The sequence below is a fragment of the Coloeus monedula genome (assembly GCF_965178545.1).
Source record: "Coloeus monedula genome assembly, chromosome: 3".
NCBI classification, from domain to species: Eukaryota; Metazoa; Chordata; class Aves; order Passeriformes; family Corvidae; genus Coloeus; species Coloeus monedula.
This window is the reverse complement of record NC_138783.1, coordinates 70392740-70464828: the sequence shown is the minus strand read 5'-3', so window position 1 is coordinate 70464828 and position 72089 is coordinate 70392740. Positions and strand designations below refer to the sequence as shown.

At 39.2% G+C, this 72089-nt stretch overlaps 1 protein-coding gene across 1 annotated transcript; it reads right to left on the bottom strand.

The window, feature by feature from the left end:
- Positions 1–23225: 23225 nt before the first annotated feature.
- On the bottom strand, positions 23226–70355 carry NDFIP2 (Nedd4 family interacting protein 2). The gene is made up of 8 exons (XM_082277427.1): positions 70164–70355; positions 51648–51804; positions 48385–48512; positions 41438–41525; positions 32861–32985; positions 29814–29880; positions 26514–26619; positions 23226–24750 (listed from the first exon to the last, which is right to left on the bottom strand). The coding sequence occupies exons 1-7, from the start codon at positions 70197–70199 to the stop codon at positions 26516–26518; spliced, it is 705 nt and encodes a 234-aa protein (XP_082133553.1). The 5' UTR covers positions 70200–70355; the 3' UTR covers positions 23226–24750; positions 26514–26515.
- Between the last annotated feature and the right edge of the window lie 1734 nt (positions 70356–72089).

Sequence of the window (72089 nt, the reverse complement as noted above, 5' to 3'; positions counted from 1 at the left end):
ATTAAATCCTCTCTTCAACCATTTCAGTTCTACATACCAGTTCAACCTCATGTGTCCATAATGCAACAGTGAGGTACTAATGCAGTTTATTCTTGCAAGACATTGCACAGAATACATCTCTTTATGCAAGTATGACTTTACAGTCATTAGGGCTGAAATTGCCTCACAAATCCCATCCTGAACTGCTCTGCATCGCTACACTTTGCAGCATTTGGCAAGGAAAGCCCAGTGTTTGCAAAAGATACGTAAAAGGAAGATTATTCTTCCTGAGTACCGGCTAAGATAGGAATAAAGATGAAAATGATCATACAAGGAAAGGATTACTTAGTGCAGTGGAGCCAATTTACTCAAGAAAACTGATGGAATTGCAAAGGGAAGGCATAATTTCAAATAGGATTTGGGGGAAAGCTAACAGGTGCTGGGGAGCACTCAGGTCAGATGAAGACATCTGCTAGAGATGTCAAGAGCACAAAGGTAACTCTGTGTCTGGGAGTAGAGGGTAGGATAAAAATGACAACTGAACAGGAAATGTGAAAGACTGAGACTGCAGAGGTACATCCCAGCAAAGAAACAGGGTGTCAGATGGCAGAGTAAAATACAAACAGACACACAAAAACTGAATGCAGACACTTGTGAGGAGCCTGGGGAAAAAAGAAAACAACAACAACAAAAAAAAAGGAAAAAAAAAAAAAAAAAGAAAAAAACCCAACAGGTGCACTAGAAGGCTGGATGGCTGGCACAGAGGGATGATGATAACCTAAAAGCATTTCTGAAACGTGACAGGATGGCAATATTAAGGCAGAATATCCTTCCACCAGTCTTTGTAAGTGAATGAGATGTCTTTTGAGATGCTTTCAAGCTCCTATACACACTATAGACTTGACTCTAAACTGCAAGCTGACCTATTGGCTACATCACATAGGAGATCTGATGGGATGTTTTCAATGACCCTGTGACTGAAATATAGAAATGAAACAGTATAATATAACATATGGGCAGATCAGCTTGCAAGATGAAGCAATTTATATCAGCAGTTCTGTGAGCTTTTAAGTCACTGAAAGCTGATCTTTTTCCTTTAACAACTGTGTGACTATGTTTAGTCAACTTATGGTAGAAGGATACTGAAACATATGTATTCATACATTTAAATGAGTGAAAAAAGACATAAAAAATAAACTGCCAGAGCTTTTATGCAATATACTTTTGTTTTGTACAAAGACACAGAACCCTTTCAGTTAATTGCATGTTTGATCATCAATATCATGTCTTTTGCAAGTAAATACTCCCACGAAAGAAATTCAAATAAGGCACTCCTGAGTATAGAAGCTTTCAACTACTGCTTTCAGTTTTCTTATCTAGGTTATTTCATGTGTTGGAGTTCATCTTTCTCACAACAGGACTTAAAAATAACCTGTGTGATGAACTTTAATAAAATGCAATAAACAGAGCCAACAGTGTAAATTGAAATTAAACACATAGGATCAGTAGTAGTATCATATGATACAACAGGATTTATGAAACAGATCTCATCAAAATACTTGATTAGTTTCAAAAACATCTGTATCTAGGACATGGGCAAATTCACACTGTCAACAAGAGAATTATTTTTATGATAGGTGAGCACAGCTTTGCTCCTGATTTCTGTGCAAATAAAAGTTTTTAAGACAAGGATCGTCCATTTCCACTAATTCTGTGGCAGAAGTCCCATTTTTGGTAGTGGTACAGTACAGGGTGCCCACCCAAACACTCCTGAGGTGTCCCAGACACTCATCTCAACCCAGAAGCAGGGGTACCTCCTTCTGTAGGTGATTCTTGCTCTTTTGTTGTCCGCACAAAGGAAACACTGTTCACAAAGGGCGAACACAAAGGAACAGTGCCTTTAACCTTAGACACCTCTTGTGATTTCTGGTGCACTTGGGCTCCAAGTTTTGAGTCTGAACCACAGTATGCAGTCCTCCACGTGGAACTCATGGCTAAGAACTGTCTCTTTGACAGTTGCTATTAAACCAGCCCTTTCTTGCAAGTGGCAGTCAAAAGAGGAGAGAAAGGCCTCATATTTCTGACATGTCCAGAGAATAATTTAACCCTGGCTAGCTTCTTCTGCTGGCCTTTATGAGAACAAATGCAGTAAGGTTTATCCAGCTCTGGAAGTTGTTTCACAGCTGCAACCCCAATCAGCAGTAGACGTTTCTTTGGAACCTCAAAGTCGGTGTTTCACTTTCCAAAGTAGTGCCTAAACCACACCATCTAACAATTATTTCCTTAAAGCTAGCTAAGCTTTTCCAGTCTATACTGACTTCTGTGGATCTGCTTTCTGGCACTTTCTCTCCTCGTGGCTTGATTTCACTACTGACAGAAACACAGACTCCTCTAATCTAATGTCAGCAGGCAGAAGGATGAATGTGTAATCCAAGCTGGCCCTCTCGGCTCCCCCTATGGTAAGCAGAGAGGAATTGGTGTCTCAAATGCCAGGCTGGATCCACTTTTAAAAGGAACTTATAAAAGAAACAAGGTAAAAGGAAATTGTGAAATGTGGTACCAGTTAGAAATTTTCCCAGTTTCTACACAACAACACGAAGAGGTTTTTGAACATTTTACCTAAATCTTTAACACCAAGTGGACATAAATCAGTTGGTTCCTGTGACAGTAGGATCTGAATACATTATCTTCCAGCTCAAGGCTATATAAGGCTTTCCAGTCCCAAACAATGAATATTAGAAATGGCAAGAGTCTCTGCAACTCAGAGCCAAGCTCTGACAATGTTTGAAGTCAAGCTAAAAATACAGCCCCTGTCCAGATCCCAAACAAGGCAGGCAACAAATGCAGATGATTATAGGGGACAGAGTGGCAGGGATGTACAAACATGCACAGCAAGACACAACATTATACACAACATTGCTTCTTTCTCATGCTGACTGCTACTTCCTTTCCTTGTATTTCCAGGAATTTCTTACCATTTTTTAGCTATTCTACATTCATCCTGAAAGAATTTTTACCAAGTTCACAAATTCACATCAGACTGGGCTTGGCTGCCTTTTTCCAGGTTTGTGTCATGTAACTCCTTAACTCAAATGGCTTTTCATCAGTCCTTGTTGAGAAATGCAGTGCCCATTCAGGTTTCTGTTATTACCCCTTATTCACACTTTCTTAGCACGATGCAAAAATTTCCCCCATGTTCAGAGTCATCAGATCAGTCACTCCCCAGTTCTTTGTGAGACAGACTCCTGCTTTGACTCTCCTTCCTTTGCAGCAGCAGTAGGAAGGATACTTCAGTGCCCAGAGATCAGTGTTGGGAAATTCATTCTGTAACTTTGGAGCAAGTTCATCTTTCTTCAACTGATCTTGTTTCTTTATATAAACTATACCAAAGTTTGTTTAACCTCTTATTCACAAACCTCTAGTGGTAGGTTTCCATAGCCTCTAGTCTAGTTTAGCATTTAGTCACCCCTTATGTCAGAAAGGCTTTTGGCCAAAATCATTTCCACTCTAGTTTAATAAAATTGTTGAAATTATTTATTTTCCCAATGGACCTGAAAAGAAGATGAATTTCCTCCTTTTGGAGTTAAATTTAAATGCTATAATTACTCTCCCTTCTTCCATTGCATCTTATGTAATGCGAGGAATCAGCAAATAGTTCTAGCAAGTAAAAACTGTCACATGCATTAAAGGCAGAAACACCATTCAATTTAAAGAAGTCCCACATGTGGTTTTGTGCTGTGGAATGTTTTGAGGAACTGTTGCAAGTGTCTGTATTAACCTGGTCATTGTCTGGCTACCTTGACTTTCAGCTGAGAACTGCTTTTGTTCGCTCATGGTAGGATATAACTTGTCTAAATATTAAGCATCTAACATATAGTCAGCTAACCTAAGCATACTGCTTGGGCTACCCCTAAATGAAGGAGGGAAGAATCCCTGGAGAGAGAGAACCATCCTTATTTCAGACCATTCCTCTTGAATGGGGATGAATCCATTACCCCTGACCACAGAGGATCCCTAAAGGATGAGTTTAATTTGGAGTGAGAGAGACTTTAAGCCTAGCAATCAACTCTGGGATCACAAATTGTGCCTTTACATGTCTATTTCAGAAAAAAAGTGTGGTTTTCAAGTGCAGATTTTTCAGGAGACACAATAAGAAAGTTTTTACCACTTTTCAATCCATGTCCTGTGTGGTGCTGTAGGACATCAGCAATACAGCCTGATCCTACCCAAAGTATGTTGGGGGCCCATCCTGTTTAAGGACTGTTTTTGCACAATTTTGCAAGCAGTAAATGAGTCCTGTAGCACTTGTGGGAATTCACATGGCCTGCATGGAAACAAGGAATGTAACACATTAAGTTACAGGAAAAACTTAGACAAAAAGGCTTAAAAAGACAGAAAATAAACCTTTTAATTGGCTCTGGCCTGGTGAAGACCAGAAGGTTAGAAAACGCTTGGCTGTACTGGTGCATGTCTTTCCTCTTATGGTCTACAAAAAAACAAAAAAAAAAGGAAAGCAGCTCAGCTCTTTCCAAGCCCAGGAGGATGGTGGTGGGGAGGATATTTTCCTTGCTGATGTTCAGATACACTTCCTGGCACTGCATCCTGCAATTTAATTTAGTGCGAAACTGTGCCTTAAAGCGTCAGTCTGTCTCTGAATAAAGACTAAGGGATATGGTTTTGTAGCAGTACCGAGAGTTTCTTTCGTTCTTTTTTTTTTTTTCCCCTTTCTTTTTTCTTCTTAGTACTGAATGCAGAGAGGAAAAGGCAGGCAGATGCATGTCATAAATAAACCCAAAGCGAACAAAGAACAGATGTCCCGAGGAACTTGCTGTCTCAGTATTTGGAGCACAAAGAAATGAAGTAAGCACAGCCCTTCATAGAGGAAGTCCTTCACTTCCTCAAGAAGTTCGAACATGCCGAGAAAGCAAAACAATTTCACAAGGCCAGAGTATACGGGCTTCTAATCCCATGAAAGTAGTATATGCTCTGCCACAAATCCAGAGTCAACAGAGCTTTCCTTTAATACTGGTACAGTATAATTAAACCATGGGCCTAATATCAGGAAGGTTGCCACTCATCAATTAGGAATTCTATTAGAAAGTGTCAGGAGCTTTTTTGCAAGATTAAAGCAAAGATTAGAAAAAAAATTATCCTGGTTGCTCCTTTTTTCTCTCTTAGCTAATTCAGTGCATTATAACACAGATGGATCTTAACATTTTTCAGACCTGGGCAGCAACACAAGGAAAACCCACAGGGATTTCAGAGCACTGTCAGCTTCAAAATTCTGATTCATGATTATTCATATACTGTAAAAAACCTATAAAACAGAACGAAAAAATAGGCAGAGCTCACCACACTTCACAAAGAAAGGTTGTAGGATCTGCTCTATTTACTCTGCATTAAATGCAATTGTTTTATTTCCCTTGCAGCAAATCCCCTAAAAGCAGACCTGTGAGTGAATGCAGAATTAGGGATGTGGAGCAGAGCCAGACACCTCTATGCTCCTGGGGCTGCTGCCACCCAGCACAGGGGCTATAGGCCAGCAGCAGCAGGGTCACAGAGAGACAACAGATGGGGAGGGAAGAAGTTGGAGGGAGAAACCACTCCAAGCAGCACAGCTCTGGCCACAAATATTTACTGATAAGTGCTGTTGGAGTGATGATGGTCTAGGAACATAGACAAGGAAGGAGCTGGAAGGAGACGTCATATCTTTTATTAGTCCTAACCACTGGAGAAAAAAATAAAGACAAGATTTCATAACCTAAAGCTGAGCCATTATATCTGGAAGTTGCCTATTTTTTCACTGGTATCAGTGTCTAAATAAAAGACATTGCCTGTCCCTGCAACTCGGGGTTCATAAGTATTTCCAGATCAGTGTTTTTTGTTATTACATTTCTAATCCAGCCTTCCAGAAAGCTGATGGGAAAATAAAAATTAAGAAGCCACCAATCACAAGTTGGAGGGAGATGTAAATAAATAAATAGACTGGAAAGTTGTTATAAGCTGAAGAACCACATGGTCCTTGCCAGTTGCAGTTTTTGGACTCAGGCATACACCTGTTTTGACAGCTCTGTCTTGGCATGTGCTGAGGAAAAGAAAAAGGAGGGAGGTGGTAGCTGGAGTTTCCTGCTTGCCTGTTGTGATGCCACAGCAATTGACAGACTGGAATGCAGACAGAGCTGGATCCCACTTCCAGCTATGGTGGAAGATGGCCAGGAAGGACAGTAAGGATACAGGATGTCCAGTGCACAGCAGAGCCATGACTCCTCGAGGTGTGACTCTGTCCCCAGTGCTACAGGCAGCATCTCTCCTTGCACCATATGTAGGGGCTCTGTTCTTATTCTCGCTAGACTGCTGCTCATGCTTGTCACCACATCCCACTTTTGATCTTTTTTTTATCTTGCCTTCTCTCTGCATCTGCTTGTGTGCTCCTCTGCACCTCCCTGCCCCACTGCACTGCCAGAACCCCTGCCCAGCTCCGCTCTTGTCCCTCTGTCTCTTCCTCGGCACATTCACCCCAGAGCCTTGTTAGCTCTTGCCCCAGCTCTGGACAAGAGCTGTTGGGCCTGTCCACAGCTCCTTCCCCACCAGCATGGCAGCAAACTGTCCCCAGGGCACCTCTGCTGTGCCAGGGGACAGAAGGATGGCTTCTCATCTGCAGGGGACAGGTCCTCCCAGCCCCAGCTCCCTGTGCATCACCAGTGGGGGTGAGAGGCTGCAACCAGCAAAGGAAGACCTGTTGACTGAGACATATTAGACCACAGACACCTACGACACCTACTTCCCACGGGATATCTTTTTTCTGCACAGCCCAGATTTTCTCACAGACAAAGGGTCTCTCACATCACCATGAGCAGGGAGCAGTGGGCTGCAGTGGGAAGCAGAAGTGGGGGATCATGGGAGCCAATTCATCTCTCTGAGTGCAGGAGCAATGCAAGAGGCAGGAACATGCCTTAGTTTTGCAAAGTGCCCAAGGAAAGACTCATAACATTCTGAAAAATCACATCTATAACTATATGACCTCTTCTTTCTCTTATTCAAGCCTCTATATCATCTTTTCCCCATACACACACAACATCTTATGTATTATCACAGCTGAAATGACAGTATTTGCCCTACAAATGCCACAGAGAAAAGCTACAAATACTGTTTATTCTTAGAGCATGTTTTTATTTCTTCTGGTAGAATTTAAATATTTTTCTGCAATTAGATTTCAAAGGGTTAACTTACTATGATATGGAAAAAAAATAAAATAAAAGTTTACAGCTCCTGAGATAGTATCAGCCCTTTAAACATAGGTAAGAATATGAGAGGGAAAGAGAAGAGAACAGATATTATATATGTAAGGAAAATTAAAACTCAGGATGTTGGGCGTGGGGGGAATGTGCTTTGAAGTACAAAAGTTCCATTGTTAATGTGGGACAAAACCTCCCCAGTATGGGACAGAGATAAAAAGGAGGGAGTTTCTAACAGATCAAGGTCAACCAAGATAGATGAATAACATAAATGCTATTAATCTCGTACAGCATGAATCAGAGAATTGCAGCGGGGTATAGCTGTGTGGCGGAGTTCATGGCATGAGTGTTTTATGCCACTTTGTATTAGATAATGAGCGTATTCATTACAGACTCCTACACATCATCCAAACTGGCAGAGAAGGAGCTTTAAGGAGCTTGAGAGAACAAATCAAAGAGCTGGATCTAAAGCTCGGAAAGGTAATAGGGATGTTCAAATACTGCCCCAAGTTTAGATATTTGCAGGCATTCATACAACCTGACTCTGCAGGAAATAGCGTGAGAAAGAAGCTTGGACAGCTTGCTGCTTATTATTTATCATGCTGCCTCTGTCATAACAGCTGATTTTATCAATTAAAAAAAAATACATAGAGCAATACAGGAAAACACTACACCAGAAAAAGTCTTCCTTGCTTTTTTTTTTTTTTTTTTTTTTAATTTCTCATGTCTGCAAATTCAGAGACACAAAGAAAATCAATTTTCATCTTGGAGGGCTTAATCTAAACATCACTGGGAAGCAAGGGACGGAGCCATACTGGAGTTAAAAAGTACATAACCAGATGTAATTTGACTTCACATGTTGCATTTCCACATATTATAGTCCCCTGGAATTCCAGAGACACGTGTTCCACAGGAGAAGCTTAAAGAATAATTTATCTTGGGAAGGAAGGAAATGAAAACATATATATGTGTATATAATTTTGACAACAATCTGCAACCAGTTTGTTTGCAGTGGTTTGCACTTCCATTTATTTATTCCAAACAAACATTTTAACTCAATGGCATGGATCAATGTAGCATGTTTTTCCTGATTGTTATGCTTTCAGATTTTTGAAATAAAGCTGAAATACAGTTGGGACCAAATTAAAATTCCAAAACTGACTAATTCTTTCTCCCTGAGGTTAGCAGGGTTTTCTCAGCATGAACCTAGACTTGCATTCAATTCTACATTTTGGTGCCACGTAATCAATGGAAAAGGGCAAGCCCCGTAATGGGGCCAGCGTTCCACAATGAGCACATCCAAACTTAAAAAAGGAGATTTTCAAAGAGGGGCTGGTTGTTTGTATGCAGTAGCATCTAGAGGCTGTGCTGCATTTCGAGCTCTTCTGCAATATTCCATATATGCATATATGTGCATACATATATAAATACATGCTTTGTGTGTGTACATTTGCACTACCCATGCATATACATGTGCATTTTACATACATATTCATACAACACAAACTGCTTCTCTACCTGATCTCTAGGAGATACATTGTTTGAGCTTAGCGAAGGGAAGCTGGAGCAGGGGAGGGGAGGAAGAAAAAGAGAAGAAAGGGCTGGAATGGTTCGAGGTAAACCACCCCTCAGCAAACATCTGAAGACTGCTCAAAGGCAATGCCAGTACTATGATCCAGCTAATTTACAAAATGGGCTTAAGCAGGACAAAAAGAATAATGGAAGATCAAAGGATAAGCAGCAGATGGGTTTCAAAACTGTCGGCAGAATTACCATTTTGTGTAGGGAAAATCAGGTGAAGGCAAGATTCAGTCAAGATTCAGACCACCAAGCTCTCCTTGTGGCTACCTATATCCAAGTAGACAAAAGATTCTGAAAACCTGTACTGGACAGCAGCACCAAAGCCTGAGGAACCTACAGTCCCTCTGAGCCTCCCTGGTGAGCCTGGGAGCTTCCAGAATCCCTTGCCTTGAGCACACTCCTCTCTGTCAAGAGGCATGCATCTTCCACACAGGCTCTGCAAGCTGCTGCTCCACATCCTGTAGACCTTACCTCTACTAGTGAACATGACAGACCTGGGATATTAAAACGTTCCGCCTCTTGAAAGAGGTGTTGCTGCATCCAGGGTCCTTTCAGGGCATACCTCTGGTGCCTTTTGTGCACAATTTTAGCTCAGCTGGTCAGAGCACAGCGCCAGTAATGCCAAGGTTGTGGGTTCAATCCCTGTATGGGCCATTCACTGAAGAGCTGCACTTGATGATCCTTGTGGGTCACTTCCAGCTCAGAATATTCTGTTATTCTGTGAATGTCTCTGGAGAATGTGATTCAGGCTTCACCTACAAAGCTTACATAAAGAGACCATGGTGAAAAGAAGTACCTTGCCACTGGAAGTACCTTGCCCTTCTCCCCGGGCACCTTTACCTGGCAGGACAGGCCATCAAAAGTGTGAGCTGGAGGAGGAAGAGGAGTCAGAGGCAGAGAAAACCCTACTCTACAGGCTCACTGTCAGGGCATAAAGCTGAGAAGGGGGAATCAGAAATATCAGACCAGCTTCCAGTTTTCGAGTCAGTGCATGTCTTAGATAAAACCCATCCCCAGTCTCCTTCCATTCCCTAAAAATTCCTAGCTACATTAAACAGGTACCCTCAGGGAGCTGTTGCTCATAGAGAGCTGAGCTGCTCTAGTAAGGGGAAACTAAGGCACCCTCTATTTCTGTAGAGGGAAGAAGCACCATGAGGGGAGGAACAAGAAACGACACATTCCCATGAAAAATTGAAGTGTGTCATAGCATCTTCTTTCCAGATGTGGAGAACAAAAATGTGAATGCTTCATTTCTGACAACAGCCCCAGAAAGCTGGGAAGGCAGCAGGGGACAGTTGAATGTTCGCTCCTACCCCACCATACAGACACTCAGCCAGGGCACAAGAACAAACAAACAAAAAAATTGTAATATTCATAGCTGCAGAGTTACAGAGTTGTGAATACAACATTTGGGGGTTTTCAGTGTAATTACTACATTCCATGTATTTGGATTTGTGAGACCAAAAAACACTTCTCTCAGAGGCTTTTACCTCATAGTTAAATATAGTGGTGAAGCAGTTAACATAGTTTTATGCATCATCGTGTTGGCATGGGGTTTTCATCTTTTATTGGCACCATTTTATCCCTGGAGACAATAGGAGATTGTTCTCACTGTGTGTAAAAAGATCTTGTTCTGGCAAGTAGGGTTTTCCCAGTCAACAAGTTTGGAATCCTTGGTAAGGGAGAAATAGGCCGTGTTGGGACTGGCCTGCTAAGCACCTCCTCACCACAGCAATCACTGTGCCATTCACTGCTCACAGGGTGCTGCAGCTCAGAGCCCCTGCCTGCAGCCCAGTGAGGTGAAGGATGAAGCACCAAACCCACAACCTTCTGCTGAACTGCTATTACAAAGACGGGACAAAAGTCTATATTGATCTTCTCTAGGCACAAACTACACCATAACTGCTAAAAACTATGTGGTAAGAAGAAAATACGTGTGCTTGGAAGCCATTCTCTTTGCTAAAACCCACAAAATCTGTAGGAAAAAAAAGGTTCTGATTCCCTGATTTGGATGCTTTTGTGTACCCCTAAAGGACGTACAGGATTTTCTTTTTCATTCATCGCTTCCTGGTTGTATAAATAGTGCAATGCACAATTACAGCAGTCAGAGGCATTAGGGATAAGACGGTATTTACATCAGAGATGTACATACGAGATTATGTGAGAATGGTAAAGTTTTATCTCCATCTTTAAATAAATATTATGCTTCATCCACACCCAAAGTCTTGAAAGAAAGCTGTTTTAGTGTAAACAATTAACTTCCTGGCCAATCATTCAATTTTTTTGATGACTTGCTGCTGAGAAATTCAGATTCTATACTGTAGACTACACCTTGCCAATTTTGATCAGTCAGATAATCCACCCCAAAATCACCCAGACACTGCAGTTTATTTGCAGTCATACCACAACATTTGGCAGGCCTGGTATTTCAGTTGTTCCTATTTGCAGAGGCTATAAAGTGATTTAGTTGCTAGCAGGTTTGACAGCAATTAGGAGCACAGGCATGAGCGATGGCAGCCTCTGCTGTATATTTCATGAGTGCCCACAGCTCAACCCTTCTGCAAAACATGCCTTGGATCTCAGATTACACTGGAAAATAAAGTCTCTAGTAGTTAGAGCTGCAGTCAGCTTTCAAAATGTTTACTGAGCATAAGGCAGTGCAAAAGTGATTAGAAACCCAACCAAGCCCCCAGGCTCTGCAATGATAGGAACCGCCCAGAAGGTCAGAGCTGAACTGAGATCCTACAGCCATGACTATTTTCCAGATGAACTGAAATTCATCATCTTGCGGCAGACAGAAAATGAAAAGCTATCTCCTTGCCCTGCAGGGATCAACCTGCAGCTGCATTTCCCTTGCTGCCTTTTCTCTGCAAGGCCCAGCAAGCTATAGATGTGTCAATAAATTCCTTGGTTTTTTTCATTTTACTTAAGTCTTGAAAATAAACCACTGAAAGAAATTAAAAGGCATTTTTCCAAAGCAAAATGGGACTTGAAGAGCAGTGTCCTTAATGACACTGAAACAAACCAAGCTGTTTTGGGGCACATGAAATGCTCAAGCGGCTGCACTTCAGCATTATCTGCAAAATGAAGGCAGTAGTGCTTTTATTCAACTAGCATGCTGGATTTGGGAGATACTGGTTCAGGATGTGGAATCCTTAGCAGTCATCTCATGGGAGAGGATCCTGCCTGCCCTGACAAAGCAGCCCTGTTCTGCCAAGCTCTGCTCCTGGAACTGTTCCACTCCTTTGTATAAAGTAATTACTTAAATATACATTGAACAAAGAGAGAGGGAAATTACTTTAAGGCCTATCAGTTAGGGCACTCTGCTGGGAGGTAAAGCAAACCAGTAAATAATTCATTAATGATGTTGCTATTTCAGAAACCTAATAAATTTTTATTGGTTAAGAAAAAAGTCATCATCAGTGACTGGGAAAATAGGCCCCAGACACCTTGTCACTTGGGGGTGCTGCTTCAGCATGGCATAACTGTCACGTTTCAAATGGATACGGATTGAAAAAGTCCCCTGCAGGTAAAATGAGAATTGCAGCCTCCCCTGGCAGGTGTTTTAGTGACACAATTTTTGGATAAAATGGAAAGTGGAGTTTGTTTCAGAGCCTTGAAAAGGCTCACATCTTAAAAGAAGAGAATTGCAAGTCAGGCTTTTAAGGAGCTCAAGTCAGACTACACCTTTAAATAAACTGCAAAGTTCCTGAACTAATTGTTTTAAATGCATCCTCCCTGCTTTATTTGGAGGCTCTGGACGCTGGGCAGGATACCTACAGGTCCCACCAAAGTCTGCTACAGCTCCTTGGCTCACTGGCACCATAGCCCAGGAAGAGGTGGAGACAGACAAATGGCCTGAGAGCAACTTAGACACCACAAAAATTAATAATAAGCTCCTGGATTTCCTGAGATATAAGAAAGGAAGAAGACCAAGGTGCTCGACAGTGCCACATCATACTCCCCAAGACTTGCTGAAGCAGGAACTGGGAAATGCAGCTTAATGAATCAAGTGTCATCAGGAATAATAACCATGTCAATCATTAGATGCAACGTTATGCCCATAATATTTTCAGCTTCAAACCACAGCACAGAAACGGAAGATGGCTAGCTCCAAAGGGAAGCTAATACAACACAATACATGCTGTTGGAGGATTTAGACACTCCTGCTGTGGAAAGTGGTGACACGGTGCTCTGAGGAGAGATCCTTGTCCCACTTCTTTCCTGGCCACGGAGAAGTCTCCCTCTGACTTCCAGAGCCTGAAAACTTTGCCATCTGTTCTCACTTGAGGAAAATTCTCATTTTATCTCTTCCATTTGTATTAAATAGTTTTTAAACAGGAGAGGCTTAACATGCAGGCTGTGCAATAGCATATGATACAGTTAATTTCTCTCACCATCTAATGTTAACAACATATGGAGGCTGGCCTGAGCTGCCAAGGACATAAATCTATCCTTCCCTCCTGGTTTGTTCACTGAATCTCAATTTTTTATTACTTCACATTCCTCCACAGGACTTCACCAAAACACCTGGTGGGGACCTTCCAGAGGAAAGAATTTCACTCTTCTCAAAGAAAAGACTCCTCTTCACCCCACCCCCAGAAAACAACCCACCTCCCATCAGTCTCCTTTCCCCCAAATCCAGATTCCCGGTTCCATTGATACAGCACATTCCATTAGTAAAAAATGATTCATGTTTACAGTGTTATATAAATGTCTACAATGTTTCTTTAATGTTGTTTGACTTGTGGGTGACTTCAGAGCTCCTGATGGCATGGGGAATTAGTATCAGCTGGAGCAAAACCAGTGGCGGGCAGGTATTGTGCCAGCTTCCTCACCATTTTGCCAGCTGACCTCACTCCTGACACACCAGTTGGCTGCTGTTCCCTTCCCATGCCAAACTATGCAGTGGTTTTGAGATGCATACAAATAAACTATCCAACACACTGAATAAACCAATGTTTGAATTCAAGTTCCAGGATGAAGATTATTTACACAAACCTTGAACTCTGTCGCAACTAAATCTGGGCATTTCAAGGACACTGGATATCACTCTTGTAGCTTTTATTCCTTACTGTAGAGAAATAGGAGATGAAATACTGGGATGCAAACTGTAATGACAAAGCTGCAAATGGGCTTACAGAGCAGCTCACTGGAAAACCATGGAAAAGGGAGCAATGCTGCAGACTTGAAATGGGCATTTTTCTCTCACTTTCCAAGTACAACTTCAAGAAAAGCATGGATGGTTTTGTCCTTCTCCTTGCATACAGCATTAAATGGTGCATTCTTACGTATGGAGACATAAAAGATGGACTCTGCTTGCAATCAACATGTGCATCTGGTCTCTCACAAAGCCTGTATGTGAACAGTAAAATGGAACCAAATCCAAGATGTGAAACCCACATCTGCCTCAGGTGAAACCAGATGTTAATTGATGCCTGCTTATTCTCCTCTTTAGGTATCCTGTCTCTTTACAACATATGTAATGTTCATATTTCATCTTCACTGTAGCAGTATGAACATCTTTCAAGTCTGTCAGAGATGGAGGACTAAGCAGCCATCAGTACAGCCTATGAACTCCTTTCTGTTAAAGCAAAAGTTGTCTTTAAAGTTAACGAGTGCCATTTTCTTTAAAAAGTCTTTTGATCAGATTTGTTCCACTGTCTGTGGAACAAATCTGATCAAAGCTGCCTGTGGAAGTTAACTCAGCACTGTTTTCATAAAAAATACCTGGCCACATAATCTTGAGCAATAATTCTTTTTTTTTTCAGTATTTACTGGAATATCATATGATGAACTGGATTATTCATTATAAATTTCTTCTGTCATATTGTCTTGCATACTATGAACTCATCTGTGTTTTAAAGAATGTGTAATGCTACATCTTCACTTTTTCAATCATTTTTATTAATTATTTTACTCTGGGTTTGGGACTTCTCCCCCAGTTCTAGTTCTTAATCCCATTTTCAGGAATACATTATGCCTAAAGAATATCAACATGCAAAAGGTATTATTTCAAGGAACTGTCTTTTTTTTTGGTGGAGAAATTAATCCAGAGTTTGTGTTTGGAGAAAAACCCCAAACCTGAGAGCAGCAGGTAGAGAAGGAGGAAGCAGGGCTTGTTATGCCCCATCCAGACAGACACTGGGATCTCTCCTTGCAAAGCATAACACACCAGATCCCAATCCGTGGCTTTTTTGGTGCTGGGACGCACTGCACCTTTCACAAGCAGAGAAAGAAAGGACGCTGTATGGTGCAAACGGGATTTTATCGCTATGTCAACAACTGTGTGGGCCCCAGCATTCAGCAAGAGATGTTTGCATTGGACCTGAGAAGTTTCTCATCAGCCGGGGCAGACAGCACACACCACCAGTTTCACCACAAGGCCCCTGTTTGTTTTGGTGTCCATACAGCAAGGTGCAGAAACACCATGTCCAGCTGCTGCATTTCTCGGCTGGAGAGATCAGGTCAAGCTCTTGCTGCCCAGCTAGGCCCCATGGAGAGGGGACGGGGAGGAGGGGACGGCTGTGGGCCAGAGAGCACAAGGAACTACCTCCCATCCACACTGTTTGCCAATGTGGAAAGGAGTCTCACAAATAGGTCACTCATTAAAACTTTATATAGCTGAATTCAGGAAGCCTCCTCTCACTAGAACAAGAGCAAAAGGAAAAAAACCAAGAAAGCAGGTTTTTATTGAGCCTTCTGGGTGGGCACAAACACCAAGGATGAAGACAAAGCTCAGGTGAAGCATTACATTCCAGATACCCATCCAGCCCCTCAAAGAGCAACTGGTTATCCTTTATGCTTGTGCCAACAGCTCTGCCATCCTTTCCGTACCTCATTACAGAAAACCAAAGGAGGAAAAACATGGCTAGAATATTAAACAAGTCACATTTTCTGTGCTTGTTCTTTAACCAGAAACATTGATTGAGATTTAAAAAAAATCAGACGAAGCCTCAGTCCCACAAAGAAAAGCGCCTCTTCTAAACTCCCCCAGTCTTCAAGAGCAGGGGGACCACTTACAAACGCAAAGCAAAGATTATGTGCTAACGCTGGCAGGATTTGAGGCCTTACAGCTTGTGAAACTACCCCAAGTGTGGTCTCTCTGCCTGGGTGGGGCGAGTGTATTCCATAACACACCTTCCTTTCATAGTTGTTTGGACCTGAGGATATTTTCAGAGCTCTCTGAAACTTCCTTCCTTTGTACAGAAACTGCCCTGCCAGAAGATGGGATGCGGAGTGGAGGTGGGAGCGGGCAGACACTCCTATGTCACACAGTATGGAAATTAAATATTAACATGCTCCTTTTGCTACCTGCCTGGAAGTCACACAGTCACAGCATTTTAACTTGCATAGTGGTAGTGAGGGTAAGTTTGAGCTTAGAAGTGGTGTTAGACTCTCCCATTCCCCATTTTGGATGACTTCTCATTTCATGTAACAGATTAAAGCATTCAGGCTTAACCTTGCAAATCACAAGAAAATCTTGCTTATTTTGGAGCAACTGAATCAGTTTTCCAGAGTTGAGAAGAGTCTCCACTACTTCTTAAACAATATCGAGGTTTTTCTCAGGTTTTACCTGATTGAGCTTGCAGCAAAGTAAATTTGTGGTATCATGAAAATAGGTTTTAAGGTTATGCCCGCATTGCTCAATGAAGGAATCATGGGTTGAAAGCAAGCACCAGAGCCCAAATCTTCTGCACTGAAGAACTGTTAGGTCATTCTCTGGTGCTATTTTGGACTGCTCTGAGTAAGTTCTCTCCCCGTTCACTGGACTTGGATGCAGTTCAGGCATGAAACTATTCTAGAGGAGGCTCCCAACAGGCAGTGTGACTGAGACTGCAGCAGGTTTGACTCTTTTCTACTGTCTCAGTCCTCCAAACACTGTCTCAGAAGTCCTGGGACAATTGAGCATTATATACATATGCAGCATGGATGCAGTCAGTCTGCTGCAGGTCTGCTGTATCTGCACAAATGCAAGCTGTTCTGCACCACTGGCCTGGGTGTTGAGGATCTCTTTGTGCAGCTGCACTGCACTGAGTGTCCCAGGCTGCCTCTGAAAATCAGTTTAACTCATGTCAGTGCAAGTCCCTAAGCCCCATCTGGAAAGTGTTGCCTAGCTGCTAAGCAGCACTCCTGCAGCAGGATTGTTGTTCTTTGTGCCAAGTGTCTAAGTAAAACTCAGAACTGGGGGAGCTCTCACTGTTACAGGGGAAGGATTCAAGAATCAAATGGAGCTGTAGGCCTCAGAGCACTTGGGTGACCCCTCAAAAATCTCAAAATTACTCAAGTAGCAACTAATCCCAAAATAACATCTGGAAAGACTGTTTATAAACTAAGTAAATGAGCCAGGAACATGAAAATTTTTGACCAGCAGCTTGCTGTGTGGCACTCTTAACACACCTTGCCAGCTCTATCATGGAAACATACAGCCTCCACAAGCCATACCAAAAAGTAGCCTGGCCATGGAAACTGGTTTCTTTGGTCTTTGCAAAGAACTCGGCCACTTTAATCACAATAAATACCAAAATACTGGGGGAAGGAGTCCCACAGCTCAATGGTATGTTTTGTGAAAAAATTTTGACATCTGCATACTTGCTCCATTATGTCCTGACAATTCTTGGATCAGAAGGGAGCAAACAGCTGATCCTTATTTGCTTATGAAACAAAGTCTGTAGGAAAACAGGATTTCACAAAGCCCAAACCATTCCATTCGAAACACCACAGACTGAAGTCTATTGCCAAATACAAGGCAGGATCCAGGAGGCACCCAGGGGACTGGCAGCTCTGGAAGTTGTGGTATCCTCAGCCACAGGACAGATGGTCCTGAAGGGCAGGAACACTGGAAACCGTGGAAAATTGCACAACTGAATTTCACAGAAAGAAAAGCAATTTTCCTATAAATAGGGAACTCTTCAGCAAGCTCCAGAGAGACCAAAAGCTATTGTTTTCTTAGACACATTTTTTGAAAGGTACATTTTTTGAAAGGTACTGAAAGGCGCAGTTTGCAGTCCCAATATTTTAAATGCTGATTCCATTGACTCCATTTTGGACATATGGCTTCGGGTGGAAAAAAGCATCATTTGAAATTGCATTTCTTGATCTGGTGACAGAGTAAGCCCTGGTAACTAGCTTAGACTAGATGGGAAATTAATGCAAACTTTTAGGCAAATGAAATTAGATGACGTGAGTCCTATGGCAAGTGATTCACACACTTAAACCTACAGCTAGTCTGAAGCAGGAATCACAGGAGAATACGCAGCTGCCAGGTATTGAGGAAGAGGCCTCATGAGGGAGATAATTTCAGGAACAATCCAGTTCCCTGAGTGCTACAATGCTTAAACAAGTCGGCAGGACATAGCAAAAGACCCACAATCTTTTTTCAGTGTTGGAAATGTGAGCAATTCATTAGAGTTTCCACACTCTTTCCCTCCAAATGCCTTCTGCCCTTTGTCACTTGACAGCAGAGCAGTTTTCAGGGCTGCTCAGTAACCCAGAGACCTGGCTTACATTTCTCCTCATGGCAGGATTCCCCTGTCAAGAGAGAGCTCAGAGCTCTGGGGTGCTGTGGAAGGAGGCACTAAGCACATCCCTCATCAAAACTTCAGTGATGTCAGTGGGGTCAGTGATGACAACAAACGAAGATAATCAAGCACTGGGACAAGTCACCCACGGTGTGAGGAAAATCGTTGTGCTCTGGGGTTTTTAAGATCCATCTGACAAAGTCTTAAGCAATGTAGTCTGAATTCAGCACAGGCCCTGCTTTGAACAGGAGCTCACACCAGATTACCTCCTGTGTTCCCTCCAACCTGAATGACTGGTTGTGTAGTGAGTGTGGAACTTAGTGGTCCAAAGGAAAGCAGGTAAGAAGCTGCCCAACCCTGTAACCTAGCTATAGGACTCAGATAGGAGCTGGGATTCTTGGGAAAGGTGATTTTTATTTATGTTAAATGTAGAAATACTCCTGAAAGCAGGAATTCAGGACAACCAAGCAATACACTCAAATCTGGCTTCATAAAGGAGCTTAAATCAGACTGATACTCATTTCTCACTATCATCACAAAAAAGAACTGGTTAATATGGATACTCAAATGTGCTGAAGAGTGTGATGCTCATGCTCAGCCTGACCCCAAAGGCAAATGCTTTAGCCTCACCAAATCTGTTTTACAGATTACAACCAGCCACATCAGACCCAAGCTGGCTCCATATCTAAATTTCTGCACCATAATTCCCAGTAGTCCTGATGATACTAGTCAGAGTCTAGGAAAGTAAAGATGGCTCAGGATGCAGCTAGATCAGTTGCAAAGGACTTATTAGCCCAGGATCAGGGACATTGGGTGGCTGTGGTAACTTTTCCAAACTCAAACCTAAATCCAAAGCTCTTAGCATGGTTGCTGTGACTAAACAGACTTGGGCACCAAACAAGACGAGTGCAGGTGTCAGTCCATGGGATTCACCATGCAGATAAGCTGCCTCTGGATAGCTGAGAGTTAATAGTATGGGGTCTATCATTTGAAGTGCAGAACAACCCTGTACTAATTAGGAGTCCAAATAATACTGAACTGGATTCTATGCATTTCACAAGTACCAAATCTGGATTAAATCACACACGTGATTTGTAATGTGAGCTGTTTAATTACTTTTGTAACACAGATGCTCTATAATTAGAAGCTCTAAAAAAGATGGGCAGTGGGATTGAGCTGAACACTTGCACAAGCATTAACACAGGCATCAAAAAAAGAATGAGAAAAATCCAATGAAATAAATATACAAAAATCACCATTACCACTACAATTAACAGTTTAGGGCTGAGATGCAGAAGTAATAAACAGTCTGCTGAAACTTCTAAAGCAAAAAAGCGCAATCTTCACTAGGCTTTTTATTTAAAAAAAAAAAAAAACCAAAAAAAAAACCACACCATCTTTTCTCTTGATAACTTAAATGTACACTGCCCACACATAAAATACAGTAGGTCACTTTATAGACAGGGACCACAGACAGAGATCAAATTCTATATATAGTACTTATATAGCCCAAATACCATGAGTAAATCTTTAAAAAAGCCACAGGGAAAGAACAAGAAGTATCAAAAATGCTGTGATAGCATTTATGAAGTTTGTAAGAAATCTTTAAAGGGCATCTAGTACAACCACTCTGCAATAGGAAGGAACATCCTCCAACCCGGCCTTGAACATTTCCATATATGACGCATTCACCACCTCTCCAGACAACCTTTCCAGTGGTTCACTACCCTCATAAAAAAAAAAAAATTCTGCCTTAGATCTAGTTTAAACCTAACCTCTTTCAACTTAAAACCATTATCCCTTGTCCTATCACAACAGACCTTGCTAAATATTTATACCCCCTCTTTTCTGTAGGCCCCCTTAAGGCACTGGCAGGATGCCATAAGAGCTCCCCAGAGCCTTCTCCAGGCGGAACAATCCCAGTTCTCTCAGCCTTTCTTCATAGGACAAGGTGCTCCATCCCTCTCACCATCTTGGTGTCCTGCTGCAGTGTGTGAGACCGCACTGGTCAGGACCAGTGGGCCAGTTGGCCCAGGAACAAAAGAGGTCTGCTGGTGGGACAGCCCCTAAGTCCTGAACCACCCCCCAAGGTTGTGGTGAGCACAAGGAGCTTTCCCACAATGCATTGTTTCATTATGTTGATATATGCTGTTTCTGGATTGGCCCCTTGGTCCCCACCCCTTTACACCTTGTTTGGCCCCCATCTAGGAAGTTCCCCTCTCCTGGTTCTCCCAGTGGTTTCTGTTCTCCTGCCCACCCCTCCTACTTCCCCATTGGTTGTTGTACCTTTGTTCCACCATCACTCTGCCTTCTTGCCCTCAAACCATCGGTTCTGATGTTTCCCCACCCCCACCAGCCCCATATAGAAACCTGCACCCTCATCCTCCATTTTGTCTTTTGCTCCTGGACCCTCCCCATGTGGAATAAACCCTCGTTGCTGGAACCCCATACAAAAGACCCTTCTCGCCTCTTCTCCACTGATCGCTGCCTTTGGACATGTGATTGAGTGGTTGCACCACCCAGGGGGTGTGAGCCTGTGCCTGCATTTGGCCTCAGCGCCAAAGCAGCTCCCTCTATCTGGGGACAGTTTTGGGAAGGTCGCGGCACCCAGCACTTGAGACTCCAGGAGAAAGCTGGAAGTGGGCAGAACAGAACAGTAGTAGAAGTGAACTAACCAGCAACACTACTGCAATTATATTAAACTACCAGACCCAGTTAATGAATGCATCCAAGTGAAGCATGCTTTACAGTTATTTAACTCATAAACAATTTATAGCAGCAGGAGTCCACGTTCCATGTGTGACTGGGCAATTGAAAGTCACGGGACTACACCATCCTAGAAAATTAAGAAGGATGGGCACCTGTGCAGCTATGTATAATGAAGAATCAATGAAGAATTTCTCATATTACACTAAGCAGATCCACACACAAACACAGTGTTTCTTTGACCACAAGAAAGATTAGAAGTGAAGACTACAAGAACAAAAGTAAAAACATGAGGATAACTATGACCATCCCTCAGCATGAAAGAACCAAAACTTTTTAAACTTTTTTTGAATAGGCACCATTCTTGTTTACACATTAAAAAAGGAACAAGAGCTGGATGCTGTTTGCAATACTTTTAAGCCTCATTGCATTCCACTTACCTCAAGCAGAAAATATACCATATTAAAAATCCAAGAAAGCTGACTATTTCATTTGAAAAGGGTTGAGGGTGAAAGGCAATTACCTATCAGAAATAAAATATGGATGTATGGGGATACAAATCATCGCTGCAAGAAATAAAAAAATACCCTTCAGAATTGCTAGGTGCTTTATTTATTAACTGCAGCCCATATGCAGTAGAGCAGCCTTCTGCCCATCCTTGCAGGAAGCATAGCCAGTGCACAGAAAAAGGAGAAGGGATGTGGAACTGGAAAGTATATGCTAGGTAGAGAACATACAGATGGTAAAAGTATACGCAGAATTATAAAGAAAAAAGAATCTCTGGATGGTGGAAAAGAACAACATACACTGGAGAAACAATACCATGGACTCTGCTGTCCACATGTTAATCATGCTACAGCATGATTAGAATTTTTTTTTTTTTTGCCTTACTGAGAGAATGTTATTTCCATAGCAGAGGTTATTCATCTTCTCTCCAAAAGTCCAGGAAGCTATCTATAGTCATTTCATGAAATGAATGCATTTTGCTCAAGTGAACAATGCAAGCAACCACACAGGAGGGACTAATGCAGAGTATTACAGGAAAACATTCTCAAAAAGTGGAAGAGAGATTAAAAGGTTTCTGATGTTATGATAACACATGAACAAAGCCACTTTTCCTTACCTGCTGTCATCATTCAAAGGGAGGGAAGCGGACACAGAAAGAGTAGGGTGTTGAAAAGGTGTTGCAGGACAAGGACTGTGTCCATACTTTAGGTGAGACAGCAAAGCAGAAGCTTGGAGACAACCTCTGCTCTGAAAGAGGACTGAAAGTGTGAGTGACAGATCATTTCTGAAATGTGTTAATAAGTCCCACAGGCTACCTGAATCACATTCAAGATGTCAATCTTCTTGTGGTGTCCACATCAATAGAAGTAGAGGACAAAACTGGAAAAATTATGATAATGCCATCTGCTCAAATAAACCAAAATTTTCTCTCCCCACCTCCCCTCTTCAGCTGTTTTTGCCCCAAGCTTCAAAGCCTTGTTTGCATTCATACAAAATCTGTTTACTTCACTGTGATACTGGAGCTTCTCCCCCTGCACCCCCAAGACACAAAGCAAAGCTGGCCAGGTGTCTCTAAACCACAGCGCCAGCTGCTCCAAACCAAGCTCACAGGAAATAGCAAGGAAAATATGCAGCATTTGACACATCTGGAATAGATTGCAGAGTCTTTGAAAATAGTGTCCCAGTTCCCTTCCTCCTGCTGATGAGATTTCAGGCTTCCAAAGTGATGCATCAACTATAGAGGATTAGATAACGTGTACATTTTTAACCCTACATATTCTTTCTGACCAAATAAGAATTTTTCCAAGGTAGTACACAAAGTATCTGCATGAAACTTTCTATAAAATGCATGGATCAAACAGAAGTAATTCTACCAGAAGTTGCTACATAATATGGGAAAATTTACATTGTTCGAAAATAGTACTAGTTGATTGTGGTAAGCATAGAAAATGAAGCAGTATCGCCTGCTTTGCATGGTTGCATTAACTCCTTAAAATAAATGTCCTCACAGTTTGTTGCCATAAAACAAACAAGAGGTGAAAAAGAGCAAGGAGGATTAGTTAGTACCTATTTTGCCAAGTAATTTGTCTGTAATTCGATGTTGACAAAAATACTGCAGTGTGCATTTTTCGACACTAAGTACAAAACAACCCAAAAAGCATTAAGTCTTAATTAGCAAAACAAAGCAATGCTTTATTATTCGCTTCTTTTTCATCTGGACAATGAATGCAAAAGAACACAGAAACAAACAGAAGTTTAGAAGGAAATATCAGTAAGATATTGAACATAATACTTAACTTTCTTCTTTCCTTAAAATGCTGAGAAGTAGAGGTGCCCCTAAAATTTTAGTCACTATCAGTTATCTCTGAAAGATTAGGAAAATGAAAATGTTTACATATGTATATTTTAAACATTCATTATAGATACAAAACTCAATTCAGCACTAGCTTAACACAACATAAGCCTCACTGTTTTTAATGTTAGTAATAAAAAAGCAGAATTCTAATTAAAAAGAAAAATGGAGGAAACTATTTGTACTTTTTTCCTCAAAGGTGCAACCAACAGCCAATGTAATTTTGCAACTGAGATTCCAGTTGTACAAAGGACTGAGAGATGTCTTCTCCTATTTAAAGAAGAAGCATAAATTTCACAAACTTTAAAAGAAACCACACATGCATGAACAGTAGACAGTACCCCTTAAAGAGATGATATTTATAAGAACGTAATTGTATACCTTAAATGAATAAAGGGAGAGGTAAAATACACGTTTTCTACTTTCAGAGCTTTAAGATTTTTTTCCTTCACAGATTACTTCCAAAATTACCTTGCATTTAAACTAGTTTGTTCTTATGAAATGGCAAAGTATTTATTCTATACAAGCATTATAAAGTGGTTGAATGATTTTTATTGAGAAGCCTTCCGTGTGGATGTTGTATTTATAGTGACCTCAAGAATGCAAACCTCCAAAATTACATCTACTACTAACTCAACCTTTAATAGCCAATTAACAAAAAATATGTATATAGCTCTAAGATTAAACAAAATTTAGAGAATATGCTGTTACAAAATATATTTTGACATATTTCCTAGGAAGCAATTAAAACAGTCATTTATGCAGAGTTATTTACAGGGGACTCAAAGTGTATCAGTTTTAGCACAAACCAGTATATTGGTTTGAATTTAATAAAATATTGGTGAATATATGTTTGTGACAAGGAACTTTGGGGTTTAGTAAACTTAAAAATGTTCTATACAATCATTAGATGAATCTAAATTATATAAAAAAAAAACCTGCCTGAACTGGTTAATCTGAATCATTTAATGCATTTCATTGTACTTGTAAGTTCAGATCACCAAGTCAGTGGTACATACAAGCTGTGAAACAAGTTACCACTCAAATCTTTCAGATACAACAAGCACAGATTAACTGAGTCTGACTGTACCTAATCTATACTTACAGAGAGTTTGTTCTTACTTCAGTACTATCTTTTTAACAAGCACATATACAAATGTGCTAAAACAAAAGGCAGCAATTATAAATATTTACTGGAATGACCAGAACTGGTACTTGAGCATAACCATCCTGTCATTCATTTTTGGAGCCATATTTTCACTAATTTGTCTTCTGGTTTTAGTAGTCTTCTATTCTATTAACTTGGAGGGTTACAGATCATCTGGAAGTTTCACACCAGCATAGGAAAGGAATGTCTGTTCGATGCAGTCTGGAGATAAAGAAAAAGTTGTACTTCAGTTCATCACCGTGACTCACCAGAAGCAGCGTTGCAAAGTGACCAGCAAACCTGAACTGCAAGCAGAACAGCAGCCTCCCCACCCCCCACGTCAGGATGGGAGAAAAACCCCAAAAATTTACTATTTTGTTATGATTTCAAAAGAACACCTGAGAATATTTTTTAACTGTAGGGGTGTTATTTGTTATTTATTAAAACTAATAATCAGTGTACAGGAGTCACTGTAACAAGGACATTTTAATGTGATAGCAATTAATTTGAACTTCTTGTTTCAGTACTTAGGATGCTTCAAAAACATAATATTTATGTGTTCATCTCTCTAAACACTACACAGACCTTATGAGCCCACAACCCATCCATCTCAGTGGTGCTTACAGGTAAAGAAAAAATTCAAAGCCACTGAACTTAGGACAACTCATTAACTTGAGTAAATGCTGGGTTAAACAGTGTTTTGTCCCAATGCAGAATCAGAACTGCAGAAGAGCAAGGAATCCCAGAGTGCATTACCTTACACTCTCACTGTTCTCTTCAAACTACAGTTCTCAAATACCATTTAGTCCTAACAACTGCTTTTAAAATAGTATTTTTAAACAGAATTGTACTGAAAGCTAACAGATATTTTCAGTCTCACCTCAACAAATTTCAGTATTCTGAAGAGATTACCACAACACTAAGAAAATAAGCCATAAAGGCAAAAAGGCAATGCTGCCATGTAGCTGCCAATTTAGATTGGTTACTAAAAGGCAATATAGACCTCAGTTAATTAACTCACTGCATAGTTTGGAAAAAATGGCACATTTAAAAGAAATATTATGTCACAGTTATGTTAACAGATTTTTTTCATGATCAAGTGTATATTGTATAGCACACATTCATCATTAGCTGTTTCTACATGTTTATCACTGTTTTATTGATCCTGTGACCAATCCTGGAGAAAATTTATAATAAACTTTTCATTTTTTTTGCAGCAAACATAGCTTCTCAAGTATGTCAAAATGCCAAAATACAGTCTTTAAGCATTTTTAGTAAACTGCAGAGAAATGAAAATGCTGCAATACTTGTTTCTAGGCTTAAATTTATCTTGTCATGTAATTTAAATAAAAAAAGTTGAATGCAAAGAAAGACCCCTGGTTTAAGTTACATAGTGAAGTCCAATAAATCCACTTAATGGATAAATAGCATTAAAAAAAAAAAGAGTGGATATGTGCCAGATTGATTAGTCAGCTACCTGAAGGATACATAAAGCACATTGTTGCATACACAATAATCATACTTGTACATGACTGTCTTAATCCAGTCATGTAAAGAGAGACAATACTCAACTATTGTTTGCATGTTCAGACCCATGTCAATCAGATTTAATATGCAGGCAGATTAGTGCTTCCTAACTTGCTGATAACAGGTTGACTACTAAAGCGAGTTTTCCAACACCAAGGACAGTATCCTGACAGCAGCAGATACTGTTTCTTGGGGAAAAACAACATGTTCCTCTTCATTTTTGTTACTGAAAATGAGTTCCAGGGAAGACTGGAGGCAATGAGGATGCATTATTTACTTTCAAATAAGAGACTTCACACATCTCCAAGACCACAAAGAATATATATGCAATATTCATGACAGATGTTCAAAACCCATGCAACTTCTACTTCATGACAGAAGTTTGATTATTTATTTTTAATATTTCATTCTTCTCCATTTTCCTGGGAAAGATAACCTCATCACTGAAAATTGCTTACCTTCAGTACAAGAAAAAAAATCTTGTTCTGTGAGCAGCTGCCATGCTTTCAGACATATTTCTGACTTTAAGATAATTAACAAAGCCTCGAAAGAACAGAAGGAGTCCTGAAAGTGTAGAAAATGTACAAAATTCAGTATATTAACATATATCCATACTAACCTACATTATTCTTACTAATAAAATTTTTAAATTAGCCTAAAAAGTAAATTGAAGACTTTATTTATCATTCACATATTCACCAAGCAAGTCAACTTTTATCTTGTGATACAAAGATTCAATTTTATGGAAACCTTTTCAGAAATGTTTAGTTTTCAGAATTTTCAGTTCAAGTATCATCTGCTAAAAAGACTGCATGAAAATACTTATAAAGAAGAAAAAAATCCTGAAAATGGTCTGATTTGCAAATTCTTTTCAAGCAGAATTCTCAAAATAAATTACTAATGTGTTAGAAGACTACCTGGTTCACAAAATGTACATTTAGCAATGTATACAGTAAATGTACTGCAAGTCAAAAGAGGAAAAAAAAAAAAAGACATAGTAAGGATTGCTCTAGCAAGAAGCCAATAATGAATTGTAGAAGATTATGACTTGGGATTTAACCATCTATGAAAAAACACCTGTCCAAGAGGAGGAAGAACACTTGCCAAAGAAAATTACTCAACATATGTCAATATTACAGTTTTTGTCAACTCCACATTTCAAAATCTTTTAAAAATATTTACATTTCACTGCATTTGAAAGAATATTTCAGCTAAGAAGAAAAAAGATGTACACAATAGTCACAGAGAAGTTACATTAGCAATAATGGTACCTTGAAGATATATGTTTATGTGCATATACACATGTGCATTTAAACTCCAAAGGTTCAAATGAAAATCTACACCAAGATTTTACAAGTTCAGCAAAAGATTTAATTCTTTTCTTTCCTGCATTATGCACTTTTTCTTCCTGCTGTCCTGGATGAGCCCCTGATTTTTTCCAGTGATCATTTTTTCTCTAAATGATTTTTGTTTGTGGTTTTTTTTTAACTTTACTTTTGCTTTTTTAAACCAAAGTTTCATCAGGACATGCATGCAAGCAAGAAAAAAAAATAAAAGACAACAGAGAATGTTCTGCTAACCGGTGGAACTTCAACTAAGCCGGACACACCTCTGTGATCAAGGTGAATTTTGCACAGAGAAGAAAAGCAGTAAGTTCTTGACCACAAGTCTACTACAAAACCTGCTACTGAGAGGCTACCAGAGGAAGTCTGCCTTTCAACTGAAAAGCAGCTGAAACAGCAAAATGAGGGTAGGCAGCTCTTTAGGTGCTTGATAGCATACCTTCTGCATTATACATGTTGGAAAACCAGTCCAAGCTCAACCCATATTTTAAATTTCTCTGTTAAGGGAAGAAAAAAAACCACCCCACTCGCCATTGTCTTCCTCAATAAGAAAAAATTGGCTAGCATTTAAATTTAAAATTTAGAATTGTCTCTCTCCAATTTTTTCACAGTACATGACAGCTCTTTGGAATTAGACCACTTTGCTTTTCCGCGACACAGAAGCGGATCTTTCCAGATGCTGAAAGAAGGAGAGCGAGCAAAAACAGATCAGTGAACACCAGAAGAGAGAAGACAGCAGTAAGTGGGCTCAAGGGTGTCAAAGCACTATGCAAAAGAAAGGCTCCACCTCATGCATTTCTGGAGAGTTGCTGGACATACTACTTTGTGTGCTCTAAGGGAAGGTTATTGAAAACAACAAAATACAGATCTGGTTGGCAGTGTTCCTATGACATGATAATACTCCTCCGTGTCCTGATAATAGCTTTTTTGGGTTGAATCCTTCTGTGGCGTCCTAGCAATCCCATACAGCCACTTCATCAGCTTAAAAACATTGTTGGTATATTTCATGCAAAACATACATAAGGGAATGCTGACTGTCGGATGCACACTGTATGCCTCAGAGTGACTTTTATTCCAAGGCATACTATAAACTTTGTGATTTAAAGAAAAAATAAAAAATCCTCAGACACATCAGACCAAAAATAAGGTTATCCCAAATTAAAGTGAGCTACTTCCTGAACATGTGCAAAAGACTAGTAAAATAAAAACTACAGCTTTTTCCATAGACATGCGGGGGTGGGGGGAGTGCTAGGGGAAGAACACTAATTTCATCCTAGTGAAAAAAGGTGTAAAACCTCAGTCTCAGGCACCACAGGGCTTGGTTTTAATTAAAGACTTATCTGGAGATGTTTGTGCCTGCAAAGTCATTTCACTTCAATGTCTGTCTGTGCCTGCAGAGAGTCATTTCACCTACTTCAATATAGTAACCTCAAACAATACAAAAACATTCAAGGGACCAATGCTGTGATGTGTTAAACATTTGCAGTTTCTACATATTTCAAGCAACCAAGTGCACGACAGCAGAGCAAGGTGAGCATTAGAAAGTCTGATGAATGCCCTTGAACACTAAAAGGCAGATAGAGAAAGTTTTAGGTAATGTTGTTTAAGACTTTTGGCATTTCTTGCAAGATAAACAGCAAGTCACAAACAGTCAAGATCTCAGAATTGGTGTTTTTTCTTAATTTACTCAACACTTCATTCTATCATTTGCTGTTAGCCACTTGCATCAATTGACTCAAAGGGAAGAGTGCCACCTACTGAACCAGCAACAGTTTAGCATGCTTCCAGAGCTGGAAACAGAAATTAAAATAAATAGCAGCATTCACTTCTGTAAAAGAAAATCATTCCAGATTCCATATTCAAATTACAAAATCCACAGTTGGAAAAAAAAATATAGTGGTTGGGGTTTGGTATGCCTTCATTACAAACAAACAGAAGAGCAGAATTTGATGTGCATAAGACTTTGAACATGGGCAGGCAGAGCTCTTAAGAGAAAGCTGAGATCATGGGACCACTGTGATCAGCAAGCATGAAGCCATTCTCTCATCCTACTGAGCAACTGCTGATGCAGTTTGCATTTCAAAGGACTCAAAAAGGACGTTTTGTGACCTGTGCACAAGACAGCAGACTCCACCTTCCTGGGTTCAGTCCTATTTCTTAAAATTACAAGTCTCCATTTTACACATAATCACTTATGCAGAAGAAAATTTTTTGAGCTGAAGTGTATTTGAATAGTCCATAGTTCACACAATAACACTACTATGGTAACCAATAACTTCATGAATACTACGGAAATCAAAACAACGCACAAAACTATCAGCAGCTAAACATGTGACGAAACTCTTACTTACAATGACATGATTCATCTCTGAGTACTTCCACATCAAAACAGAAATTAATTCACCTGCCACTTACCAAGTACGAGAAATATCCACCAAAGCCAGTACTGCCCATTGAAATATCCAGTAAAATAATCTGAAAACTGAAATTCATACATGAGGCTTAGCTGCAGTAAGATAGATGACTAAGACATATTTAATGCAAATAGAGAAAGCACAGAGGAAAAACGCAAATTTAAATAAAAGTAATGTATCCTACTAAAAAGCAAAACTAGTATTTGTGCAGCAGTTTAATACACAAAACACTTCTAGTATCAGTTGGTTTGTGGCAAAGTCATTTAAAATATCTAAAAAATGTGTGTGTGTACCTACATAAAAATATATATATTAAAAAGGCACTTGTATTATTGCCAGTAATCCAATGTTTTTTATTATAATGAATCACCACTTGTCGATTTTTCTTTTTTCCCCCCATGCCTGCCATGCCAAACACATTACAGCAGCCTGCTGCTTTAGATATTAACACGAAAAGCCACATTAGTTTAATCTTATCAGACAGGGATGTTCTGCTGACCCCACAAAAGAAGAGCTTTTGACCCTCTGTATACCCCCTACTGTTAATCGTTGCCACGAATACCAGCCCCATAAAGACCCCCAACTCATTAAAGTCTTTTCATTTTCAAACCAGCATTCAGTTCCCAGCAGCGAGCTGAACGCAACCAAATGAACCCTGAAGTGCCATTTCAACTGTTCCTGCAAGTGACCACGGCAGGCAGTTTTGTCCTCCCTGTGATGTGGGAGGCAGCTGGAGGGCAGGGTGTGATCGTACTGGAGACAGGTATCTGTGCCTTTACCAGACTCCAGACTTCATGCTTCACTGATAAAAAGGCTAATCAAATGTCTCTAAAACCCACACAAAAAGTAGAAATGGGGACATGTGTGAAGAGTTGCCAGAAGGAATAAAATAACCTACTTAGCAGCTCTGCACACTTTCCATACACTTCCACCCTGCTATCATTCATTATGTTTACTGCATCCTGACAGTACTTCCCATTTGCCCTTTCTAGGACATTTCAGTATATCAACCAAGAAGTAGTGGGGGAGAAATAAAAAACCCTGCATGAACAAAAGAATGCCCACAAAACCAACAAAACAACAGCAACAACCAAAAAAAAAAAAAAAAAAAACCCACCACCAAAATCAACCAAACAAAGATACTGGGTCACATATGCAACAAGATAAAAATCCAATACATTTAAAGAACTCTAGGTATAGCTGGCTTTTTTCTTCAGTTAATCCACATGTTTTTTCCAGAATAAAGCCAAATCATGTGAATTCTTGGAGGGCTTAATCTTATATACTCTTCAGTTCTATCATCAAAGAAAAAAATAGAACAGAATTGCTAAGTTGAACTAAAGAATTGCTATTTACATTATCCCTATATTAATACTCTATTCCTAGGATATTGACAACACATTGACAATGATCCCATCTCACTTGTTAGTCAGTATTTTCAATTCAACATCATCTATGTGTGTATATATATATATACACACACATCAATACACTTTTTGAAAAGTTACGATTTCATTTAACTGGAAAGAAAATTTACTAAAACCAGTAATCAAATACTTCCCCATGTGCCTTACTCTCCTCAGGCCGAAACAGCCATGGGTGCAGAATTTCCCCAATAGTAAAACTGTGCTTTTGCTCCCCCTGCTCTTCCTTTTCCCCAGTAAAAACTGATACAGATCAAGCATATGTGAATTCAGGCTGTTTAGACACTAAAAAGTTTTGTACTACTGAACCTGAGTGAAAAAGGGTGACACAGACCTTCGGAAGAGCTTGAAAGAAAGGAACAGAACAATTTGGTGCACAGAGGCCTGCTTGTGTGTCACCATTAAAATGGCTTTCAACACACACCTCATGGGCTTTCTGCTCTTGTCTCTAGGAAGGGAAACAACAGAGCAACAAGATGATCTTCACTATGAAAAAACCCCACCCCTGAGGTCTTGGAATCGGCCAGCTCTAATATTTTTGAATTAGTAGTGGATTGCATACAATAATTTAATTATAGTCTAGAACACAGTCATTCTACAAGGAAGTTTATTACATATTAATTTTTATGTTTGTTTTGAGCACATTTTCCAGCAGAGAGGAATAATAAAGCTGACATAATGAGCAAGTTCTGCCCTCTGTTTAGCATGCCTTAAGGGAAGCTGAAAATATCCCCAATGAATGCATAGTTGAAAAATTTATGTCTTTTCTCTCCATTAAGATAAATTCCATCTCAGCCCCTGAATTCCAACAAATACACCAGAATCACATCTGGTCCAGCAGCATTCCCCTGCTCTGAATGAGGAAAAAGCACATTAAAAAAAGCTCTAAGAAGGATGCAGTACATGTCCAGGAAGGACCATGCAATCTTTCTGCAACTTTTTTACTATTGTGCTAAAATCAAATCAAGTCACTAACACACACACAAACAGGAAAAAAAAATTTTAAAGAGTCATGGATGGCAGAACATAGAAGTTATCTAGGTTATCCAAGATCTTTTTCTTCATAAAAAGGGATGAGATTTTAAATGTTGTGTCTCACAGATATATAGAATTCAAGTTCAGAAAGCAGCATTACATTTCATCTAGCATCCACACTTAGCTACATAACTTGCTTTTGGCTAATATAGCTTTTGGAAAAGTATCTAGTTTTGCAGTGAAAACATCAAGAATCAAGCATTTAAGATGGTAAAAATGTGACTAACTTAATATTCAAGTTGGATTTGATCCCATATGTATCTTAAAAGGAATAAAAAAATCAAATACAAGGAAGAAATGCTTTCTTATATTTCCGTCCCAACAGACCAAGACATTTATAAATCTTTTATACAGGACACTGTAATACCAGTGATATTTTAGGTACTTGCTCCACTTTTTCTGTAGATTTTTAAATACCTGTGCAAGGAATGAGTCATTCTGCATTTATTTTAGTGGAAATGTGAACATCAAATGCTATGTCAGGTAAAAAAAGTAAAAATACTTATTTTTAATTCCCTTATTATATCCTTGAATAAATTGTTATGGGTTTGTTCTACAGAGTCTGTACAGTGTGAATCAAGAAACATACCCGTACAATGAGAATCCATTTGATCAGGGAGAGACCAAATCCACAGATTGCACCATACCTTCCAGCTATGGTATTTGTTATACAGAAGGATAAACAAAAGCCAATCCAGTTGAAAATAAACGCCACTATAAAATAAAAGAAACAGTAGCTTCTGTTAATCTGTATAGCTAAGCAAACAGACTTAACAGTAATTTCACTTTTAAACTACTAAGGACATGCTTACACAGTCAGTTAATTCCCTTCCGGTAATTCAGCCTTTCAGAGATTGACTTTGAACCCAGACATTCCCCATGGTATAGTCACTTAATGACAAAGCAAATGGTAAACAGGCTGGAACCTACTACTTTACACAAGCAAAAATCCAACATAAAAGAAAGTATTGCACTGCAGTAGACACCTAAACAGATTATACTGGACATGAAGGGTAAATTCACAAAAAGGACTATAACATACAAGATTTGGATTAAAACAAAGAACCACCCTTGCTACACTTTTATAACCAAAAACACAGTTATATGCACACATACGTGCATGTATCAACTTTATCCAGTTTGGATCGAACGGAATAAAACTATCCACTCTTGCTCTGTAAACATAGGATAGGAAGGAAGATAAGTTGAGAAGCTGATGTTTCATGGGTCTCCTTCAGATCTATATTCATGTCTTCTCTTTTAGATCTATATTCATAAGACAACAGAAGCCTTGGAAGTTTTACGCAGAAGTTTAAGAAATCAATGAACAAAAAAGGACATTGAGCATAACTACCACTGCTGCTTCAATTAACACTTTTATACAACCCCCAGTTTAACAACTTAAATTTTCATATCTGCAGATGTACTTGGCAATCAGCATCAGCATCATCTGTATTGACTTCAGGTTGCATACATTACATCAGAGTGTGAGCATTCACAGTTAGGGGAATGTCCCAGCTTGGGAATCAGTGAGGGCATATAAAAAGAAAACCACCAAACAGAAAAGCTGGAGGAGCTGGTAGAAGAAGGCACTCAGGAATTCTGGAGAAGACATGACAGTGGAAAATTGAAAATATTAGGGAACTCCACAGTAAACACAAGAATCACAGAGGGTGGAAACAGGAATGGAAATGGGGCAGAGGGGAACAAAACCCCTGCCCACAAATCCTTCATGTTTAAAATCCCAAACTTAGCTACATCAAATGTAGACATTAAATCATGACAGGAAAAATAAGTCTGTCTCTTCAGTTAAAGTTTGAACAAGAACTAGGAACAGAAAATTGGTCAATAGTTTTCTTTAATTAAAGCACTTTGAAGTACTATCTATAAAAAACAACTATTCTTATACTTTAAAACCTTCTTACAATTCTTCCAAAAATCCACATGAAGATGCAATGATATGCTCACAAAATTAGTCTGTAAAACTGCAGCAGGATTCCATGAACTGTAAGGAAACTGAAGTTCCAAGAGAAGTTTTGGAAGGCTTCACATCAACATGGTCATTTAGTACAAGTGAGAAATTTTGCTTTTTTGAAAGCAAAAAAAAAAATTTCGCTTTTTTGAAATTTTGAAATATTGCTTTGGTCAGACACCTGGGTAACAGACAGTGGCAACAAGAATTCTTACTTTTATACAAATTACTAATCTAAAAGGACCCCAAAAAAACAAAATGAAAAAAATTTTAAAAAAATTTTAAAAAAAAAGAAAACACACACAACTTTGAACAGATGCTGATCCAAACTGGCATATGCAGAGGAAAAAACCAAAATCCTAAAAAAAAAAAAACCAAAGCCCTAAAAAAACACCTGCAGAACAACATTGGGACCCTAACATTTATCTATCTTTCCAAGACACCTTTATATTTAAGGGAGCCTATATAAACTGTTTTGATTTCCCTATTTTAAGCAAGCTCTCCAAACCCACCATCTTTTAACAGTAACAGATTTCAAATGCTCCTTATTCAATGCATTCTCTGATCCTGTCTCAGCATAAGAGCTCAATGTTATTTCTCCCCACTACTCAAGCTACAAAGGGTGACTTTGATTATGGTTCCAAAGACAAGTTACCTATGTTAAAAAGGACACAGGATTGACATGTTTCTAATGGTCTATGAGGACTAGAGGAATTCTCAGAATATATACAATTTTAATAGATATTTTTTTAAATTACTTCAACTCATTTGTAAATGTATTATAAAAGTTAGAGATTTCCCAATCATAAATATAGGAGGGGAAAAATTTGGTTTTTATAATTAAAGATGAACACTGACCATTTTACCCTACTTTCAGTCTGAACTAAAGGAATACTCAAAATGGAATCCACAGTGACTGCATAGGTATTTGATGGATATTTAACATCAAGGTAACTCTTGAAAGTAAAGGCATCAAAATGTTCCAGTCTTGTTCACAGTAAGGGTTTTTTTCTCTTTAATCAGTCTGCTGTTCCATCAAGTTACATGAGCAGTTAATGCCAGGAGAAAAAATATAAACCTTATGAAAGTTGTAAACTATGCAAGTTCACACATTCCAATAAAACTGAGTTATATACAGAAGAAAAATCTCATTATTTAAGTTTTTATCTGTAACCATGTGCTAGAAAACTTGTACAGTGAGGACCTAATCAAAACTTTGTGTCTTCAGCAGAATAAGGAACATGTTACTTCCACCTCTCTAAAACTCAGGCAATGTATTAAGGAGATTCTCCCAACACTGCCTTGGCGTTGCATCATTTTAATAAATTTAAGATGGGCAACAATAATCTATACGTGTTTTCCATCTTTCCCATTACTTCTCTCTCACATCCCACGTCCTACTGCTACTCTGAAAATCATTCTCCTTGACTCACTCTGGTCAAAATACATTATTTGCTTTCAGAAATGCATCTCCAGCTTCTGAGCAGACTACAATTCCTTCCAATTGCTTTCCTCTACATCAAGATCAGCCTCATTTGCTTATCTGTATATCTTTTTCCACAATGTGCATCCATGTGTATCTTCTGTCAGCCATGCAAGTTCTGAGCTTTACAGCTTACACTGCATCTGGTAGAAGTTACTGCAGTTAATTCCTGTCTCAACTTATTATTGCAATGAAAGTTGTTCATAATTTTCATCCCTATGTGGCCATAGAGAAGCCTCAGCACAAGTTCACCCATCAAACTCAATGAGGGAGAAAATAGACTGGTGAGGGGAGTGACCAGTAAAAGGAATTATGTACTAATTTCTCTAGAATTACCAACTTCCTTCTCTATCTACTAGAAATAACTAACTCATTGTACAAGTTCCTTGCTGTAACAAATGCTATCCTCCACTATTTTTCTGCATCCACTCACTTTGTGAAATGTAAATGACACTGCTCAGCTGTTCAAGAGATGACTTCATCCTTCATACCATATTAGCTTCCATGACATTCCCACACAGTGTACCTGCCTTGACACTAATACATGCTATCATAAGGAAAGTCATTCCTAAAAATGAGGGGAAAGCATCTAATAAGCTGCTACAACCACATAATGACTTCCCCTCTAACTCTGAACTTCTGCTTGCCCATCCTCTTCATGCAGCCAGGTTTTGTGTGCATCCTGTAGATCTCTGCTGCAAATCAAACCACTGCAACAAGAATTGTTTTCTATCCCAAAAGTGATTACATTCCTACTTGAGCCCAGCTTTCAATTATTGTCAACTTTCCTTTAATAAATTTCAGACATTTAGATGAAACTCATGCTGACTACACTGGCATAATGATTTTAGAGTCCACTTTTGATACTCTAGCACCATTCAGACAAGTGGAACTGATAAAAAGTCTGGGTTTTGAATGTTATAACTCCTAAGGTGATGACAAGAGGAGAGAGTAAGTCTGTATTAATGTAATTCACATTAAAAAAGCAAACATTAGCATTGCTGCCTCATGACAACAAAACTCATAATGAAACACATAAGAAACTGCTTTTTGGGAGGAGGAGGGTTGGACTAAAGGTGTTTTTTTTTAATAAAGAGTGGTCTTGATCCAGTGCAGTGCCTACATTTATGCTGTATTTCTCCTTAAGGTTTTCGGTAAGATAATTCCAGCCAAAATACAAAGTACATGACTTTTGAATTGTTCATACTGAAATACATCATATGAAATGATAATGACAAGCACACTACACTGTGATTTTTCCCCAGTTGCTCTAGCACTTCACCTGCTGATCTTTTTTGCTTAGCTTTCCACAGCTACACATTAATCACTTGTTTTAAGTTTATATTCAGTGTCATGAAAAGAAGCCAGCAAAACTGATCTAAAGCCTTATGTTCCAAATTTTAGCCATGGCTTAAGCCTGTAATAAGATTATAATGGCAACTACACATACAAAAAGCAACTATGCTCAGTTGCAGTCTTCATTCCAGAATTTATTTGTTCATTTACTATTTTAATATATAGCAAACACCAAAGAGCTTAATGCTTTATACCTGGCCTAGACTTACTAAGCATACTGCAATAAATAATCCTCTCCAGATCTTCATGTGCCACTAGGAACTGTTCTTCCCATTCCTGCATACAATTTGTTCCATTCATTAACTGGGACACATCTTTGCTCCAGCCTGACGGTTCACCTATATACTGATGATGATCACTAGCAGTTTCCACAGAAAACAGAATTTTTTTTTTCTCAGTGGTTAATGTTCAGAAACATTCCTTGGCAATTTATTCCTACTTCTTCATTACCCTTGTTACTATGTTTTTCTTACTACCCAACTAGAAGCTTCCTCATTCCAATTGTTTTGTATTATATCTAATGCATACAGAAAAACTATGTAAGTCAGATTGTTTCTACAGTAAGAAAGAAGTTAGGTGATTGTGTATGAAGATCAATCTGCCTCCCCTAATAACCAGAGAGAAATAAGCACTCAAAACAGTTCCTCTATCTCCCTCCAACATTTAACATTTTAATGAAGTGACTTCCCCGCAGCTTCTCTTGCATGACTAAGGGAAACCTGCATAACATTTCTGATGCAGGCATACAGAAGTATATACAGGCATAAAGTAACACAGAGGAATCCTCCATGGGAAATTCAGCCATGCCTACTCCTCCTCAGGAAGCATACACCAGGAGGCTGTGCTCACCCTGACCTTGTGCTACAACACTGCCTTCCAACTTGTGCCCAACCGAAACCCCCAAAGTAGGTATCCCCCAGCTTGTGTGCAGTTTATGGACTGTTTGAGGCACCTAACAGTTTGAAAACTATATGAACATTAATTTGCAAAACTTTGGTATGGTTATTTTCTGTTCAAATACAGTGTTTAGGACAACATTTACATTTCCCTGTAAAACAAGATTTTATTGCTGTGAGTTGTACAGAGTGCTTAAACAGGCCAGATGTTCAAAAAGAACAGGTCAGATTTCTGTATGAGAATTTAAGTTTCGGTTGTACTACTGAACACTTTTCTCCATTTTTTCCTCCTTATTAACCCATCTGTGAAGTTCAAATTCATTTTTCTATGTTGTAAGGACAATCCAAAACTCCCTTACATGGTTTCAAAGAATTGAGACAAGCTCCACAATTCCTCTTGGGGCCCACAGGAAAAAAGGTTGGGTCTAAAGCATTCCTTAAATATAAAGGAAAACCATATAAGCCTTTTATTAATGTCCAAAAGAACCTTCTTCAGATTAAGTACCAGGATGAGTTTATCATAAGTCAAAAGACTTCCACTAAAGGCAGATTAAGCATGAAAACCAAACCCTTTGGTCATGACAGTTACTTGCTCTACCACAATTATAGCTGGTTCAAAATGGAAAGAAACAGCTCAAAAATTCCTCCCTTTTTTTGTGCATTAAAAAAAAATACTGAGAAACTCACCTACTAATAACTTCCTCTTGCATTCTGAAAAATTTCTACTATGCTACATAAGGCACAGCTGACTTAAAAATACATAATAAAAAACACATGAAGTGGTCTGATAGCAATTTTTTTTCCATTTTGCATTCATAGCAAAATTAATATATTCATATATATATACATATATATTCATTTCCCTCAAAATGAGAAGCTGATAGACATCAGCCCTGATCATTAGACAGATCACCAACATAATCACAGACTTCAAGAGCAACACCAATTTCTTGAAACACAATTTTCCCATTAGAAATAAAACAGGTTGTTTTCCAAATTTTTTCACCAAGTTTCTGCACCAAGCAAAAAAACCCCACCTCTTCATGCAAAAGACTTCTCTTCTTTAGTGTGTATTGTCTCATTCTTTTAGTTCTGCTAAACAGAACAACACTCTATAGCTTAGATGGGAAACAGGCCTGTAACTGGCATGCGCCAGACTCCTAGAATAACCAAAACTCCCCAACAAACAAGAAACAGATCTGGCCACGAGATGGCCTCGAGACAGCAATTTTATGCAACGTGGGCAGCTACCACTAGATGGTGGCTACATATCACTAAGTGATTGAAATATGCAGGTAAGCTCAGTAAAAAGTTTATTTTATTACATTTCACTTGAATAAAATGAAATTAAAGAATGCTAACTTACTCTTATACTTAAAACAAAGCCATCTGCTCCCACTTCCATCCCCAAGATCTCCAACGCTGTACTCGACCGTCAGGGGAGGAGGTGGGAGAGGACAATTAGAACAAGCCTTTCGTTCCCTCTCCTTTCATAGAGAACAGTCCCTGATACAGTTCTCCTACATTTTAACTATTTGAGGGAATTTATTTGAGGCTTTCTGTGATCTTCCGCCTCTACTTGCAGCATTTAAAGTTATCCCACCCTGGAAAAAAGCCCAAAAGATAGCCTTACTGTATATTTCATTTTAATTACAGCTCTCTTAAATCTACACACATTAGCTTTCTGGAGACTTTAATCTCCTTATTGGACAAACATGAATACATGACCCACTATATACAACATATCCTCATTGTGTTAAGCTCATTTTTCATTTAATTCTCCAATTTCCTAAGAAAAACTACTAAAAACTAACATTATAGGTCTATTACTATCTATGACTGTTTTTGTGAACTCCTCGTACTCTGAGCACAAACAGCAAGTAAAGTTTATCAATTTCCCCATGTAACCAGTATCCATAATAACCAACACATCCCAATTAAACACACACTTGCATAAATACCTTACAATGTGTAAGCATTCATTTTATGCTTTTCCTTCATAGGCAAGCAAAGTTTGCAATAAAATAGTCTCAGAACAATCAAGAAAAATTATGATCTACGGAGTATTTTTGTCCAATGTGGAAGAGTACTGCTCTGTGCAGTCAGACTCAGCTAAATACATATTTGAAGAGAAAGTTGCCAGTTAATCCAAATACACACTTGCATTCTTGAAGGTGGACACAAGGTTCTGCAAACGCAATTTTGGACAACTGTGACTTAAAGGACTGACATATTAAAGCCAACAATCCCCTTGACCTCCAAGTGCAGTGCCAATGAAGGCCTGAATCAGAATTTAAAAGCAAGAACAAGTTCACACAATGAAGGACCTAAATCGCTTAAACACAAAAAGTTACAGCACATAGAAAAGGGAGAGGAAAAAAAGGGGAAAAAGAAAAATGAAGACACACGTCCCCTTGCCCCCAAGAATATACTCTTTCCATGCTCCCACACAGAAAGAGGTCAGACTACAGAACTCACTACCCTGTGTCTTTATAGATTTGCTATGTGAGGCAGACACATATTTTTACCCCAAGATGCAAACACCACATTGTCCCAGTACATCACACACCAACATGAAAAAAACCTTCTGTGAAAGCATGGTAATCTGCATCTGTAACAGTTAAAGAGATTGCAAAAAAGATTACAGAAGAAAGAACTAGTATGAAACCTAGGTTGAAAGACATGGACATTTCAGTGGATAATCAATCAGCTTTAATCCTGATGAATTCTCAGCAGAACAGATATATCCCCAATACCAAGCTTCCATCCAGAGTGCCAAATACATTTATTTCAGAAAGGGAAAAAATCCTCAGAAATTAGAAAGAAATAAGTAATTGGTAAAACTAACACAGCTTCCTTGTAGAAACAGCTTCTAGTTGCTAAATCTAACTTTGCTGAATGCAGTACACAAGTTACAAGACGTGCACAGTGTGCACACAGTACATGATGAAGAGCTACAGGAGGGCTCGCAATCAGAGGTTACCTGAAGACAACACATTTTTATATGACAGTGGTTAGTTCAACCTGAAAATGAGTATGGTTGGATTTGTTCCAAAAATCCATCCACGGCTGTTTAATTCATTATGCTAACATTAGCAACTTTTACACAGCACACCTCTCTCAATTTTTTTCTAGTAAAAAATCAATTGCCAGATTACCATGACCTGGCCTTTAATTCAAGCTGGTGGTCCAACTAGAAGATGATAGAATTTCCAGTGCTAGACCTTCAAGCATTTACTATGACTTTGCTTTATCCCCTTATCTGTGACAGATGCCACCAAAAAAAAGGCAGGGTATTTGCTGTATCTGGAACAGGAAGTGTTTATATCTGTGCACAGTCAGAAAAATCTGTTCATTACAGTACATTAATGCAATTTATCACAGCTCTCTTTTATAGTCCATAGAAAAAAGGTACAATTAATATATACCTCAGTAGGTCTGGGATACAAGATAACTTACTGAAAAATGCCAACATGAAGATGCCATCATTGCCAACTCTAAGCTGATCTGCATCACTGAAATCATCCCGTGGTGGATACTCTTCTTCCTGGATTTACAGGTTAGTGATAATTTAGTGAAAAGTTTAGAATAACTACCTATAGGATAAAGTATTAATCATGTTTCTAAAGCTAGAAGAAAATTAACATTTCTGTAACATGTCCACATAAAGGAAGTTTTAAAAAAATAATTTATAACTATAAAACAAGTCTTATTTGTTGCTTATATAGACAGAGCCCAAATTTTCTGTAAAAGTTTCTGTAGAAGATATGTATATACTGTCTATTCATCTTAAATGAAGCTAGAATTATTTCAGATTAGTACTTCAACAATCAAAACCGACATAATTCTTTTTTTTACTGTAACTATCTTGACATGTAGCCAAACTACTAAATATTTTTTTGAAAAGTCATCACACAGTATGGTCTATAGTTTTCCTGCTGGAAAGGTCTTCTAATAATTCCCTAAATATAAAATAGGTGATAGAATAAGGTTAGTATCTTAAAATCAAGTGTTGATGCAACAGCATTGCACTAACAAATTTTATAACCCACAGCAAAACGTAAGCAAGGCAAAGAACACCTCCAGAGTCACTAGAGGGCGCGAGGACATTAGAAGTGTCTAAAAGGCTTCTAAGCTCAAAAAGCACAGTACTTGAAGTCAAACAAAGCAAACAAATGTCAGTCAAAACGACCCAAAGATTTCTCCCATTGTGTCAAAATGCTGGACCTTAAAATACTGAAAGGGAGAGTTGCTTTGCTTCTCAGCACTCGATTTTCAACAGAACTTGGCAGATATTATATATGCAGTTCTATGCACAGGTGAAACATTGCTTCAGCTGTAGCCTGGCAAACACAAAAGTTTTCACAATGACAGCACTTCCTAAAGAGCCTAATGAAAACTAAGACCAATCAAACACCATTTTTATTCTTAAATGAGTAACATCAAAACAATGCAGGATGACACAAGTTAAATAATGCTGTCACTAGCAGCAGTAATATGGTCTAAACAGAAGCACATGTAACATTCTTTTCCTAATTTTTGCTCCTATTTAACATAATGTATTGGAACTGATATAAGAAATTACCTATAAAAACAAATGAAATCAAGAGAGATCAATTCAATTGAAATTTACTTGGCTGTTTCACCCACAAGCACTTACTACAGAAATAATGTTTATGACTGAAAGGGCATTAAACAAGCACAGTGGTCTAAAGCTTGGTCACATGCTCCCCTTTGTCAACAGAGCAAAATAATTTACCAAGGTATGGCAATTAGGTTAAAAATGTGCTCGAATGACTGCTGTACCAACTCAGAGCAGTCAGCATCACCCTTAGTAACATGGCTGTGAAATTCCAGCTGTGCTCTGTATTTCAGATTAATTAACCAAGACACTGTATCAGATAACTGACTTTAAAAACACTGCTATTCACACAGACAATTCCAAGGAAAGCACAAAAAGCCAGTTGAACAACAATCTTAAGGGGCTATAATTCAACTCCACAATTTCAGGTGTCTCTAAATGGTCATCTTAAGCGACTAAGAAAGCATTAATTTATTTAGCTCAACTTTGCTGCAGCTACAAGACTGATTGAGAGGAAGGGGATGGGAGGGAAGGAAGGGCTGAAAAAGCATTTTAAAAAGAGCTGCATTTGAATGCATTTATCTCTAAAATGCATGCCACAAAAGTTCCTTTTTCAAGTTGGAACAAAAAAAAAGTACTTTCGATTTTAATTTCACAAGGTCCACAAAACCCCATACATAATAATTTTGGGCTTTTTTTAAACTGTCTGCTAACTACTGTACTTAATACTGGTATTTCCAAAACAATTAGTGAATTATGCTCCATGAAAAAGTTGCCTCAGAAAAAAGAAAATTTTGTTCAATAACAGTAACAAGTTTAGCAGAGGCTTCTCTGAGGTTTACACATGTGAGAAGCACAAGTCAGTAAGTACAGCTCAGGAACATGAGAGCAGACGTTTGCAAAAAGCACTGTTGTATTAAGTGTGAACAAGTAGTAATTTATCACACTCCATAGAAAAAAAGGGGAAATTGAGTTCTCTTTACTGTCTGTAAAAACTGGCATACAAAAATTATGAGAGTGTTTAAGAAATTAAATACTTAGAATACTAAGAAATTACATCAGCGTATATCTACATCATTTAGGATTATGAGGTTTTATGAGCAGTCCTGCAGACAGAAAACCCTAACTGACCACTGCTCAAGTCCCACTAATACTGGCTGTCTTTCAGTGCTCTCATTTGATCTGGTTGGTGTCAATTGCCCTAGTCTTTCTTCAAAATAAAATTGTTTGCCATCATGTACTGAGGAGTGAAAATGGGCAATGAAGACCAACTGTCCTCTACGCTGATGCTTAAACATATTTTCATCAAATACTTCTGTGACACTTTTATGAATGAGATTATATATTTTATTTATATTTTTCTTTTTAATGAGAAGTATGTAACACAACACACACAAATCTGTTAAGATATTTAACACTGTTTCAGTATCTCATTGATTTCTGACTAATTTAGACAAGTTAAGGAAGATGGACAGCATTTCTCGCTTTCTAAATAAGCTGACATCTGTAGGAACAGAAAATTTATTGTTCCTATGACCAGAGAAACATCTAAACAGTGAATTATATTATCAACATAAATGGCAAGTCACACAGAGTAACTTCTCTAAGCAAAAGAACATCAATGGTACACAGCATCTATTGAAGTTGAATCTATTAACTCCCTGTAAACTACAGTGCTCTCTGTAGTACTCTGCAAGAGGAGGACTGTTTTTTCTCCTTAATGTTTTTTTAGCTTTTTTCAAACTGAAATCTAGCATGGCATACAACCACCTTTAATCAAATAAAGAACCACTAAACTGATATAACTCTTCCCAATGCAATGTTTACAGAGAAAAACTTCAGAGGAAAGGGTTAAATTACTTAATAAACCCCATAAATTATACCTTCAGTATATGAACCAATATGGAGAAATTAATAGTGGGGGGGGAAAGGCACAATTAACCCCAGAAGCATTTGTTTGCCAGTAGGAAAATTCATAGCAAAGTCTAAACTAGAGAGAACTATACCATACCTCTGGACGACTGAGGAATATTTCATCAAACAGACTCCTAGATTCCCTAAACTGGGCGTGCTAAGCATGTAAAAACAGAAAAACATAAGACAAATGCAACTGAAAAGCATTAAGTAAAAGCCATTCATTGCAATATACAAACAAGTCATTAAACTGTTAGCAGTATTTTTGTCCATTTTAATTGACCTTCCAAAACTGACCTTGAGAATTTGGAAAGAAAAAGCCAGGATACCTAATGCTATCACTACTGATGACACAGGGCTAGTAGAATTTCTTTGTTGAAATGAGACATCTGGGAGCATTTGAAAGGCATGCATGTTTATACACAATCTATTCCTGTAAGACAAGCTACACAAAGAATTATAAAATTACTGAAAGTTTCAGTAAATATTAAGTTTGGATTGTTCATTTTATCTGTTAATACAGGGCCTATGATGAAGTATTTAATATGATCACATTAAGGATCTTTTTTTTTTTTTTTAAGTGCCCTACATGATTTGGGGAAAAAAATATGAAAGCTGCTTATTAAGGGTCCTGCCCTTTCACGTCATTTTCCTCTCTTTTGCTTAATGAATAGATTAGTAACCTTCACTGCACACTTTGGAGAATACCATGAAAATTATCAGCTTCACACATCACTCAAAGTAACATTTAACTTTTTCCAACTGTTCACATTATTGCAGTAGAGGCAATATATCCTCAGTTTACACGGAAGAGACCAGAAGCACAGAACACAGCAGAGTTCACATTTGTAAGAGCACTAATTTCATAAGGCTGAAAATAAAAACTGAAAAATCTACATGTTACATCATTTGTCTGTGTTTTGCAAAGTGTGTAACATGCAGGTCAGGTAATGGCTGCAGCTGTCACTTGTGAAAGTGAGAAAACAAACTTTGCACTACTGTTACATAATTAAGTTACTTATCTGTTCTTCCATGGGTATTCAGAGCTAAAGCCTTCCCCCAAAGATGGCAAACCACCACTGAAACTGTAACAAGACCCTTCTTTCTTATTCCAACCATCTGCCACATTAAGACAGTTTTATTACACAGCCTTTGTCTATCTCAGTGTAAGTCCAGAGGTAATAAATAAGGTAGGGATTTTGCAGCAGCATCACGTGGTAAGATAATTAAAATGGCAGTAATTAAAACTGCACTGGCACATAATTTTAATATCATCTACAAAACTGAAGCTCAGCTTCAGCATTTCTTACTTTTCCCCCAAATCCCAACTTTGCAACCTTAATGCTGTTTCTCTAATACAGCTTGTGTGTGTGCATGCATTTGCTTAAAAAAAAAAAAGAAAAAAAACCCACAGAAGCAAACTGAGCAGAATTACTGCCAAACTTGAGCTCTTCAGCAGTCAGCAAGAATGTGACTTTCAGATACACTGTGCAGACTTCGGATACTTAGTACTGCCATAAGTCTAGAACCTTTTAGTCAATCTCTGCATTGGGGGAATGATAGTATGTTCCTACTGATTTTTCATAAGTCAGTGAAATTCTTGTGGTGTCAGCGTGTAGTTCTTGAATGTCACGTTCTCTGGTATGTTCTAGCAAAGCAGACTGTGAAAAAGTTTATATTTCAGTTCATCACTGTATCCAGCTCTCTTGCCTCTTAACTCCAGATTCCTTTTCCCTCCCTGCTCTTCTTTTCTCACATGCCAGCTTCAGCTCCTTTCCCAGTACTACATTTTGTCCCCACTTGGGTTCCTTTCTCCACCAATCCCAGTTTATCCTTTTCCCTTCTGTTTGTCATTTAAGTCTTTCTACTCTGTCCATACCATTGCTCTCCATTCATCCTTGCCTTTTCTTGTTTTGACTTAGACACATCCTCTCTGATCTCTGCCAGAGCCAGTTACCTGCTTGCTCAATCAAAACCAGACTTCCCACAACATGTAAGGTTCAGAGGCTCAGCCTCTGTTCAGGTGTTTCTTCCCACCGCCCATCACTGAAGACAGCTGGATCTAGTGGCTTTCCCCTTCCCTTCTAACTGAAGGCTAAGAATAATAAAACTGCTTCAGGCCACACCAGCAATTGCTATTTCTCAGGTTCAATGATTTCACCGAAAGCAGTGAAGAGCAGCCATAAGGTGTACCTACTTTTAGTTCTGTAATTCTACTCTGATACAGAACATTTGAGAATGTTCTCTGGGAACAGCACATCTTACATCCCATCCCCTTCAGAGCTACAAGCAGCCTAAACATTTTCATGCAAGACCATCTCCATGCATTTACAAAATTTGAAGCTATATGTATCAACTGAGGAAACTAATTTTTCAAAAATCTGTGGATTGACCAAAACCGGGCAGACTGTTTGAGGAAGGGCAAAAGAAGTTTCTGTCACAGCGACCTGAACTTGTAAGAAGGAGTAAATAAAAGCTTAAAATGACAAGACAAAAAATACTTTTTGTTTTGATTTGGGGTTTTGTTTGTTTTGCTAGGTTTATTCTTGCACTTGGCTGAACCCCAGACTGAGTTGTCAAGGGAGATTGCTTGTATGTCTGAAGTTTGCACTTCATGGGTTCTAGATGTAAGAACAAGAACCTTGCAAGAGCTGCGCATCCTGCCTTCAGCGTCACAGGTACTCTAAAAGTTAGGGTTTGGGTTGTTAATGCTCCAAGTTTGTAATTTCAGAATAAGGGTTTCATTCAGACCAGTATTTCAGCAAAAGTTTTACTTATGTGACAAGCAGTAAGGACAGACTACAGAGAATCCATGCTCCTGTTAGAGTAGATAAAATATTACAATGGAGATCATCCCCTCACTGCTAAAATTTGGCAAGTAACCATTCAAAAACCATAGTTTCCTCCTAAATTCAGCCAAACAGATTTGTGTGACACTGTCACTGGTGATGTTACACAAATCCACTTTAACTTTAGCTGTGCATACCTTAAAGTGAGTGTTGTGCACTGTAAGCACTGCGCAGCAGTCCAGGAAGGACCTACCTCCTGCTGGGTGAGTAAAGGGCTTTTTTCCAGCCACAAGCACACTGCAGCCAGTAAGGTTTTAAATGTATATCAAATGTAATCACTTTTGATCTCAAGGAGAAGATTTTTAGTGAAAGAACTGGAAGTCTTTTTTGGGTATAGTATATTATGGTCAATACTACCAAGCAGAACTTCCACATTCCAAAACTTGAGAGAAAATAACAAACTTGCTTACAAAACTAACATTTATCACTAACTGCAGACATCAATCTTTTGAAGTTTTGAAGACTGTATTCTTCTTAAGGTTAATTCTTACAAAACTAGAAACACTGAATGCCTATTTACTGTTTACCACAACTTGTGCAGGGGCTTTTTTGTTTTAAGTACTTGGAACATTTCTTTGAACATCAGTATTTAAGTTTCCATAGATCAAACAAGAGGAACCTTTCCTTTTAAAAACTATCTACATGATTTGGGGTCATGACACTTCCAGACTGTTGGAATTCTCCCTTTCTCTCTAAAGGTCTATGGTAATTCTTTTGTTTCTACCATCCAAAACACTAAACAACAGCATAACTCTACAAACATTAGTAGGGAATACCTAATTAAAAGTCAACAAAATACTAGATAAACTATTAAAACAGGGCAACATTCGGCTTTTAAAGCTGTTTAGACAGCTATGTCTCTCAAAAGACTGAATATGATGTGCTTGTCATAGTATTTTACAACTAACTTACACTATCTATATAAGCCTAAACATCCAAAATATTTATATTATCCACCCACCATTATTACAGTAATGGGTCATAATATGGGCCCAATTGCTATAAATAATTAGCCTAACATATTCCACAAAACTGAAATACAGCAGAACTGTATCACTTACTCGCTGGGCAACTTCAGCTGCAGCAGCTGCCATGGCTGCAGCTTTGGCCTTCTCTGCTTCATCGTACGTAGGAAGAGAGGTAGCTACACTGTATGGAGGTGGTACAGGATAAAACTCATTGTGTGTGTCTGTTCAAAATAAAGAAGTTATTTATTTTCAAACCAGAAAGATGTCAAGAATATTAACTTTCACATGCACATAATTATCTACCTTTAAAGTATATTTTTTTACAGAGACTGAAACGGAAGATATTTGCATTTTAAAGTTTGTAAAACTATTTTTAAAAGAAAAACTTTTAACAGCTTGATGGTGCCTGTCCATGGGCAGTGTGGACAATCCCCTGTCCTTGTGCCTGGTGGGGATACCCCTATCTCCAAGCAAATATCCCCTACGGGGAAGAGACCTAGCCCACGTGACACCTGGGATGTGTGGGCAAAGACATTAAAACATGCACCAGAGGAGCCCCAGGAATTGGATCTGCTGGGGTCCTCCGAAGCTCCCTATTGCATCCATTTCTATTATAAGGGAATTGGAAAACAGAATGTGACAAATCCTGTACAAAAGGCTTATAACTCAGAAGAGTGGTGCAATCATACCACTAAAACATTTTCAGCGTCCACCAATAAACTCAAGGTGCTCCAACTGGGCTTGTTCTTAATTTGTGGAGATAGGGCATGGGCAGGGCTTCCATCCCGCCTTCAAGGAGGACCATGCATGCTTGGCCAGCTTTCCCTACTAGCTCCAAACAAAACTCAAATTCTTAATTGGCGACATCAAAGTGAATTGGGTCTCCAAAAAAGAGACCTAAGACAATTAGATCCAAACTGCAATGATGCAATTGTGGATTGGTCCAGGGTAAAGAAAGTGGCAGTCACCCTTTTTCTGCCATGGGTGGCCATCGCGAAAGCATTAGAGGAGATTTCCCACCTGGAACACTGGTTAGGCAAGCAGGCCAACCTGACATCCAATGCATTAAGTCAGCTCCTTGAAGACGAAGAGACCACCAGGCACGCGACCCTCCAAAATCGGGCCGCAATCGATTCTTTGCTACTGGCCCATGGACGTGGCTGCGAAGATTTTGAAGGGCTTTGCTGCTTCAACCTGTCATCGCATAGTAAGGGCATCCATGCCACAACTCAAGAAATGCAGGACCATATTAAAAAACTGCAGGTGGAAAAGGAACCAGAGTGGTTTGAAGAGCTCTTTGGACCTTGGGGGTTGAAAGGGTGGCTGAATTCTTTGCTCTGACTTGCTCTGTGGGTTCTTTTGATAATTTTTATTTTTGTATGTTTGTTTGGTTGTTTCAAGAGGCTACTTTACAAATAATTGGGGCAGGTCCTGTCTTTAAATAAAGAAGGGGGAGATGTTGCAGTGTGTGAGACCACACTGGTCAGGACCAGTGGGCCAGTTGGCCCAGGAACAAAAGAGGTCTGCTGGTGGGACAGCCCCTAAGTCCTGAACCACCCCCCAAGGTTGTGGTGAGCACAAGGAGCTTTCCCACAATGCATTGTTTCATTATGTTGATATATGCTGTTTCTGGATTGGCCCCTTGGTCCCCACCCCTTTATACCTTGTTTGGCCCCCATCTAGGAAGTTCCCCTCTCCTGGTTCTCCCAGTGGTTTCTGTTCTCCTGCCCACCCCTCCTACTTCCCCATTGGTTGTTGTACCTTTGTTCCACCATCACTCTGCCTTCTTGCCCTCAAACCATGGGTTCTGATATTTCCCCACCCCCACCAGCCCCATATAGAAACCTGCACCCTCATCCTCCATTTTGTCTTTTGCTCCTGGACCCTCCCCATGTGGAATAAACCCTCGTTGCTGGAACCCCATACAAAAGACCCTTCTCGCCTCTTCTCCACTGATCGCTGCCTTTGGACGTGTGATTGAGTGGTTGCACCACCCAGGGGGTGTGAGCCTGTGCCTGCATTTGGCCTCAGCGCCAAAGCAGCTCCCTCTATCTGGGGACAGTTTTGGGAAGGTCACGGCACTTCACCACCTCCGCATGCCACAGTGGCTACCCAAGGCAGAAACTTTAACACAGATGCTGGCAAGGAGTCAACAAACTTATGAACAAAAAAAATCATATTTGTTTAGTTATATCCCTAGGCATTCCAACTAAATGCTTTTTATCCAATCATACAAAAGACATACACACAAAAATATTGAAAAAAAAAAGCTTTTAAATATCATTATCAATCTGTTACTTCAGTCTGGTAACAGCCATGCTGTATTCTTATTAGTGTGGCCTGGTTGCCAACTCCAGGTGCTCTCTGAAAATCAGTTTTTCCAAGATTTCAATCGCAACATATTCTTTTAAAAATATTCCTTCCATCAAAATGGAGCACAGACTTCATTCTTCTGTAACAGTAAAACACCACTGTATAGAATAGAATTATTAGCAGCATTTAATTAAAAGTACTTAAAATATGCCTTGAGCTTCCTCCTACAGCAAGCAGTAGTTCATTACAAGGCTGCTTACATGGTAAAGATTTGTCAGCACAGATCACATGGTCAACAGATTTGTCAGCACACCAACACAAGGATGTTATATATAGGGATAATTCCACACAGCTATGTATTATACTTGCAAACACTGTCTCAAAGAACAGGGAGAGGAAACTGTTCTTTTAACCAACATTAAAAAAATTAGGTTGGTAGTTACTCCTAAAGTATTTATTTGGCACATGGGAGACAAATCCATGCAACTTTACTTAAACAGGAACTTCGATGTTGCCTGCTGTTAAGTCTCCCGTATCCACAAGAAAAGTCACAATCTCCTAAGAAAGGGAGCAGTGAATAAATGGGTAAGAAACCCATTACTCATTTTTCATGAGAAGTTTTTTCAAGAGCCTTTAAAGTAAAATTAACCTTTTCATTGCAGTATTGTCACCAAACCATGTCACACACTAAAGAAGTCTGAGGGGGTTTTTATAAAGAGGCAATGAAAATTGCTAATGAGGTCTAATAATGGAGCACTACTCAAAGATGTAGATTAAATGTGGAAATGAACTACAAGCAGACTTAAATAAAACCTCTTAAACTACTTAATGAATATCCATTTAGTCTAGCAATTTGGAACAATCAGCATAATTTACAAGCGTGCTTCTTCTGAACAAACCAAAGGGCTGCACATCAAAGGACAGCTTTTTACTGCAATTGTGTGCATGGAAAAAAAAAAATACATGGCAGCATCAGACCACTTTGAACCAAGGGCTGATTGATACACACTCATCCCTGACAATCTGCTGTGCAAGAAAAATACCTGAGGTTGCAGCTGCTTCCACAGCTATGCTACAGTAAGGTGGAGGGGAAGTATCTGCCTCAGGTAAGGCTGCTGTCTGCGGAGGCTGCGGAGTCTCTGCAGACGTCGAAGGCTGCTCAGCTGCTGAAGGCTCTGGGGAGTCATCCTCATTGTGAAGCTTAGGAGAGAAACACACACATTTCAGAGGCATTCAGGGAATACTTCCCATGACAACCTAATACTTGCAGAGACATGCTCAAAGAGAGACAAGATTACTGCCATCAACAAAAGAAATTATTTACAAAACAGCATGTGACCACTTCAAGTAGTCCAGCTAAATTCTTTTAAGTAATCAGCTAAAGATTAACTTAACTGCCTTGCCTTTTTTTTTTTCCCCGGGAATGGTTTTCTTCTCAGTGATGTTCAGGGAGTCTTCCATGTTTACTGGAAATCTGGAGTTTTCCATGTCTACTATATGGCAAAATACTACTATATGAATATTTTAATACCATTATATTTTTGTTCTTATATACAGTCATAAAATGTATTAATCTATTTTAAAACCCATCAGGTGAGAAACATTATTGTTTATTGTATTTATCTGGAAGAGAAAGAATTAACACACATTTCTACTTCTGTAACTGGGACTTTCATTCTCCTGCATCTTGTCAAAGAGCTTCTCCATGCAAATTCTAAGACTTATCAAAATATTCTGCTTTTCTTTACACTCTGGAAACAAACTTTTCCCAACAAAACTTCAAGTTGCTGGTTGTTTGGGTGTTTTTCTTGATTAAGATACAGTTTTGAAAAAGACATGTCCAGTAAAGCATATGCAGAAATAAGAATTTAGATAAGGAAGAATGTTGATTAAAACTGTCAGATCCAGCAGCTAATATCTTTTCTTAGAGAAGATATTTTTGACTCTTTCAGCTAACTTGATAGTGCTAGAATGTATAAAGCTTTTAAAAAGAAAGAGTACTGGAATTTAAAAAGTGCTAGTTCCAGTAGTGTGAACTACAAGATTATATGCCTAGAAGGCAACAACTGAAGCACCACATGTAAAACCCAGACCAAAAAATAAGATTAAGTTACATATCTAAAAGAAGAATGCTATAATTTCAAATTGGTACTTGTTACAAACACCCTACAGAAAAATATTATTTCAGTAACAAATATTAAGAATAGAACTACAATTATTTCCTATTAGGCAAAGTACAATCAGGTTACTGGAAAAAGGGCATTCTGAGAAGAAAGAATGCTAAATTTCTTATTAAGCAGTGTAACGCTCCAAATTGTTTTCATATGCAGATTATATCAAAGTTCACAGAACGGTTGAGGTTGAAAGGGACCTCTGAGCCCATCTAGTTCAACCTCTCTGCTCAAGGAGAGACACCTACAGCTGGATGTATGAGACCACATCCAAACGTCTTTTGAATACCTTCAAGGATAGAGACTACATAGGCTGTGCAGAAAACCTGTTTCAGTGCTCAGTCACCTTCACATTACTAAAAATAAGGAGAAAAAAAAAAAAAGAAAAAAATGTTTCCTGACGCTCAGAGGTCACCTTCAATAGAAATGATAGGTGCTTTTGAGGGTTTCTGGGTCCTGAGCAATCAGGTCATTTAATGCCTAATCAGTAATCCAGAAGTAGCAGTAATATGAGAAGTATTTTTATCCATTTAGAGTAGTTAAAGCCAAAGAAAACAAAAACACTTCAAAATAACCTAATATATGCTGGGATACAGAAAGCAAGTGAGAATACAAACCACTCAACTCTAAAAAGGTTGAACAGACCAGAAAAGCAAGCTGAGAGCTACAAATGTTATGGTTCTAAATTAAGTACAATCATTCACAAGAAAAATACAGTATTGCAATGGACATAGCCAAAGTAAGCCCATTTTTCAATAAAACCATCATTTGATTAGCTAAGATACAAAAAATACACTACTGGCATAGTTCTTACACTAATAGCTCTTACACTGACCCTCATTTTGGATGTGTATGTAGTTCTGACTACCCCACCACAACAACCTGGTCTTTGGGCAGGGGAAAAAGTAAAGCCAACTTAAATGAATCTTTGTTACTTTCATTATTCCTCTCCTGTCCTCCTCCTCTTCAATCACTGCAACTTTTTTTCCCTACCATGCCACAGTAAGTGCTACCACTATTCTGAAGATACAGAGATTACTCCTAAAAGAAACCAAACAAAAAACGTTGCCATTCCCCAGAAATTTAATTTTACACCTCCTACATGCTTTTTTGAAAGCTGTTTTACTGCAAATTGTCTGCAATATACTAACAGTGGAGTAATTAGTAGATGATGGAGTTAACATGAAAATCAGACAAGAGCATGTACATGAGACTTCTTGCCTTCAAAGACAAAGCTAACAGGCCATTCAATGGTTAAAGCAACTGCAATTAAGAAATGGAAAAATTCCATCCGAAGGGCTCCATACAATAGAGAGACCTGTTATACCCTTTAGATCACTCAAAGTGTCTTTATTTGTAAGACTTATATTCAGGAACCAAGTATTTCTGTTAATCCTCTCTTCTATTATAAAGGCCTCTCAGAAATTCTGAAAAGCACCAAGGTTATCCCAATGCTGCAGCAACTTAAAGAAAAATCCTGAACCCTTTAATAAAAAAAAAAAAAAAATCACAAGAATTGGATTAAGTAGCTTGAGTGTTTACAGATAGAATAATAAACACAAGTTGTTCCACAAACACAAACCAGCTTTTGTTAGTTCTTGTTCAAATGTCCTGTATTCTACTCTCTCCTCAAGGCAGTAACTTCAGCTCCTTTCAGAGGACAACTTCGCTGGGTTAAAAAACACAAAACAAAACCCCACAACCGCAGCAGAACTTGCCCCAGTAAACTGGAAATTTTGCCCACACCAGCAGGGTAGACAGCACCAGTTATATCATTTTTGTCCTGCAGCAACTCTGTCTTGTCTTCACAGAGCACTCTCCTCTCTGGAATCACCAGCCTCCCTGAAACCAGGAGGAATCGGACTACCTCTGAGCCTCCCCCTTCACGTTTAATTTTGGCTTCTACTGGCAGTAAATTTAGAAGTTATTTTTGGAGACAGGAGAAGAAGAGGCCTGACACTCTGCATAGACTTCATTGCCATAGAAACCAAGCTAAAAACACCCAGAAAAGAACAGAAAATGTCTGTTTCAAGGCATTACTTATGCTATGTACTTGAATGTCACCTGAAGCAGCATTTAACATTGAAAGTATATAAACAGTATAGAAGATTTTGTTTTTCTAATACAGAAGAATATTTTGCCTACTTTTTAATTAAAGGACGAAGGAAAACTCACAGTTCATCATCTCAGCCCCTCCCAAGCCCTCAATGAACCATTATTTGGTAGTAAGCAATATAGCTGCTTTTGTCAAGATCATGGTCAAAACAATTATCAAGACCTATTAAACCACAGACAACTGTAAATTGGTACCTTCCCCTATTCCCTCCCTCACATTTTAAAAGCTGGTGACACTGAAATTTTTTCCTTCATGTTTTAGTCTGTACTTGGGGTATCTGGCTGACTGTATGGAGCTTTACTGAAAAAAAGAAGTGAGTACTTTGCTATTAGACACATTACTCTTAAACTGTTAATGCCAGTATTTCAATCCCTGCTTTTGCAGCCCTCAAACTACAGTACATTGCATGCTTGTATTCTCAAAATGTATCTGTGTTAGAACATGTAAAATTCAAAGATCAATTGAGGAGCAATGGCTGTTCTACTGACAACAACTCAATCTCGTGGTAACTACTAAAGGGTGAACAGCACAGGAAAACATAATTGTTTCCTTCATATGATTTTTGCCCAACACTATCTTCAGTTTCTTTCCCAGAAAAGATCTACAGAACAGTGATTCACTATTTCATTTCCGAAGAAGTTAAAATCAATGCCAGACCTTTCAGCACCAAAATATTGTATAAAATACAGCTACCTTTATTTTCTACTTTTACATTAATAATTTCTTTAAAAAAAGAAATTATTCTTTCACAATGTACACAATTATTCCTTCTACAATTGAGTTCCTTAAGTCTGTTATTTTGTGTCATTATTTCCAAAGTAATCAGATGCAACATATGAAATCAGCTGACAGCTTACAAAGAAACATGACCCATGAGAAAGTGCTTAGAACAGAAGCTTTTACTGAGGGAACTGATGCAGATACTTTAAATGTTTAAGCTTATCAAAATAAAAACTAAAAGTAAAACATCTCATTCTCTACAGAACACTTTTCATCTATCTGCAGGTAATAACTATCTGACCTACAGATGTTTGCTTTCCTGGCTAAACAGTTTGCTTCATTTCTGATGAACTGACTAGTTGTACAAGAGTGGCAATATAGGCAAGTTATTCAATTATGCCACTTAAAAATCAGGAGAAAAGGATATAACAACATGTCTTATATCACCTGTACCATACGTACACAAGATTAGAATGATGCGCTCTGATAAAGTGCACTGAACTAGAACACGCTAATTCTAGTCAGTGTAAAAACACCACTCATTTTCTGTTACCTGATTTTACATTTTAAAAGCTGCTCTTTACTCCTTTTACAAAGTATGATTTATGGAAACCAGTAGATTATAAAATTACTACAACACAACTTCAACAGCATATTGCAGATATTTTAAAAATCCTTTTTTTATAAACATATGCTTTTTTTGCTCTGCGTACATTATTTCTTTAGTGTAGCACAAAATTATGCAGGGGATACTGCCATGTAAGTTAAAAACAAAACCCCAAACAACTAGCCAGCTTTCTTTTCCTGTTTCTTCTGATACCTTTATTACAAGCTCATCTTGTCAAAATGTGACTTTTAGGTAAATTTTAGCAGTGATGGTTCTGTCTGGGGCACCACAGAGCTACACAAAATTCTCATTAGCAATCATAAATTACAAAGCACTATAATTCTTTCTACCCTCCAAATGAAATTATGTTTTTGAAGAAGCTTTGACTCCTCCAGTTTTGACCTCATAATGACAGGTCATGGGTATGTGAACCCTCATGGGTTCTTCCAAACTGTATTAAAACTAATAATATTACAATACACAGAAATTCCACAATGCTGGACCTAATACTTTGCTTTAAGTAAAACTGTAGAGGCAATCAAGTAGATCATCCAAGTTCAACCTCTGTATGCAAAACAGTCCATTGATACACTTCCTTCACAAAAAGCAACTCTTGGCATCTGAGATTTATCTTCTTCATTTGGTAGAAGTTACTTTGGCCTTCTATTATCAATTTTTCAGATTATGACAAGAGGTCAACAAAAAATATCCATTTATTGTAGCTTCTAGCACTGGAGGGAAAGGCATGACAGACTCAAGATTGCCAGTGCAGTGCATAAAAAGAACTCTGACAATTCTGCATTAGATTCATGACATCTTCCATACTGGTACACACGTATTTATTCCACAGAAATCATAACACTGTAAATATGATAGGTGGGTAAATACAGTAAATATAACAATGGGTTAGGAAAAAAGCTATCATCTTCATTAAGGTTACAGGGAGCTTCTCACATCTGTTTCACCTGATGCTCTCATTTTGCTGAAAAATTCAGATCCCTTTACACTTGCCTACTGGTAGTGATTTGTAAGTCTACACTAAACTGCTCTCCACAAATGAGGCATGAAAGCAGGCAACTCTTGCTACATAAAAATAACTTCACTTGAACAAATAGAAGCTGCAAATTTAATGCTTGTTTTGTAACCACATACTGCATTTTTCAGCTTTGCTAGTCTAAAAATAAGATTTATTTATCTGTTAATAGCAAAATCTTAATCTTGGGATTTTCAAGACAAAAAAAAATCTTGAAATAAAATTTGATTCTGAACCGGTTAGAAAAATACTTCATGTTGTTTCTTGTTTCTGAATGCCACCTAATAGTATCAACAGCTCATACTATCATTTTTTTATTTTTAGAAAAACACATAAAACATATATCGTTAAACCATAATCACCACTCATAGAATCACAGACTGGTCTGGGTTGGAAGGGAGCTTAAAGATAATGGAGTTCCAATCCCCTTGCCATGGGCAGGGACACCTTCCAATAGACCAGACTGCTCAGAGCTCCATCCAACGTGGCCTTGAACACTTCCATAGATGGGGTGCCCACAGCTTTGCTGGCCAACCTCTTCCAGCGTCTCTCCACCCTCACAGTAAACAATTTCTTCCAAACACCTAACCTAAACCTTCCCTCCTCCAGTTTGAAGCCATTCTCCCTTGTCCTGTCACTGCATGCACTTGTAAGACAACTCTCTCTGGCCTTCTTTTAGCCCCCTTTAGGCACTGGAAATCTGCCATAAGGTACCCCCAGAGCCTTCTCTTCTCCAGGCTGAACAACCCAAACTCTCCCAGCCTTTCCTCGTAGGAGAGCTGCTCCATCTCTCTAAACATCTTGGTGGCCTCCTCTGGACTCGCTCCAACAGCTCCATGTCCTTCCTGTGCCAGGGACCCCACAGCTGGGTACAGCACTCCAGGTGGGGTCTCACCAGAGCAGAGCAGAGGGGCAGAATCCCCTCCCTGGCCCTGCTGCCCACACTGCTTTGGATGCAGCCCAGGGCACGTTTGGCTCTCTGGGCTGCAAGTGCCCATGGCTGGGTCATGTCCAGCCTCTCATCCACCAGCACCCCCAAGTCCTTCTCAGCAGGGCTGCTCTCCATCTGTTCATCCCCAGCCTGTGTTTGTGCTTGGGATTGCCCCAGTCCAGGCACAAGACCTTATACACTTGGCCTTGTTGAAATTCACAATGTTTGTACCCACCCATCTCTCAAGCCTGTCAAGGTCCTTCTGGGTGGAATCCCTTCCCTCTAGCATGTTAACCACACCACACAGCTTGGTGTCATCAGCAAACTCGCTACAGGCAAGTGCTAAGATCAATTGGCTCTGATTTAGGTCACTGGTAGCCACTAAAAAATCGAAACTAAAACCAATATTCTGTAGTTACAGTTTGAGAATAACTTTAAGAGCAGAAGAGATAAATAAATCCTTCTGCAAAATAAATGTTTATATTTTCTTGTTTATTTGGAAAAAAAACCATATCCACAACAGCTATTTGAAAGAAGTATTTCACAGTTTTCTAGAATACAAGAATTCTTGAGAAAATAAGCCAAACAAACCACATTGTACTTTAACTTATTAGCTTTCTCCTCAGTATCTGGTTTTTATCCTCCACAAATAAGGTAGTTTACAACATGCCTTTTTCTCCAAATGCATGTTTTAACACCAATCTACCATGAACCCATGAAGACCAGCTATCAGGAAGGCAACTATTTGCAGTTCACTACCAAATGCATGCTCTGCTGAAATATAGTCCTGGCCACAGCCACAGCACTCCAGAGAAACCACATCCTCTAAAGACTAGTGAGTCTTCAGATTAATAAACACTGAATACTATGAAATTTTCAGCTACTTTTCACTTTTATGTATTCAAAACTAAGTGATCAAATCTGATTAGAATTCCTGACTGCACAGATGCACATCATTTTCTTTTCCTCACCATCCCATCACTTGGCAAGCATAAACCATCCAACACCCAGATCTAACAATATCCTTTCATGAAAGTGAAGTGGGTTGGTTTGTTTTTTTTTTTTTTTCATGAGGCATCTCTGCAGAATGTTTTCAACAGCAGTTAATATGTCAGAAGGTCAAATGTGTAAAATCTGAACTAGAAGCAGGAAAGCTGAACAGAAGTCCATTGCTGCCATTCCACAGCTGTGTAGAAATACCAAGTGTGTCTGTCAAACAGGGATTAGATACCATGGAAACCCAGAACCTCTGGAGGCAAACTTCAACTGAAAAGAATCCAGAGATTTATACTGAATGCTGTTGCCAGAGAATGGCTTTTCTACCACAGTGAATTTCCTTGTGCAAAAATAAAGTAATCTGTAGCAAGTGAAAGTGTTTCACATGCATGTAAGTGATACTTATATTATCTTAATTATCTTTTAACTAGGGATCTTTAGGCTATTGAATTTTTCAAGATTTTTTAAAAGAATCTTGTAAGTCTGATTAAAAAAAAAAACACATAAACCAAGTAAAACAATGGTGATCAGGACTTCATGAAGGAAAAGAAAATAAAAACATTATAATGTGTTTGTAGATATATCTGTATAGATAGGTCTCTCTTTCCATCCCAGTGACGACCTCACATATAACATTTTACTTGCTCTTTCATTTTACATGGATTATAACCCAGATTTAACCAATTAATTACACATTTAGTAGCGCAACATACACATCTGCATTCATTCCCTATGGCTTCTATTGAGATGTATTCCTTCCAATCCCTCCCATTAACAGTAAAAGTAGAGCTTTTAGTGGATATGAGAATGTACCTGGTGTGAATGTGTGAACTCCCCCAGAAAAGTACATGTTCTAAGACTGATCTTATTCTTTAAAGTATATCCATTTCTCTCCACCTTTTTTGAAGGTTTCTTGTCTACTTGAGAATTATGCCATAATAATTTTGAATACTGGAATTTTGGTATGATCCAAACAGATACATGCTTCATATTTACTGTAAAACTATGAATTGGGCATTGTTTCCTAGTGTTCTTCCTATTGCATAATTATAGGAATAGATAAATTTGCCAACAAAAAACTGATGTCTCTAAATATTAATAACAACAATGGCTGGGACCAACATTTTCAAATCTTCACACATGAGTATAAAAAAACTCTAGGAAAAAAAAAGTTGTTAAAAGATTACTCTAAAACTTGTACACAATGAGGTATTGCAGTTATGATCTACTCCAGAATGCAGACGTTACTAAAAACATTACCACCTATCATGTAGCCTTCTGTTTGTCAAATAGTAACTTGAGACCAGCTTGAGGAACTGGTCTGAATTCTGTAAACAAAGTATAAAATGAGGTTTTCCTCCTTGAACACTTTCTGGATAGAAGAAACTCAGTAGCAAAACAGAAGCATGTTACTAAGACCAGAGGTCAGTCTAAGGGCATGTTCTGTCTCCAACACAATCACCAGCCCACGAGCCTTAATCACTTATTTGACATCCATTTTCCTCAGGCGCCCCAATATTCACAGCAGGTCCATTACAGCTGGTAAAGTGTACATCTCTGCCTATTCCGCTTGCGTCTGTTACGGATTGGATGCATGTGAGTTTGTTTTCTTGAATCTGCTAGTATAATCTGCCTGTATAATCTTGTGTATTAACAAACTACATATGTTTGCTTCTCCTTGTGCAGTTTCTTTTCTAAATCAAATCTCAATGAGCACTCTACAATTTTCATATTGCACAATTTGGTGAATAACAGCTCCACAACCGCTTTACCCCACTGCCTTGGTGGGGAAGCGTTGGTCACTTCCAACTCCCACCACCCATTTCAGACCACTTTTAAGAAGTCTGCTTCCCCTTCCTTTCTGTAGCTCCCCTCGTGAGCAACCAAAACTGCGAACAGTACCCAACACACGGACAGATCCTGTGTTTCATACAATGACACTTCCTGTTCATTCTCACTATTCCCTAGTGATGGACAATGTTGCATCGGGATTTGTTGGCAGCTGCCACTAACCAACAGCTTCAGCAAACCACCAGTCACAGGTCATGTCTTTACATAGCAGCAGCTTTACAGAATCAGTACAGAAAGTAGATGCTGGTCACTCTTAAGGCACACAGAACAGACACAACAAGTAAACAGTAAAAGTAGAGGGAACAGGAAAGCCTGTAAAATTAGGAAATGTCACAAAGAGCAGACTCACTATTCAACAATTAGTTTCAGCTTCCATTTTAGCCTACATGCATTTGGGCTGCAAAATTCAGCATAGATTGAAAAAGCTGAATATTATAATAAAAATTTAATTAAATTAAATAAAATTTAATTAAATAAAAGCTCTAAATATGTTATACATATTTCACTTGAAGTACAATGGGAAAGCTCAAGCACAAAAGCTTCTTAAAGACAGGGCAGGAGGATGCTGTAACGATAAATTTATTTTACAAGGGAGTAACAAAGATGAAGGGGGGTTTCTTCCTGGAGATGTATTATGGAAACAGAACTGCTAAAGCAGCATACAGTTTCACCTCAAGGCCATGATTTGAAAGAAGTAGGAAAAAAAGGACTCAAGTTTGTGTCTCCTGTCCCATGAATAAGTGTCATTGAAAATCCTTCAGAAAAACTATAAAAAACTTCAAAAGTCTCAAGTTTATTGACAACCCAAGAATTTTATTGCATGTGTACTTAAATAAAGCCAGCCAAGCAGAACAGTTTCCTACTCAACAATATGACTCAGTAGCCCAAAATTAAATCATTAATTAAATAAAATATAAATCAGAGGATACTATTAATCAATAAGACCAAACTCTAGTCTTATTAGCGGGGCAATCATGCTTGACTTTTTCAGTATAACTCATTTTCTTAGTAACTGGAAATGGAGTAGTTGAGCTCATCAACTCACATAGATATTACAGACAAATTTCAACAGCTTAAAAAAAACACACACATACGCAACACCAGCTGAACCCACTTACTGTGAATTGCAAGAACAGACTCTACTGAAAAGATTTTCATTTTGATTTGCAACTCACATAACACTAATAAACACTCAAGGTCTTTCCTTTAAAAAAAGCACATTTATGTCCCAACAGGTAGTTGAGAATTTAACCCTACTGTTAAAAGAGTGCTGACTGAGCATTTTATATATGACAAAATATATGGCACAAAGGACAATTCTCTGGACCTCTCAATTGCCGGAGAGATGATGCACATATCTGAAAGCAGGCACTTTCCAGCAGGTTGGTTGATTATAAGGCAGCTAAACAAAACAAAAAAGCAGCAGTCCAGGAAGTTCACCTCTTTGGAAGACAGCAGAACATGACCAAATCAGTGCTATCACTAAACCATAGAAAGTATTTTCAGGAGGAAATTAAAAAAAAAAAAAAATAGTAGACATTGAGGCAGGTGAGAAAGGAACACAAGCCACACCGTTCAACATCAGCTGTGGCCCAGCACTGCAGGGCTTTAGTGGCCAGCTCATTTATTTGAATTATGCACCCATTCTAGAATTTGGAACAGATTTTAAAGAGCAAACAGTTTGTGCAAGTTTTTTTCCTAACCATTTATTCCATGTATTTGATGCAAGTCAATTTTATGACCACAACTCTGGAGATTCAATTAAGAGCCTTAATGCTTCAGTACATTCCTTGAAAGATACCTTAAGGACTGTTTCTGTTAAATTCAAAAAAAACCCCAACTGATACCTAAGTACCATGATCAAAATGGACAATTGGCCTCAGTATCAGCCAAGATCCCTATCCCAATTGTTTCATGTTTTACCAAAGGTGCCCCTTATTCCTCAAAGATGGCAAGTGTTAATTACACTAACCATTACCAAAGCAATGTTTAACCATGTGCTTGTGCCACTTTAAAAGAACCCTAAATTTCTTCCCTGCAGTAAGGAAACAACTGCTACTCTAAGTATCTTCTTTTCAATAACCTCTCCTTAGGGCTGCTCTACATAACCTTTTCAGATAAATCAGGGAAAAGCAAAAAGCATGTTCAATAGCTCAAGCTACATATACATCTTTACAGAGGACATGATTCTGACCTCCCCTACAAGAACAATCAGTGAACATTTATAGGATTACTTTCAACAGGTAAAATATTGTTCGAAGCTAAAATAGACAACCTATGTTTGTGCATATGTTAAGTTATCCTGCAATAGTGGGGAGACCAACTTTTTCTTCATTTTTTTACAGGAAACCCACTTTTTACAAGTAAGATGGTGACAAATCACTGCCCAGCACCTAGTAACTAAAGAAAAAGAAAGATAGGTTTACAAACAAAAATAAAGCAATATACAGCTTATTGACCAGATTTTATTGTGTCTACACCACTCAAGGATTGGTGGATTTTCTTCTAAATTGTTCTGTGCATTCCAAACACAGCTGGAGGCACAGCCATGGATGAGGTTGTGGGGGGATGACTCAATATCTAATGTTTTGGCTATGGAGTGGTTGAGGAGTAAGTTAGACTATCTCAGGTTTAGGCTAATCTTCACCTACAATAATGGAAACAATACTTAAGTGGAATAAACAGGTAGATGTTAAAAAGGAAACATATTTTTCACTTTCACTGTAAATCAGACATGCTCTGAGTGCCTGACAAGACTTAAGCACAAACCAGAAAAAGTTAGTCATTCTCATTAAAAAACACAGCTGGTGAAGGGGGTGCCCAATTTACTAAAATCAGCTACTTGTGACAGTACTTGCCCAGGAAGTGGGAGACCTAAGCCTGAGGCAGCTCAAACCCACAGTTTTGGCTCTGCAGTAGTTCAGTTTCAGTAGGAAAAGTTGGCAGTGCCTCTCCAACCTAACAAGTTGCCAATTTTTTTTTTCATTCTTTTTTTACTCAATCTCTTAGAATTATTTTTCTTCTTCATTTGAAAATGGTTTCCCTGATTTGAGTGTACTGGTATATGTCTATTTGTTCATTTCCCTTTCCAAAACAGCTAGAAATCTAGAGGGAGGTTTGAGGCTATGAAACTTTAGAAAATACTGAAACCTATTACTGTAAACTGAACACTGAGGTCTCACAAAGTTAGGTGTGATGACATTACTGGTTGCCAAATCTTCCTTGTTTTGTCAACACTGTCGCTGGGAAGAGAGTTTCAAAATACGCCTATAATTAGACATTTGTCAAAAGTAACTAATTTTCTCCATCTACTAATATTTTGTATTAATGTACTGCTTGATTTCTGACATTATCCTGATGTGGTCCCTACCACATTTTTCAGATACAAACAAGCTGAGAAAGGGCTTACAGTTTCTCCTTTTTAAAATACCATGGAAAGAACATCTAGTTTGGCCACAACACAACCGACTCCTACTCAGAACCTTGCCATTTGAAATCATTTTATTCATGTTACTGAACTTTCCTACTAGGATTAGAAGACTTACTAGATGTGACATGCATGCCACAGCCTGAAGCTGCCTTTTTACATTACATGACTTCATGTCACTGCACAGATCAGGTACCCCTTTCTTTGAGCTTTCATGCATCTTTCAAGAACCTAAAAATCCCCCGGTTTCACAAGACAGGCTCAGCCACACCAAGACCTTGCTGCCACTAGAAAGGCCAGTTTTGTTCCCAGCCTTTCCTCCTGTACTACCTTTGCACAGATCCAAACTTAGATTCTGGCCTACCAAGACCTTTGGTGAAAAACCTGAGTGGAACAACCCAGGTACATTTTGCTGGTTCTACATACTCTTCTTTTTTTTGTTGTTCAGTATGGTAAAACTGGTACCTTATAAAACTAAGCCAATTTGTGTGCAAAATTGCTTAGGTCATTCTATGCCCACACCTAAAAGAAATGAAACTGCCCACATAAAAACCCAGAAAGTTACTGTAACCACTGATATTCCTGGTGTAAGCCAGGGTTTCCTCCCATGAATCAGCTGCAGAGCAGGGTATTATGTCAGTGGCCCTCCAAGAGATTCAGAAATCAGATAGTAATGGCAATACACAGTTACACCACCCTGCTTTAAATTTATACAAAAAGTATTGTACCTGTCCAGTACCTCAGCATCTTTACTTAGGAGCAATGGATACAGAGATTTGAAGCTTATTTCCTTGGTTGTATAAAATGAGAAAGTATTTAGAAACTTAACTAAAAAGTGAAAAAAAAAAAAACAGTAAAATGTAGTCCTTTAAGTATTAACTGCATCCCTACTGCATTTGCAAATTCCTCAACATTTATAATTTTTTCTTTGTGGCAAGATTCTTCATTAAAAATAGGGAAAAAATGTTTATGAAAAAGTAAAGCTATTCCTTCAAGAAAAAGACTACTGTTTAATAGAGAAATTTGTCACAGGTAAGGGCTACAAAAGTAAATTGAAAATTTAAAATGTCTATTATTACATTCAAAAAAACAACTGATGCAAGGACAGATCACTGTCTGAAAGCATCATTTACCTCATTTCAGGAGATTCTCATTTGCTTTTCTAAGCTATTAAAAGTCTGTACTAGGTGTGTCATGCAAAAAGTCAGCACAATGAAAAATTTTATCTTCTTGCAATTGAGGCTCATATCACTAAAAATATCACTGCAACTGTCACAAGCAAACAACTGCAACACTTATCAGTTAATGCATCTTTTCTCAGTACTTTTCAGTATTATAGATTTAGCCCTCCAGATGCAGAATTTTATCTTCAAGTTACGACATCACCTCATATCTGTGGAAAGCAACAGAATTTCCCTAAGCTAGCTTGAGCTGTTCAGTAACACCCATTACATAAGATTTTTCCTAAGACAATAAATACTGTAGAAAATACAGTAGATATATAGATATAAGCTAGTGGTCTTACGTCAAAGCCATAGCATTACCTATATTTGGGAGTTTATTTGCCAATCACTATTAGACTCAATCCCCTGAAAAGAAAGAAGGAATGCATTTTTCTTTCTTCATATTTCCTGTGTAGATTGACTTTCATGAGAGTTACAAAGACAGCTTGACTTTGATCAAGGTTTATAACCAAGTAACACTGGGAGAGTAAAGAGTCAGCAACAATGCAAGTAACAGATGCAGAAATTAAAGCCTTATCCGAGTGTTTTCCTATAGTTTACAGTACAAATTTTCATCTCTTAGCCCCATTTCTATAAGCACACACAACTCACACTCATACAAGATTGACATCCCTTTTAAAAACCACAATTTCTTTACCCCTGTATAGTGCCAGCAGGCTGCCATCAGCCTTGCCTCACACATCACTTACAAACCCCACCAAACCCAAGTGCTACAGTGGCATGGCAAGTCCAGGAACAGCTGAACTGGCATCCCTGTGGACAGCTGCCTTCGGCTCCACCCGAATCAGTTTGTTACTTACCCATTTTACCACTTACCTATTTAGCTCTGACCAAACCCTAAGTCAAAGACTCAAGACTACCTGACCCGAAATTGGTTACCCAAAACTTTAATCAAGAAAGACTGGTTATTATAACTTGTGAGCAGTACAGCTGGTAAGTCCTGCAGCCTTCAATACAATTTCTGTGCTTACATCACTCACGTGCACATGAAGCCTTCCATCATGACTCAGTTAGCTGGAAAACCACATTTCTAAGTAAAACAGGCAATCTCAAGCTTTAATACTGAGTTGCTCTCTCAGCTTTATGTGCTGCAGAAAACAACTGCATTTCCTTTTCTTTGTTTCAGTACAGATTCACAAAGCATCATTCCAATCACTTTTTCTGCAAACAGGCTGGACTAGAAGCAGATGTTTCAGACAAGATAGTAATGCCATTAAGGTCATATGACAAAAGCTAGAAGGTAAAAACAATCAGAGTAATGATTACTGAAGAATTTCTATTATAATTTTCCTAAAGTTGATGCCTAATCCAGCGAAGAGCAGAATAGGGGAAGAAATAGAAAAAATACAGCAATAAGTACATGATACAGCTGAACTGACTTATACCTGCAAGGAATGTCAAATGTAAAATTTAAGACATATTTACCAACAGGAATGCAGTCATGCAAGTGACTAAGGAAAAGAAAAAAGGAAGTAAAGCAAGACAACAAAGGTTGGCTAATTTACTTCTAATGTCATACTTCTGTGCAGGGAAGCATGACAAATTCTTACCCATCAATTACTTGTCTTTTTGCCCTACGAAGGGAGACAAAAGAGGAGGGGCAGAAAGCAATACAAATCACACATGCCCGCGGCAGATAGTTACGTAATGCTGACGTACTGCCTGCTCTTTGCTCACTACACTTACTTTGCTGCAATTCCAAGTACCAGCTTTTAACAGCTGCCCAGTTAGAACAGTTTTAAACTGCTTTGTAAATAAAATGCATACACACAAGGAAGAACAAGATAGCTCTAAGGCTTCATAATGTATCTCCAACAGAGATAAAAATAAGAAAAACTGACAGCTTTATGATGAGACATTCTCTGTTTCATAAGAAGTCATAAAATTGGCTTTTTGAGATAAAACTCTAAACTAAATTGCCTGTCAATCCAAAGTCTGATTTAGTTTTACTTGAAGAAACCACAAATAAAAAGAGAAAGATAGCTCCTTCAACTTCACTGAAGTGCTACTGCTACGAACAGAAACACAAGTCAGTAATTCTTTTGATAATAAGATACACCTAGAAATCTTTCTATTTAGAAGAGAACCTGCCCTGAATAGAGTCAAACAGATCAGCTAGAAGTAAAGGCAGAATGGGTACAAGCCGGGCCAAAAAGTGTTTATTATTAATCATGGGAGAAAGAAAAAAAGGGAAAAAAAAAAATACAGTGAACACAGCAGAACTGGCCAGATTTCATAAAAGTAAATTCACAACACATTCATAAAATGTAATATTAGCCATATTTAGTCTTTTTTTTTCCTATATTTTGTCTTTAAAAACTAGGACACAACCATAAAATCTGCAATGATCTACTGCTTAGTACCTATCACAGTCATTATGTAAGCAAATACATCACAACACTTAAGATCACATGCTTGAATAATCAGCTGCTAATTAAGTATATCTGCAATTGCCTTGTTCCTTCCTTTCTCTGACCCAAAACAGTAAGTAAACAACATTACAAAAATGTCTATCTCCAGCAGTCAGATATAACAAAGAAACTAAAACATATACTCCTTCCTATGGAACAGTAATCAGTAAGGCTGTATTTTAAACTCTAGAGCACATCAGACTGATTTCCAACAAATGACTACACAGATTAATATACACAGCAAACTGAGGAGGCCAACTTATGCAGTCAAACATTAAGATAAGCCCTTTTGGAAGGCCACACCAAAGAGTGTTTACCCAAAGCTGGGCATCAGCACCACCACTGGAAGTTCCTAACAAGCATAAGATAAAAATATTACAGAGACAAATTATTTCTTCACGTGGTTTTTTTTGTACTTCTCGAGTAACGAAATTAAAGTTTCCCTTCTACCTGTCTGGCCTTTAATAACATATGTTTTCAAGGCCTTTTAAAACATGGCCAGGTTACCTCAGGCCTCAGGGAAGATATTGTTTGTAAGCTCTCGAGAAAATGCTCTGCCAGCATTTTCCTTCTCTGTTGCAGAGAAGGAGGAATGACTTTAGGACTTCTACTGATTTCAAGTTATGGAAGCACAGTGCAAGAAAAGAAGTGTGCTAGAAAGCACTGACCCACAAAGCAGTCGGTGACCAACTACCATCCTAAAGGCATACGTCACAGGGTGCGTGGTGTGTTCATCAGCTCTACGACAATCCTTGTATCTAAGTGCCCAAAAGCATACAGAAATCCACAATGCTGTAAGACTATCCAAACAAATATTCCAAATACAAGAAAGGTGTTTCCTATTATTTTTTTCTTAAATCATAACCTAGGAACAATCTGAATGTAAGTACCAGTATTCACATATGCACAGAAGTGTGATTACTTCTGTGGACATTCTTTTCACTGCTCAAGCTGTAAAGCACAAACACTAAGATAAATAATTCAGGATTTAGCTGGAAGATTGCAGTAGAAATTAGAATCACAGAGAGTAACAAAGATTTCAGACCTCCTTATCTTTACATTCATAGCAAAGCCATAAAGTACAAGGAACTTAAGGATAAAATTGAAACTTTAAGGAGATTGACTACACCTAAGTCATTTTTGCACCCAATAACTAGAAAAGCTTATATATTTTGAGTATAACTGACATTAAGCTAATGACTGCAAGATTTATGTAACTGACATTAAACAAACGAATGCGAGAAACAAACAGGACAATCAACTCGGGCAGGACAATCAACTCGGGCAGGATGAAAATCTTTGTATTCTACATGATTACTTCTGTGGTTAAGCTCAGGAACGAAAGAAAAACTGGTCCCAGTGACCCACAAAGCTGCAGACTGTTCTTGAGAAGAGTGTGCTCGTGCATGTGGGTACACAGACACAAACACACTGAAGGTCAGTCTCCCCCCTGCATTTTACACTTCCCTCCCTCCCTCCCTCTAATCTTCACACAGGCCTTCCACTCTATCCCTGTGCCAGACAGCTACGGGCTATTAGAAATCACAAGGTTTCAGAGGTTCGCTCCGCGGCACGTACTCAGCAGAGACAAGGACCCCTGCCCCTTCCTCCCCCGGCTGCTCCGCACCAGCGCGGCGCACCCCGCTCTCCTCCTCGGCCGCGCTCTCCCAGGAGCCGCCACCCGCTCCCAGCACGGGGAGGGGCCCGGGAAAGCTCACCGAGCCCGGGCTGGGACCGGCCGCACGGGAGCCGGCGGGAGGGGAGAGGGAGGCGGGCAAAGGCGGCCTCCCGAGCAGGCCGGGCAGCCGCCCCCACCGAGGCCGGGCCCGCCGGGGGGGCCAGGAGGCAGCCCCCGCCGCCCGAGCAAGGCCCGGCTGTCAGAGCCCCTCCGTGGGACGGGCCACGCTTGGCCCCGGCCCCTGGCAGACCCCCGCGCGAGGGAGCAGAGGCGGCGGCGGGGGGAAGGGTGCCCCGGTCGCACCGTGCCCCGCCGCGCCGGCCCGAGGGGGCGGGGGGACGAGAGCGGGGCCTCGCCGGGGACGCCGCACTCACCACTTGGTAGCGGCTGACGGGCTGGTGGCGATCCATCCTGGCCGCCCGCCGACACGCACGGGCGCGGCCGCAGCTCCTCCGACCTGGCGCCGCGTCGCTCGGTCCGTCCTTCCCTGCTTGCTTGCTTGCTTGCTTGCTTCCTTCCTTCCTTCCTTCCTTCCTTCCTTCCCCCGCCCGTTCGCCCGGCGCTGCCGCCGCCCCGGCCCTGCCCCGCTACGGCCGCCCCCCGCCCGCCCCCGCGGCGGCGGAGCCGGCCCAGGCCCCGCCCCGCCGGGAGCCGCGCTCGCTCTGCCCGAGGCTGGGCGTGTGCGCCCTCCGCCCCCGCCCGCTGCTCGGCCGCGCTCCGCTCGGGGCCGTTCTGCCGGGGCTGCCGAGAACGGGTTTTCCTTTTTCCCCGCTCTTCGCTCGGCAGCTCTGTTCTGTGAGGCTGTTACGTCCTAAGCCCAGAGCCTTGACTAGATATTTGTCGCTATTGATCACCATGGGGCAAGAAGAAGCAGAGCATGGCACAGAAGACGTCTTGGGGATCCGGAGAGTGATTTTGAATAGGCATCTACCTAAAGTAATTAAGAGTCCTAAGCCCGTTTGCCTGCTGTTCCTGTGAAGGCAAAGCACCGTTCTATGGCAAGACATTATTGCGATTTTCCTCTTCTCTCTTCCTCCTAAAACTAAATGTTCAGATGTTTATGATCTCCTGGAGTAAAACCAGTTAAAAACGCCTGCACCCATAAAGGTGTATCGGATGAGGCTGACTCATTTCTAGGTTCCGGAACTGCCAGATGCCTAGCTGTGGCACGCAACAATTTCAAATAGTCATAGATGCATCTCTTGGCTGCACTGGAGAGGAGTGTTCGCTTGTGCTGCAGATATAGCTGATCTGCAAGGCAAATGCTCTCACAAAAGTGGCTATCGCTAATGGCCGGCGCGCAGAACTTTATCTTGCAGCTCAGGTCATCACCTTTCCGTAGCTGCTTGCTGACCTGAGCAGCAGGGTAAGTGCTTTTGTGCAGGCAGTCATCACTGGCGAGCTGGGTGAGGGCTTGCGGGAGTGAAGTGCCAGTACGTGCGCGTGGGAGGGCAGAGAAGTGGAGAGCGAGCTCTATTATTGGAGTTATGTCTCTAGATGGGGGTGGGAGCAGAGACAGGCAGGATTATAAGGGAGGAGGCGAAAGCGTGAGACTTTGTGTATGTGCCTGGTACCTTGCTTGCAGCCCATACCTGGCTAATGCAGCAGTTACTAAAGCTATCCAAATGAAAAGAAAAAAAAGTTTGGAAAGTTCGGGCCTATTCTGTTTGTTGCGTTTGTTCTTGTACAACTGTTGCACATCAAAAGCCCCAGCAGTTAGGAAACAAAGTTTGCAGGGAAATATAGGTTAGAAATGGATTAATATTGTTTTCCTAATAGGATTTTCTCCTCTTTCATCTTTATACATAATGAATGTTTAATTATTCTGTCCTAAAAGTAACAGTTATTAGTTAAGGTCATCTTGACTTTAAGAAAGTTTAAACAGAGTATTGCAGTGTGTTTCAGTTACCAAAAGCTCTTAATTATATTTCCAGATTTCATGGGGCATGGAAATTAGACCATCTGTGTAATCAGTTTAACATCTTCTGTATTGTTAGCAACAATATTGTTAGCAACTTTTTCTGAATTGTTTCACATGACAGCTCAGGAAGTTGTCACCTGACCTCCATAGCTTTTTAAGGGTTGTATCTCAGCTCTGCAATACACTGTCCTAGAAACTCCAACTAGTTAAGAGCTGCCAAATGGAATTTGAGCCTGAAAGTGTAGGAATATAATTGAGTAAGTATTTATTAAGATGTAACCTTCAGTTCTGAACTCATGCAATTCATGTCTTTTAAGGGAAGAAAGGATAATAGGCGAGAACCAAAGTGTATTTAATAGGAAAACTGGAAAATATTCCA

What these genes read in the sequence shown, in the direction of transcription:
- NDFIP2 (XM_082277427.1), bottom strand. Translation starts at nt 70,199, where the DNA reads ATGGATCGCCACCAGCCCGTCAGCCGCTACCAAGTG. An exon ending in CAGCTGAAGTTGCCCAGCGA is followed by an intron (nt 41,526 to 48,384) that starts GTAAGTGATACA and finishes CTGTAAATCCAG; the next exon opens with GAAGAAGAGTATCCACCACG. An exon ending in AATGGATTCTCATTGTACGG is followed by an intron (nt 29,881 to 32,860) that starts GTATGTTTCTTG and finishes TATGAATTTCAG; the next exon opens with TTTTCAGATTATTTTACTGG.